The sequence below is a fragment of the Cetorhinus maximus genome, chromosome 7 (genome assembly GCF_964194155.1).
Source record: "Cetorhinus maximus chromosome 7, sCetMax3.hap1.1, whole genome shotgun sequence".
NCBI lineage: Eukaryota > Metazoa > Chordata > Chondrichthyes > Lamniformes > Cetorhinidae > Cetorhinus > Cetorhinus maximus.
This window is the reverse complement of record NC_135885.1, coordinates 88837421-88909509: the sequence shown is the minus strand read 5'-3', so window position 1 is coordinate 88909509 and position 72089 is coordinate 88837421. Positions and strand designations below refer to the sequence as shown.

General features: G+C 42.9%; 1 protein-coding gene across 2 annotated transcripts; it reads left to right on the top strand.

Annotated features, from left to right (window-relative positions):
* Positions 1–25748: 25748 nt before the first annotated feature.
* On the top strand, positions 25749–71311 carry LOC144682927 (uncharacterized). Of its 2 annotated transcripts, XM_078545831.1 has the most exons (5): positions 25749–25937; positions 40000–40035; positions 52518–52697; positions 53894–54047; positions 70105–71311. In XM_078545831.1, the coding sequence occupies exons 1-5, from the start codon at positions 25862–25864 to the stop codon at positions 70127–70129; spliced, it is 471 nt and encodes a 156-aa protein (XP_078401957.1). In that variant the 5' UTR covers positions 25749–25861; the 3' UTR covers positions 70130–71311. The 2 variants fall into 2 exon arrangements, with proteins under 2 accessions (XP_078401957.1, XP_078401958.1); XM_078545832.1 differs by lacking the exon at positions 40000–40035 and having other exon boundaries at positions 25752–25937.
* The last annotated feature ends 778 nt before the right edge of the window (positions 71312–72089 follow it).

The following is a 72089-nucleotide window of genomic DNA, read 5'->3' as shown; positions in this document are numbered from 1 at the left end:
ATGTGCAACGGTAAGAGGCCCAAGTTCACCTCTTATCTCTGTTCATTTTTTTGGAAACTTGACGGTTAACATAAGGAAGGAAATATTAATCATCTCACTGTCATCCAGTTAACTTTTTTAAACTCTTTCATGGGATGTGAGTGCCGCTGGCAAGACCAGCATTTGTTGCTCATCCCTAATTGCCCTTGAGAATACACTAAGTCTTCACTTTAAGTCTCTACACTTAACGCCATTTTGTTTTAAAGTCATTTATTCTTTAGGGCCTCTTTTTCCGTTTTGCATTGCCATTTTTGTTTTTATGTCATTCACTTGGGTAACCATCTGTGACACAGTTTAAAGGTTTTCTTCTATGGGTGAAGAATGCTCAGGAAGAAAATCATTAGGGCAACTATACCAAATGTGCTGAAATAAATGATGTGAAAATGTAATGTAATGGGTGTGATTGACTGCATGCGTGTGCCCATCAAGGCTCCCCAAGACCAGGCAGTAGTTTCCACTCATTCAGTGTACAATTAGTCTACGACCAGCACAGATGGATCCGTCAGGTGTGTGCATGGTTCCCAGGAAGCAGTCACAATGCCTATATATTTTGACATTGCCTGGTGGCACAGCTTTTCTGGCTCTCTGCATGTCTTCAGGGATGGATACTTGAAGCCAAGGGCTATCCACTGAGGACATGGCTACTCATGCCTGTGGGGAACCCACACATGGATGCGGAGGAGAGATACAGCACCTACCATGGGGCAATCTGAACAGCCATAGAGCAAACCAAATGTCTCCTGAAGATGCGATTCAGGTGCCTCATTGATCCGGTGGAGCCCTTCAATATGCCCAGCAAGGGTCTCAGGTATCATGGTGGTCTGCTGTGCACTATCAACCTGATGCTGCAGAGGGGGGAGGCGATGTACAATGAGGATGTCGCGGATTTCAATGCCTCCTCCAACAATGAGGATGTGAACAATGAGACAGAAACATTCGGAATGTAGGTGCGGGCCATAGATGGAGTTCTTAGTGACCTATTCAGGGCATCCTCGTGCAAAAACGTCTGGCACTGGGTAATATGCTGTTTGAGACCAAAATTGCTGCTGTGAAAAACTCCAACAACAAATATCACCATCCTATGTGTTTAATAATGTAATCTAATAATTCCAGAAAAGCCTGACTAAGGTCTTGCAAAAGTTCAAAATAACCCTTGTGCTTTTGTGTTCTTTACTGCTGGATACTTTCTCATGGCCTTATCCACTTGTCATGTCACCTTTAACAATATGTGAACCTAGGCACTGTCAGAAAGATATAATAATTCTCATAATGTTATTGGAATTTATTGTAAAATAGTGGTCTCTGTGCGGATGTGTGCATGTGTGTGTGTGTGTGTGTGTGTGAGAGAAACTTAATTGGATTAAAGGCAGCTGGTCTGAAGGCTTTGATGTAAACATGGTAAACATGGGGTAAGTTTAGAATGTGAGGTGTAAAAAGACATTTGCATTTTTAAATAAACCAGACTAGATTGTTCCAAAGAAGGGGTGAAATGTGTCACCGAACCAGGTGAAGTTTAGAACTGGCCAGAAATTTTCCCTCATTGGGTGGGCTCAGCAGGTGCAGGCGGGGGCAGTCAGGAAGCTGAACACTGCCTGCGATCGGCTCCACTCCACAATTAAGGCCCGCCCTGTGTGGATCACGAGCGGCAGCGCTCAGCGCTACCTGTGCGGGCGGGGGGAAGAGGGAGAGCGGGCCTGGCGCGCAGTTCGCACATGCGCGTGAAAGAGCGCTTCAATCTCCCTGAGGCAGCACCATGCCTCAGGGAGATTGAAGCACTTTTTAAAAAAATTAATAAAGACAGTAAAAAAATTTTTTTAAACGTCCCCTCATGTGACCCTGTCACATGATCTGGGACATATTTTTAAGTCAAAAATAAAGTTTTTTTTAATGTTTATTTGCTTTAGGAAACCTCATCCCGCTTGTGGATGAGGTTTCCTAAAAAATGTAAAGGCAGCTTGGCCTTTTCACCTTCCCGCCAACCGTATGGTTGGATGAGCAGCATAAATTTGATTTTAATTAGCTTGCTAATGGCCCTAATAGCCTTTCAATTATCGGCGGGCGTGCAGCTGACTCCGGCGCGTGCCCACCAAATGAAATGTCGCGCAAGTGCGCGATGATGTTGGACGCACGCCTGACGTTATCGCGCGTCATTTTACACTGGGGCATGTCTGATACACACCCGCACACCGAGCATAAAATTCTGCCCTGTGTGTTTATTTTTCCCAAGGATACTGGTAAAACTTAATGCTATGAGAGATTTTTATTATCAGAAAGCTAAAGTCCAAAGACATATCGAAACAATGGTAATTTGCATTCAAAGGGGATGCTATGTATAAAGGAATGAAAGCTGTGTGTAAGGCTAGGCATTTTAAGATCTTACAAGTGTGAAAAGCCATCAGCATCTGTGCCTCAAGCTGCTGTTTTCAAAGGGCTGAAGTTAAGAAAACACATTTTGAATTCAACTGGTTCAAGGTATTGTGTGTCACCTTGCCTGGGTCTTTTAAAATCTATGTGTCTTACTGTTGCCTTAATGAAAGCGTAACTGGAAGTCAAATTAATTAGGGGATTTAGAAGTTATCAGCAGTAATTTATAGATCTATGTACGTGTTTAAACTCATTTATTTTATTAATAAGTGTTTAATCTACTTTTGTAAAATCCTATAAGACTTGGTGGTCTTATTACTATTGAATTCAAGGCATGCATCTTGAAATTTATACAAATTGCAAAACAAGTTGTGGCAGTTGTTTCAAGTTTCCCTTTGGGTTTTGAACAATTCAACAGTTACCAACAGCTGTGCCATAAAAAGCACCAAATCCCTCTGCTTCAAAACACCATTTGAAATGTTACCATTTAAGATATGTTTCCTTTCTTTACTCTTATTTCTAAAATGTCTTATCTCATACTTTTCTACATTGAAATGAAATTACACATCCCTGCCCCGACTTTCAAACCTTTGTCAGCGTTTACTATACATCTCCAATTTGCTGTCATCACAAAATGTTGATGTTATTTCCTAAATTCCTAAATCCAAATCAGTTCTGCCTGAATGTGGAAGCCTACCACAACCTCAAGAACTATTAGAGTTGGGCAATAAATGCTAGCCTTGCTAGCAATACCCACATCTTGTGAATGAATAAACACAATTATATGTAGAAGAGATTCCAACACAGACACTCACTGTAACTTCTGTTTATTTCACTTTTATTCTGACCTTTCCAATCTGTTTTCCAGCTATTTTCTATCAATATATTCCTCTTATTTCTATGTGAAATTATCTTTGCTATAAGTTGTATAATCTTTAGAAAGATGTTGGAAATGCCAAAGCATTTACTCAATGCAACACCATCACCAGAAATATTCAAATCCTGCTGACCAGATGTGTAACCAATCATAATTAGTATTTTAACACTCATCCAACAGTGAAATATTGTGGATGCTGGAAATCTGATGAAAGATCACGACCTGAAATGTTAACTCTGTTTCTCACTTCACAGGTGGTGCCAGACCTATTGAGTATTTCCAGCATTTTCAGTTTTTATTAGCATTTTCACGTTGCGTTGAGTTTCTATATTATACATTAAAATTGTTGTGCGGGTCAAAATAATTATTTCCTAAATAATAACGAGAAATGCTGGAATGTGCTCAACAAGTCTGGCAGAATCTGTGGAGAGACAGAGTTAACAGTTCAGGTCGACGGCCTTTTGTCAGATGCTGCCAGACCTGCTGAGTATCTCCAGCATTTTCTGTTTTTATTTCAGAATTTTACCATCCACAGTATTTTGTTTTTGAATCATTTCATCAAATTACATTGAAAACTTATATGGCAAGCTCTGATAATAAAAAATGTTCGTATGAAATCTGTCAAGCCTAAAAAGTCAAATTGTCCACAATAATGAATGAGGGGATCACGACGTACAATTAACCTGTGCCTGTTTAAAGTAATGCAGGCAACATGCAAATTACTTGCTGAAAAAGAGACAGCAGAAATTTCCGCTCGGTGGGCGGGTGCATGCCTGACCAGCTCGAGCGAAAAATGATGCGCATTAACGTCGGCCGAGTGTGCTAACGTCAACGCGCAGCCACGATAGTTCAGTTGGTGGGCGCGTGTCGGAGTCAGCAGGGTGCCTGCCAATAATTAAAAGGCCTGTTCAGGCCATTAAGTAATTAATTAAATTAAAGTTTTCACTGCCCATCCAATCTAACGGTTGGCGGAAAAGCAAAAAGGCCAAGTGCCTTCGCATTTTTTTGGAAACCTCATCCAGGGGCGGGGTGAGGGTTCCATAAGCATATAAAAATAAAAACTTTAATTTTTCATTAATAACATGTCCCTCTTCATATGACAGAGTCACATGAAGGGATGTTTCATTACATTTTTTCATATTTCTTCATCTCTCTGAGGGAGCTCTGTGCCTCAGGGAGATTATGAAGTGCTCACTCAGGCGCATGCGCGAACTTTGCACTCAGCCCATTCACCCTCCTCCCCCGCCGCACAGGCAGCGCTCAGCGCTGCCGCTCATGTTTCATGCTGGGTGGGCCTTAATTGGCCCTCCAGCATGAAATCGCAGTTGGGTGCCGATCGTTGGCAACCCCCGCCAAGGGCAAAATTCTGCCCATGGTGTCAAAGCTTTTCACCTTGACCTCATCAGGACTGACACAAGAATGCCAAATTTAAAAGGGAGCAGCAATTTGTACTGCATGAGAAAAGAGTACTAAATGGTTGGCAAGTCGACTCTGACTGGACAAGGCATTGCCATGGAGAATGCACCAGGGAACTAATAGCTGAAGGGACGTGCTATTTGATATAATCCACCAGTCTGGACATACGGTCTACATACCTGGCATCGCACCAGCATTACCACATTGCTTATCTGTGGGGTCATCTGCCTGCCATATGCCTGCGTGGGAGTGGTGATCAACTCCATGAAAATAATTTCAGACCTAACTACGATGCAGAGTCTGATTGCTAGTAACTCAGCTTCCACTGCAGCCCATATTGAAGCCACGCAAGTTTGAGTACTGCAGTGGAAGCTCAACTGAAGTCATGAAATCTCAGACTGCTGCCATCACAACCATGGGTACCAGGATAGGTTGCAAGATCTACACAAAGCCCTATGCCGAGTTGGAACTGGACTCCTTCCTACTCATTGACAGTCACAGTAAACTTTCTGGCAGGCCAACCAATGCATCATGCATTTTGGTGCCCAAAGGAGGTTTTCAGGCTCTCATAGCATTCCAGAAATCTCTGCTTTAGCAGAATCTTCTTGTTCACCCTTTGAGGCGGGTGGTTGATAGGGTACATAGGGGACTGCTAAAGCCGATCTGAGCCCGGAAGGCTCTGCTGCAATTATGACAGAATACTGCAGACGATTGAGTTTTGGACCAGTTGCAGGTTCAGGATTTCCTCTCCTTGCATTTTCTCTCTGCCTTTGATATACGCTTGCTTTCGGAGGAGGCCACACCATTTTTATTTTGTTGTGCCAGGTGCAGTGGTCCTGAGCGAGCTTCTCCCTGGACTCGAAGTGGATGGGTGGAATTTTCCATTCTGGAGACTAAGTGCGGTGGTGGATGGGAGAGTCAGTGCAGCTCCCGCTGACCGGCATGGTAGGTTTCAGTGCCAGATCGTCTGCTTTTCACCTCATCATGCATGCATAAACGAGAAGCACGTCGTAGCTCGTGGTGGGGCAGGGCAGGCAGGGATTCGCCCCCGCCACTGGAATTCATCCATCCCGCTGTGACCTCATTGGCTCATGTTCCCGGGCACCATAGTTAAACAGCACCCGCTCACACAATCACTCACTGCAGCCCAGGACTTGTCATGGCAAGTGATGGTCCTGAGAAGAGACAAACGCTGTGCGCCCAAGTTCAGCAAGAAGGCACTGGCGAAACTCCTCCAGGCAGTCAAGGACCGGCAGGAGATCCTTTACCCCGGTGATGGGTCGGCCAACTTCACTACCAAGGCTTGGGAGCAGGGCCCCAGAGCAGTCAGCGCCTGCGCTCCTCAGAAGAGGACCACAATCCAGTCCTCTGGATTCTGGCAGAGAAAGGATGAATGATCTCATCTGCTCCACCAGGGTAAGCCAACCTTCTCCTCACTTTCAACTCACACTCTCACAAGGCCATCAGGCATTCGCAGGGTTACAATCCACAGGGATCTCACACCCTACCAGCACAAGGGGCATCATCACTGATTCTCTCACACACACTTTTACATCTTCATCTCTTGTCACATGCTGCACTAGTCGCATCTTCAGCACTTACATAGATCAACTCAGCACACACAGAAGGCATGCATGCTTATCAACTCCTTTGGCATCTGTCTTGCTCACAGTCTGTCCATCTGTCGTAACGCAGGTAAAGATCACCCAGAATAACAAGGAGAGATCCCAGACTAGAGGGGGGGATTCCGGAGCTCAGGCCACTCACCACCTTTTAGGGGCAGGTGGCAGAGCTGGCCGGCTAGGATGGAGATCATTTTGGCACTGAGGGCGAGATTGATGGCTCCAAGCCAGTGAGGTTCCCTGCAGTCATTATCAGCCACCCGCAGCCACTGTGAGTGCTCTTTAATGTAGGTGACTATCCAGCCAATCACTAATTTTCTCTTCTCTCTATTACAGCCACCAGCAAGAAAAGGAGGAGGCACACCAGCCCTTCAGCCCCAGCCACCAGACCGCCTCTGATGAGGATCCTGAGGGCCCACTAGATGTAGAGCTGTCACTGCGTTCACCTGCACCCTCCACCAGTGCAGAGACACATGCCTTGGCGGGACCTAGTTTTAAAGCAGGCTTGAGGTCACAATCTGGTGAGGACAGCACAGATTCAGGTCCATGGCAGGTGGAAGCAATGACAGCCAACACTTGGAGAACTGCTGGGTGGTGCCGCTGCTGAATCCGATGACGAGTCTCTGGAATCGGCCCTCAGAGAGATGTTGGAGCTCCTAAGGCAGGCAGGGTTGTCAGAGGCCATCGCCAGATTAGAATGGAGTATGGAGGAGTCCGTCCATGTACAGTCTGATGTTATGGCACCGACATGCCAGTGAATCATGGTCACCATTGGCGACCGCCATAGAGACCGTGGTCTAGCAGTTTCTGCCGGATATGCACTCGGACTTGCACACCATCGCTATAGCCATTTGTGGGATGCATCAGTGGCTATGTAAGAGGGGGAAGGAACACCTCTAAGGTGTCTAACTCCTCAAGGAGTTAGGGAGGGGCCCTCGGGCACCCACAGTGAGGAGAAGCGCCAGCCAGACACCCCCCGGAGCATTCCACTCAGGACTCTCCTGGGTTGTCCAGTTGTTCGAAGTCCCATCTGCCCTAACCCCAGCAACTCAAGTTGCTCAAGCCAAGGAGGGTGCACTTGCCCCTGAGCAGGAGACCCAAAGAAGGCTGGGGTCCTCCTGGCCTTGGCCCTCCAGAGGATGCCAAGGTCATCACAGACAACAGGGCGTAACAGTCAACAGGCTGCCTCCACCTCTGCTGCAGTTGTCGGGGAAGACCTAGATGTAGTTGCAGGATAAGAAAAAATAAATGTTGAGAGCACAAAGGAAACACAGGTGTTCACTCACTGTATACTTTTTAAAATTAATTTATGGGATGTGGGCATCACTGGCTAGGCCAGCATTTATTGCCCATCCCTAGTTGCCCTTAAGAAGGTGGTGGTGAGCTGCCTTCTTGAACTCACAGTACTTTGCACTTCTGTAAATATATCTTGCCTATTGGAAATTCTCATCTAGTGAATGGTTCTTCTATCTGACGCAATGCTCCAAGGTCGTACAAGTGTAACAGATGCTTCCCCTCCAAACATATCTCCGATCCTGTCCCTCAGGTCTATGGTGTCTTGCACAATCTCAGTACAATGAGTCACCTTTCTCTCAACAGCAGTGACATGAGCAAAGGCTCTTGCTGTATCAACTTGGTGGTTGGATAATGCATATCTTAGACTTGCATCGGAGGATCATATCATGTGGCCTCATGAGTATAGATTTTGCAGTTTGATTTCTTCTGATGCTGCTGCGCTGAAGACTGGCTTGTGTGGATCTTCTAGGTTTTAATGTTGACCTGCATTGGAGTCAATCTAATTTTGTGCATTTTTCAATGGCTTCCATTTATGTCTGTCAGGCTTGGGTGTGGTTTACATTTCAACTAATAGTTAGGGATTTTAGGCGCTCATGGTGGCTTGTAGTATGACGTCCTGACAGCGTGTACAGCTAGACATCACCCCTGTAGTTCTTCCCATTCGCCATCTGCATGATGCAGAGCTATGGACCGAGCTTGCACTTAGTGACTCCTGAAATGTCTGCTAAGTGGCAATGACTATGTGAGATCAGAAGTGTGTGTCATGAGAGTATGTCACTCTGTACCTGAAGGTCTGGCTAGCATGGTTTGACAAAATCCCTGAGCCAGCTCTCTGATGGGCAATCAGCATGGTTATCTGAACATCATGATGCCATCAGAGTGCCAGGTTTCCTTGTGTTTATCTAAAACTGTTGGAATGAAAATGTGGAGGCCTCAAATGGGATCAAAGAAAAGCTCCCCTACATTTGATGTGTGTGCTTTATTATCAACGAAGTTACTAAGTACTGCCTAAATGCAGTGTTGACATTTTCTGGCCAACAGATGCCAAGGCATTGCTGGACAGGAACTTGGGAAACTCCAAAGGAAGGCTTGTCAATGATCAAACGATGTTGCAACTGAAGCTCTCTCTGTGCACACAATCCTGACTCTCAGTCTGGCATCCATGACTGAGAGTGACAGATCACTTTCCTGAAGAAGGATCTCATGCTGGAGACTCAGTATGAGGATGAGGTCAGAATATTATTCTTGCATGAGGGATGGCCTGTGGAGAGAAGCCACAGTCTGGATTCAGATCAATCCTCAGATGTTCATGTGAGAACCAGGGGTTGATGATTGTCCTCCCGGAAGTACCAGGCATGCTGCCATGAATGCACTGAGGTTTGCAGTGCTGTTCCCGCCTCTTGAAGGCTGCCATAGGCAGTAAAATGTTGGCGTGATGCTTGAAAAGACTGCACCATGTCTAATTTCTTCACAGTGGGCGCTGGTGGAGTTCTTATCCCATAACAGAATAGCCACTTGCTCCAGAGGCTGCCTAGCCTCCCAAGGATGAGGCCATCGTCACCCAAGATTTTGAATACTCACTCTGAGATTGATGACCTTCATTGAGATGCTGAGGATAGCAAAGAATGTGTTAATGTTGAGCCAGCACAGAGGGCACAGGTGAAAGTGGCTCGTATGAACTAGTCGTCGTCATCATCCTGAAACCTTGTGGCTATAAGGATATCACGGACATGTATGCTCTGTCTGGCCCATGCTATAGCCTCTTCCTCTGGGGCCTCAGCTTGCTTGCCCTTATCGAGCTCATCCCTTTCAACATCCTCCTCATCAGAGGAGGCGTGCAGCTCTTCCATCTCTCCATCTGGCAACTCATCCCCCCCTTGGAATGTCAGGTTGGGTAGAGTGCAGCAAACCACAATGGCGGGTCGGGTTGGTCCTGAAACACATCTTCAGCATTCCAACAGTCTGCTCAATCAAGCAGTGAGCTGCATTGTACCTCTCTCTGAAGCACTTTGTGGCCACAGAACAGGTGTCATTAGCCACATCTTTTTTGGATAGCCTTTGTCACTGATGACCCAACCCTAGGTGCGCTGAGGGCCCTTGAAGATCTGTGGCACCTGCGAGTGACTCAAGATGTAAGAGTCATGCAAGTTCCCAGGGTATCTCACACAGACCTGCATAATCTGCTTTTGATGGTTACAGATCAGCTGCACGTTGAGAGAGTGGAAGCCATTTCTATTGATGAATCATAGTGGCTGCTGCCAGGGAACTCTTAAATTCACGTGTGCAGTCGATGCAACCTGCACCTGTGGGAAGTCAGAGGTTGCTGCAAATCCTACTGCTCTGGCAGCCTGGCTGGCTTCATCCAGGGAGAACTGGACAAAATTATGTGCCTTGTTGAATAGGGCGGCATTAACCCCTCATTTATGACTGGCGGTTGTGATATTCTGCAGAGGTGCCCAGCAAAACCCTGGAATGACCCAGCCCCGAAAAGGTTGACTGCGGCAGTTACCCTTAGAGCTACAGGCTGTGCGGTGTCAGATCCTCCTAAAGAATGTGGCATTTGTGAGCCACTACATCCATTGAAAAATGGAGGCATCAACGGCACTGTCTTTGGCTCATCTACAAGTGAGAGGCGGCTTTGGTGCACCCTGGGTCGCACCAAATGCCTCCTTGGAATTGGTATCTCTGCCAAGCTTCTGGGTCTTGATGGGGCCCCACTGGCCCATGTTTCTCAGGGCGAGGCTCTTCCCTTTGCCCTGCCTGGCGTCAATGGGTCCTTCTTCTCCTCCTCAATTCTGAGAGCCATGAAAGATGCAGCGTTGCCTGCTGCCTCCATTCTGCACTCCTCCTCATCTCTGCAGGAACATTGAACAGAAACATGATTACATATAACCCTGCAATGATCACCTTCCATCGCCAAGCTAGGGAGTCATTGTGAAGCCCTTAGGTGGACCTCATTGCAGGAATTCCATCCCCAGATCCTACCTTGCAGCTGTCGCACAGCCTTAAGGATCACTCAAAGCTGACCACCACCCCCCACCCTTCCCAAGTACCCCAGGCATGACAGCACTTTCATAGAGGGGCGTTGGTTTTGGATGAGTGCAGCCAGATGCTGAGACTCAGTAATGGCACTGTCAGGCTGCCTCCGTCAGACTAGACCAGTAGACTAGAGCCCATCTTTGCACTAACGTAATGACTGCAATCATTGAGGCGTGTAAAGCCTGAACCTCTCAACTGTGAAGTGAAGGGGCCTTTGGAGCTTTTTGCATTTGCACTTTAGCCGTTGCCCCTGTACAGGTTTGCCCTTGTGACCTTTGCACATTCCTATGAGAGGGACAAATGGTCATTCAAACCCAATCAACATTTGACCTCATGCCGCTATGAATTCTTGCAAGAATGCACACAATGAGTGAAGGCGCCCAAATCCTTCAATTGGCTCGTGAGTATTCCTAATATGTCTTAGCTGAGTCTTGTTCTCCATGTCTCTGAAGGGGAAATTATTAGGATTCTCTATTAATCAGCCCAAAAGTGCAATAGTTGACTCCTCCCACAAGCCCCCTGGAGATTTTTTACTTCCTAGCTTATTTTTCAACTGCGTCATTCCATCAGTTGACAAAATAGTGCTGCTCCGGTTCTATTATGAGACCAACTTCCAAAACTGCCACCCGCACTCCCCCCCACACACCCCATGACCATCCAAGTCCCTCCTATCATCCTGGAAGAGCATCATGCGCGAGTTTCCCTCTCTCCGATCACTCTCCTGCTTTCCCCTCTAATCATGGAGCCCATTGTAATTCTTGTAGATCTCCCCATCCTCCCCTCGAACCATTTTCTGTGTCCATGCACATGTCAACCTGACCCCTCCCCATCTTGAGGTCCTATGCACAGTGACCTACCAAGGCCCCCACCCCCGCCATGAGACCAAGTGCCCCCCTCTTAGTTAGCAGTTCCCCATTTACAGGCTGCAGATGCCTCCCCTAACTGACTGTGCCGTCTGCAGCCCAGAACCAAGCCTCCAACCCCTAGGACTAAAATGTGTGAGGGACTGACCACTCCACGCACACCATGCTGTGAATGACTGATACAGGATGGACAGGCCCTCCTGCTCCCTGGACTGGGACCAAGACATGTGTGCCAAGCACAGCCTTGTAACATGGTGTGCACAGCCCCAGGACTGTTGCTTTCTGGCCCCGACTATCTATTGTGCATAGCCCCAGCAATGTCTTTGTTTTCTGGCCCTGACTATCTGGTGTGCACAACCCCAGGACTGTCTTTCACTTATGCCTCCTCTTCCTTTCCTCCCTCCCAGTCATGTGTCTCTGTCCACCTCATCCCTCCTGTGCTCCAGTCAGTCACCAGCCTCCCATTATGTGTCTCTGTTAGCCCCTTCCCTTGCCTCTGTCCTGTCTAACCCCCACCCCACATCCCTAGTCAAACGTGTGCCTTCCAGCTCCTTCCCTTGCCTCTGTTTTGTCTCACCCACCCCCCAGTCAAGTATGTGCCTTATAAACCAAACTCCCCTTGCCTTCCTACTGGTTTTGCCTGAGCAGCCTTGGCACAGAGTTGGAGCAGCTGCAAACACAGCACAGTGAAAGGTAGGAAAGCTCTGCGCACACAAGCCTCGAAGTCGTGAGTGAAGTGCAGTTCTCCAGGTGCATGCCTACTTCATCCAGTCATGGTCCACACCGCTCTGATTAGCTGCTGGCTTGGCCATTTGATTTGGATTGGAGGCGTGATTCCAGCGAGCTGTGTTTTTAATGAGCATTCAAGAGATGCAAAGGCATGCAAATTACGGTTCCCACGTGGCGCGGCAGGCAACCCAACCCGCCATGAAACTCAGGAATGGAAAATTGCGAACCATTCTCACACCAGCTGAAAACAGATTTTTGGCCACACTCCGAATTTTCCAGTCCTGTCTGCCACAATGCCCGCTGCTGGTGGAACCAGAAAATCCCACCAAATATCAAAACTCCTAAATGAAGCCTTTGGAGTGTTCTTGTAGAGTTTCCTTTGACCACCATGAGAGTGCACCCAGACTCAAGCTCTCCATTGAAGCTTCACTTTGGTAAGTGAGTGTCAGGCATTCTGGCTACATGACCAGCTCAACTCAGTTGTGACTGTCTCAATATGGTGTTGGTGTGGCACACCAACTCGGACGAACACCTCAGTGTCTGGTATTTTGTCCTGCCATCTGGTTCTCAGAAGCTTCCAAAGGCAGCTCAGGTGAAAGGGATTGACATTCTTGGCATGACATTGGTGCATAGTTCAAGTCTCATATGTGTTGAGCAGAGTGGGCAGGACTATTGCTCTATAGACTTTCAGTTTGGTAGGGAGACTTATTCCTCTTTATCCCCAGACTGATATTCAAAGTCACTTGAAGGCCATACTTGCTTTGGCAATTCTTGCATGTGTCTCATTGTCAACATAGACAGCTCGAGAGTGATTACTGCTGAGATAAGTGAACTTATCCACTGCTGGCAGGTTCTGGTCATGGACTGAAACCTTGGATTTGCCATAGGGCTTTCCTGGAGCAGGCTGGTACATGACTTCAGTTGTCTTTGTATTGATTGTAAAGTCAAAGTTGTCACATGTATTGGAGAACAAGTCCATGCTACATTATATGTCCAGCTCTGATCCAGCAGCTTGGGCACAGTCATTGGCAAACAGGAAATCTCAAAATATGTCCTTGGAGACCTTGGTCTATGCCTGGAGTCATCTCAGATTGAGCAACTTCCTGTGCATGCGATATCTGATTCTGATGCAAAGATCACCATCATGGAAGGCATCAGAGAGCATGGTGGAGAAAAATATGCTGAAGAGAGTTAGCGCTAGCATGCAGTCCTGTTTAACTCCATTAGTGACTGGGAATGAGTCAAAAGATTCATCATCATCCAAGACATGGGCAAGTATGCTGTCACGGAACTGTCGAATCATTGTGATGAATTTCTCAGGGCAGCTGAATTTCTCTATTACCTTCCAAAGGCCCTCACAGCTGACTGTTCTGTTCTTGGCATTTATCCTGGAGCTGTCTAACTGCAAACACCATATCAGTGGTTCCTCGACCTTTTTTGAAAGTGCACTGATTCTCCAGCAGATTTCTAGGATTGCTGAGAGGCCGCCCAAGAAGAGTGGCAGTGGTTCATGCAGCACAAACTTGCTAGCCCCTCTCAGGCAAACAGCATTCATGCTCATACCACTGCCACTTCGCCAGTGCCCTTGCTGTTGCCTGTCAGCCGGCCAGCTCAAACTGTTGCTGTCCATGCCAAAGTGGTGCAGTGTGAAGCCAGGCCATCTAGGCCCAGAGTTTTGTCAAGGGTATCCTGCAAGACAATTGCAGTCTGCCTCACTGAAACTCAGCAGCCTTTCACCAGCAATGTTGCTGCTTCTTGGTGATTCAGGGGTGGAAATTGGAAGCAAAATTGATCAATTTTTCCAGGTCCAGACAAGACATGAAGCGGCACTGAAACAGTCATTGATGTACTGAAAAAAGAGTTGTGGGAGGGGGCCTGAATAGGACTGGAACAAGGAATGTTCCACATACCCCATAAAGAGACAGGCATAACTGGGGCCCGTGCGGGTACCCATAGCCACACCTTTATTTGGAGGGAGTGAGACAAGTTTAAGGAGAAATTGTTCAGTGAGAGAACAAGTTCAGCCAGACGGAGGAGAGTAGTGGTGGATGGGAATTGTTCGAGCCTCTGTTCGCGGAAGAAGCAGAGAGCCCTCTGACCATCCTGGTGGGGGATGGAGGTGTAGAGGGATTGGACATCCATGGTGAAGAGGAGGTGGTTAGGGCCAAGGAACTGGAAATTGTTGATATGACGCAGGGCATCAAAGAAATCATGGATGTAGGTGGAAAGAGATTGGACAAGGGGAGAGAACAGAGTCAAGATAGCAAGAAATGAGTTCCATGGGGCAGGAACAGGCTGACATGATCGGTCTGCCAGGACAGTCCTGTTTGTGGATTTTGGGAAGGAGGTAGAAGCGGGCTGTCCGGGGTTGGGAGACTATGAGGTTGGAAGCTGTGGAGGGAAGATCTCCAGAGGAGATGAGGTCAGTGACAGTCCTGGAAACAATGGCTTAATGTTTGGTGGCGCGGTCATGGTCCAGGGAGAGTTAGGAAGAAGTGTCTGAGAGTTGGCGCTCAGCCTCTGCGGGGTAGAGGACAGTATGCCAGACAACAACAGCACCACCCTTGTCAGCAGGCTTGATAACAAAGTCAGGGTTGGACCTAAGGGAATGGAGTGTGGCAAGTTCAGAAGGAGATAGGTTAGAGTGGGTGAGAGGGGCAAAGAAATTGAGATGGCCGATATCAAGCCGGCAGTTCTCAATGAAAAGATTGAGAGCAAGTAAGTGGCCAGAGGCAGGTGGGTCCAGGTGGAGGGAGAATACTGGAGGCGGGTGAAAGGATCAGTGGAATGGGAGGAGGTCTCCTGCCCAAAGAAGTGAGCACAGAGATAAAGGCAGTGGAAGAAGAGTTCAGCATCGTACCGAGCCAGAAATTCATTGAGTTAAGGGCGTAAGGGTACGAAACTGAGTCCTTTGCTGAGTACTGAACGTTCAGCATCAGAGAGAGGAAGGTCAGAGTGTATGGTGAATACACAGCAAGGGCTGGGATTAGAAGATGGGATGGGATCTGAAGGACAGGAAGGGGTGGAGGGTCCTGGATGGATGTTGGTATCAGTAAGTTGTTGGAGCTTGCATGCCTTAGCATCTGAAAGGAAGAGAAATAATTTCTTGTTAAGGCGTCAGATGAGTCAAAGAATAAAATGAAACTGGGGACAAGGACAACTTTGAGATAGGATGAGTCGGTGCTGCTGGAGGGAGAGGTCGAGTGTGTTAATATGGCAGTGCATGGCACTGAGTGTGGATCTCAAGATGCGACGAGAACAGCAGTCTGAGGAACACTGTTTGTTCCGGAGATACCTGTAATCCTGGGTGGATTCAAAACATGAGGGATGGAACTACAGTTGGAATCCACGTGGAGTAAATCGGAGATGTCCTTGATGCCACCAGGACAAAGCAGCCCACTTGATTGGCATCCGATCCACAAACATTCATTCCTTCCACGACCGACACACAGTAGCAGCAGTGTGTACCATCTGCAAGATGCACTGCTGGAGCTCACCAAAGCTCCTTAGACAGCACCTTACAAACCCACAACCACTACCATCTAGAAAGACAAGGGCAGCAGATGCATTGGAACACCATCACCTGGAAGTTCCCTTCCAAGCCACTCGCCATCCTGACTTAGAAATATATCACTGTTCCTGTTGCTGGATCAAAATCCTGTACCTACACCACAGGGATGGCAGTGGTTCAAGAAGGCAGTTCACCATCACCTTCTCAAGGGCAATTAGGGATGGATAATAAATGCTGGCCTAGGCAGCGACATCCACAACCCATGAAGAGTAAAAAAAAATGAAAGTTCCTTCTTTTACATAGGCTGGGATTTCCTGTGCCTGCCAGTGTCGGGCGTGTTCGGTGGCGTGAGCGGACAATATGGCGCGATCAGTTTCACAATGGTGTGAAACCAGTCTGCAATCGTCCGCTCAGCCTGCTAATGGCAGGCCGCCTTTCCCGCCATTGGGCGTCAGGAACCTAATTGTAATATATTAGCATATCATTATTATGCCAGCCACCGGACTCATCACCCCCCCACCCCACCCCCTCCCCCCTTCCGCCACCGCTGGATCGTCCACCCATTTCAGTGGAAAAACACACTGACATGTTTCCCAACAGCAAATAAGTGACATGCACCTGGCGGGCTGCACTTGCTCGGGACTTTGAAATTTGTTTGCCTATCTTGCTTCAGTCAGCACTTGCGGTCATCAGCACCAGGCTTCACAGACAGCACCACATCACTTTTAGAGGGGGCCACAGTTAAGTCTCTACCTACCAAATCAGCCATATTTCGGTAGCTTTTCAATGGCTGCAGGGCAATGTCTTGCTTGGGGAAGGGGGAGAAGTGGCCTCAGGCAAGGGAAGAGACTGCAGTACGTGAGCTGTACTGGGGAAGGAGGGTATCCCAGTGTGTGTGGGGGCACATGTTCATCTGTGCAAATGGCCTCAAGATGGTGAGGGCTGAGGAGGTAGTCTCCAGAGGAGATGAGGCCAGATGGACATGTGAGGGTGTGTGTGAGAGTGGGTGGTGATGTTTCTTGAGCTGGCAATGAGTGACATGCCAGTGAATGTGTGATGGGCTTGAATGTATGAGTTTAGAGTGATGAGATGGATGCCATACCCTGTCTGCACAGATGAGATCACTCATCCTCTATCTGCATTGGATGGCCAACCTCTTCTGTGCAGCATTGGTACTGATCACTGCTGCCACTGCCTGCCATGCTGGATTGGTGATGCTGCTGCCCATCCTGCAGCCAGAGCGGGGGTAGAGGACATCACAATAGGCCTCCACAGCATTCAAATGGCATTCCAGTGACGTGTCATTAAGCCTGGGGGCTACAGTCTTTTTGTCTTTCATGGACATCTTCCCTTCGGTAGTTGTGGGCTGGAAGAACTGAGATGTGTGCTTGCGGCTGGACTTTAAATATGGCGCCCAACGTGATGAAGTGGCATGGCAGGAGAATGAGAGCGCACCCGCCATGGAAACGGTAATGCGGCAGGTTTGGGACGATACGGCACGAAAACCTGCCATCGCAGCCGATGGGTAAAATGTTATTTTACCTGCCCACCACCGCACTTAGTGCAAATCTGGCACGATTCCGCCCATTATTAGTTCTTAATATGTGTTTTTCATTGCTGCCACACATTATTTTACCTCTTCTTTTATTGCTTCTTTTGCTGATTAGTCGAATATTTAGGAAGCTGGTTGTTTTGTGGCTGAGGCAGTAGACCCCTGAATCTGCCCAATCAGTTTTTTAAAACTGTACTGCATCTGTTCATTTGGCCTGTTTTAATGCTGTGCTGTCTCTAGACATTCCGCAATTTTTGCAATTTAAGAAAACTATTTGTTTGAATCAGTTTGCAATCTACATCAACCTATTGATCACAATGGGCAAAAAGAAATAAGGACGGAGGGAGATCATCAGGACTATAAACCTTGGCATAGATCTGGTCAGTTGTATGGCCTGTTTCTGTGCTGTAGGATACTATGTAAATGCCATGCCTAATATTTTCCCAATGCTGATAACTCTGTTTTTGTGCTATGGCACTGCCTGTCTTTTCTAAATGTTACCCAACATTCAGGTGCTTCCTTAAAAGCTATATCTTCAACCATTACTGTATTAACCCATGAATTGTTCTACCACTATTGCAAAACATATATTTCTCCTTATTGAAGGACCTTGGTATATTTTCCATGTTAAAGGCATGATATCAATGCAAAGCATTTCTTCATTTTGTTATTCAGGTTAAATCATCACTTAATTTTATGAAACTACTGGTTGCAGCTATGGCCAGTCAAAGACAAAAAGAAAACCTATAGCAATATCTAGCTTTATTTCCTTGACTTCTCTCTGTGCAGATAGGAGATCAGGTACACAAAATAATTATTTTTTTCTTGGGATAGAGACTGCCCCTTTCCTATTGGGTCATGTGCACTATATTGGCATGTCCTCCTGCTTTCTTCTTTTACTAGGCTTCTGGTCCACTGGACCCTGATCTACTTTGCCATTTCTTCATACTTCTTTTTTTGCCTGTCTACATCCCAAACCCTTAGCCATTCACACACTCCCCGCGTCTCACTGCATATCTTTTATTCAATTACTCTCATTTTATCTCCTATTGTCAAATGCTAACATCAATTCTATTATCTAATTATCTCCTATTTTCCATTTGAGCACTTTGCAGGTCATTCTAATTGTTTTGCTATGTGCAGTTTTCATTTCCACCCTTCTCCTTCCTCTTTCCTTTTGTAACCTTTTTCAATCCTGTTCACCTTTAACATTTTCCAGTTCTGAGGAAGGATCCTTACCAAAAAGATTTTGTCAATTCTGTCCACAAATGCTGCCTGAACAGCTAGTTATTTCCAATGTTTTCTATGTTTATTTCAGATATCCAGCATTTGCAGTATTTTGCTTTATGTTCAGATCAGAACAGGTATTGGTTTTCAGTGGCGTAGAAGTTTGTTTCAACCTCCCTTACTTATTTTCTTCCCTTTTCTTTATTTCCCCCTTTGAAAACTGAGAGGGAAGGCTGGTGAACTTTTGTTACCTGCTACTCAATGCAATACATACTGAGAATCAATCTAACACCAAAGCAGAAGAAGCTTTATAGGAATTGTTATGGTGCACTATGATATTACAATTTTTAGAAAACTGTTTTAAGGTTACATTTAAATAAAAACCTGGACTGAATTTAAAGACAGTTTCAAAATGGCACCAGCACACAGAATTGTGGATTTCAGGCTGGGTCTCCTCTTCCAAAAGGACAAAAGACAACCCTTAATTTAGTTATGGTTCACCATGGTCTCGTCCAGGAGATAACGAAGTTTTGTTGATGCCTCATTGTAAGAAATGTTAATTGTACCTTGGCCAGGACAAAAGCTAAGAGCTACAGGTAAGAGAAGGACCATTTGAAGTGTTAATGCCTCAATTGGCAGGTCACATGATAACAGCAGCCATCTTCGTTTAACTGCAAAAAAGGTATTGAAAAGAGCAGGAAGCTGTCAGACAACATAGAAATCAATCTTGAAGAAGCTTCCATTCAGGGAGAGACAGAGAAAGGCATCTAAAAACAGCTAATGGTCTCCTGTAAAGTAACTAGGCCGCTAAAAGTAAGGAATCTTCTCTCTTTCCTATAAACCTGATTCCACCTACTAAGCTCAGCTGTTAAAGCAACCTTTGGCAGTTCAACAGTGGAAGCTATCGCAGCTGCAGAAACAACTCTACAACCTCAAGACCTTCAGTTCAGACAACGCAACACCTTGTCTTCAAAAATATCAGGCCTGCAGCAAAAATTGACTAATCTTGATTTATGTTTATAATTATCGTTTTATTTTTATTTGTAACTATGTTTGTGTATGTTTAGTAGCTTTATCTTTTCTTAAGTAACTTCCAGAGCAATAGAGTGAAATAAACTAACCTTTTCTTTCCTAAGTAAAAAGGTTTTGGGTTATTTTAAATTGAATTCCTCACTCCACGGATAAGAAAATACCCATACACATATATTGTACATGGCAACTTTGGGGAAACATCTTTTAAAGTGTCCGTGTCAACTGGGGACTCGAGTCTGAAATTGAATCCATTTGCAAACCTGGCAAATTTGAACTTTAACGAAATTAGAAATAGGAGGGGAAATTAACAGAGCCAAAATCAAATTAGAACCTGCAGCAACAAGCCTTTGAAAGTGCTAACAATGGAATGGAGTTGGCTATTTTAGATTCACAGATGTTTGTAGACCAGGAGGACTTATACGTGGCAAAAATTAGTGTCCTTAAACATGAACGAACTAAAATCCAGAACAGGTAGGACTCAAACTACCCAATAAGACAAAGAGACATGAATTTCCCAAGATGCTGGCTCAGCATTTTGGACTCAGTCCAGAGTTGGAACAAGCAGAAGAAGCTGAATTGCGACCAGACCAGATTACTTTAGCCAAATGCAGCTGAAAAAACTGAGAATAGAGCAAGAGTTTCAGGAAGAGAAAAGGAGAGGAAAGCCTGAGAGAGAGAAAGCATTTTCCCACTCTGAAAATTGGAGTTGCAGGCACAGAGAGAAACCTAAGACAGCTTGAGACTACCAGGGAATATCTCACTCTGCCTATAGTAATAGTCCAAGCCCCCATAACCCAGAAACAGGTTTTTAGGGCCTAAAATTCTCCAAATTTGTTCCCAAGTTGTAGGATCCTTTTTTACCACTTTGAGAAAATAGCCAATCAGCTACATTGGCCAAAAAAATTGTGGACACTCATAATAGGGCGTCAGCTATCAGGAAAGGCCCAGGAAATCTATTCTGCACTGTCCCCTGAAGTTAATTACAAATAGACCAAAGCCGCAATTCTTAGTGCTTATGAGTTGGTCCCTGAGGCTAAATAACAACAATTCTGGAATTCCCATAAGAAACCCACACAGACTTATTTGGAATTAATAAGAATTAAATAGATTGCATTCGACCAGTGGGTCCACGCTTTAGAATTAGAGCATACCGATGAAGGGATAAGGGAATTGGTACTGTTACAAGAGTTTAAAACTTGCCCCCTCTATAACATAAAAATGCACCTCAAGGAACAAAGGGTTACTCTCAGCAAGGGCAGCTGCAACTATGGCTGAGGACTATGAACTGACTCACAAGCCATTGAACCACAGCAGGCCTGATCAGGTAGCTCATATCAGCAAGGAAGAGATGAAAGGGGGATAGAAGGGACAGAAGTAGATCCCAAGGAAAAGGAGAGTAGAGGAGACAGGGCAAACCATTCTCCAATTTTTAAAAGGAGGCATCTGGAAAACAAACCAACTGGGCCATGCCCTGCCTGCTTTCATTGTGGCAAGCCAGGACATGTCAAGGAGAATGACTGGCATGCCCAGAGAACTGCAGGAAACATTACAGTAGAGTCTGTGTTTATAGTCATGAAGGTTGTAAGTCTCTGTGCAAACACAACAAAGGGTGCAGATACCTATCAGGATTTTGTATTCAAGTGGAAGATGGCCCCTAGTGTTTTGAAGGAACTGAAGAAGTATATTAGCATTCTCTGAGATACCACGTACTTACAGATGCTGCTAGCAGGGAAAAGCGCAGGTTCCCACACAGAGGCAGAGTAATTTCCAGTGTATTAGCCAAAGGACTCACTGGAGAATGTATTGACGTGTTACCATTAATAAAAATTCACTTTGAGCTTGTTGAGGGACTGTTAACAGTGGGTGTGATCTCAAGCTTACCCATGGAAGGCGTCAACCTTTTATTGGGGAATGATCTAGCAGACTGGTGGGTTTTACCCCAAAAATTCAAGGACTGTCCAAAGAGGCTGCAGAGGCTATAGGAAAACATCAGAATTCTGCAGGAATGCAGAAAGCTGGAAATGGTTCAGAGGCCCTGCAGGGGCCAATGGAACTCGTGAGGGTTGAAGTGGCTCAGGAGAGTCCACTTGAGTCTAAACAGGCTGAGACCAGGCCAATAGAATTAGAAAAGGTCAAGAAAGGTCCCATAGAATTTAAAAGAGATGAAGGGAGTGACCCAGGAATCAGATATTTCCTTCTCAGAATTAAACAGGAAACAGGGAAGAGCCAAAACAGGTAAAAAGACAGTGGGAGAGATACCCCACTTAGTCAGAGAGCCTGAGAGAAGTCAAACTGTTAAAACAGGAAAGATAAAGGTTGAAGATCTGCTTGCAGTATGGCTCATAAAAATCTTCTTTCCAGATTTAGAGAGGGATGATGGGAGTTCCCAAACAAATAGATAGTGAGGGAAACATCTCACCCAGCTGAAGAACTGCAGAGCAGTGCAGTAGGAACTAGCGAACCATCTGTGAGCAGGAATGTCCCAAAGAAGTGGGGCAGATTGGGGAATCCCCACAAGAGCTGAACTGGGGAAATCATTATTCCTTAAGCCAAACCACGCTTGTAACAGCCCAAAAGGAAGTTCAGGTGCTGCTGACGTCTCCCGGGGCCCAAAACAAATGTAACCATACACCATTACCCTAGAAATTCAAATCCTCAGTGAGCTGACATCTGAGGAAACAAGCTCCTGGATTTTGGACACAGCCAGGCAAAGTTTAACAGTTTTAACACCTTTCTCCAGGCAGGCAACTTAATTTGCACATTAAAAGCCTTTGTATCCAAGCCAACCTAGTGAAACTTAACCTATCTCTAGGAACCATCATATAGTCTAAACCTTTCTCAAATGCTAAGTATTTTAAGAGACTTATGCTTGATAATGTCACCAAGTCTGAACTTCCATACACTGTCAGCCAAAACCCTCCACCAGATAATACATACATGGAAAATATTAGGAGAGAATGAATGCAATAGGAAACTGTATTGCATCAGTGAACTGTGTGTGTGTGTGTGAAACAAACATTTCCAGAGTGTATGTGTTTCTTTTATCTTATGTTTCATGAGAAAATAATATGTTAAAAAATGAAAATGGAATTTCATTTTGTCCTCGTAGGGATGAGGAATGTTACGGTGCGCAGTTATGATGTAACAAACCTTTAGAAAACTTTTTTGAAGGTTACATTTTTTACAAAAGCTTGTGCAGAGTTTAAAGACTGTTTCAAAATGGCTCCAAGGTACCATACAGAATTGTGGATTTCAGACTGCAGGGTCTCATCTTCCAAAAGGATTAAAGACAACCCTTAATTTAATGATGGTTCACTGTGGTCTCCTCCAGGAGTTAACAAAGTTTTGTTGATGCCTTATTGTCAGAAAGTAAATTGTGCCTTGGCCGGGGTTAAAGCTAAGAACCACGGGTAGGAGAAAGGCCATTTGAAGCGTCGCTGCTTTATTTGGGAGATGACTTGACATTTTTTTACAGGTCACATGATAACAGCTTACAAACAAAAAATCATTGAAAAGGGCAGGAAGCTGACAGACAGCACAGAAAACTATCCTAAAGAAGCTTCAACTCAGGGAGAGACAGAGAAAGGCTTTTAAAAACAACTACTGGTCTGCTGTAAAGTAACTAGGCAGCTAAAAGTACCACACCTGCAGAACAGCAGTGAGGAACCTTCTCTCTTCCCTGTAAACCTGATTCCGCCTGCTAAGCTCACCTGTTAAAGCAACCTCTGGCAATTCAACAGTGGAAGCCATCACAGCTGCAGAGACAACTATACAAGCCCAAGACCTTCAGTTCAGACAACACAACACCTCGACTTCAAAACATACCAGGCCTGCACCGAGTATGGACTAATCTTGATTTTACATTTATTAATATCATTTTATTTTAATTTGTAACTAAATTTTGTGTGTGTATGCTTGGTAACTTTATCTTTTGTTAAGTAACTTCCAAAGCAATAGAGTGAAATAAACTAACCTTTCCTTTTCAAGTAAAAGTATTATTTTACATTGAATGTCTTACCCCATGAGTATGATAATGCATACACATACAAACACATTATTCACAGGTGACGTTGGGGAGACACTTTTCAAAGTGCCCATGACAGAATGTTAATTTAGCAAGAAAACATTAGGCAAACCTTTTTTTGCTGCTTTATAACCAGATTTTCCCAAGAACATAATTGTCATTTCTCTGGTTTTTTCTTTGTCTCATAAATAGATAAAAATTCTTGTTGTCCATAACTTTATAAAAAAATCAGAGTGAGCATTCCAAATCTTTCAGTAAAATTATAAACTTGAAGATTTCACCTCCCCAGTTTCAACTCATCCCTATTACAAGTTGACAAAGGAGAGATTCATGGGAGCAAACTTATGCTGTAACACTGAACATTATAGTGTTCATCAATGTATGGTGCCTCTAAAACAAATTAACTTAATATTTACCAAAGCTTTATTTGTTTTTTAAATTGATTTATGATTGTGTGGTAAAGTGAGGTACCCTGTCCCTTTAAGGGAATGCAAGCACACTGACCATGTGACAGCACTGATGAATCACTGTACAGCGTGGGTAACTGGAAATTTGTAAGTTTATTTCTGGAGGTTTCTGAGTGAACACGTACGATCTGGTGCTCTGCCGTATGTCTCAATGAACCATCACTGTTTATTCTTACATCAGTCCCTCCCCGTTATTGATTGCAAGCAGCAATTGATGAGTACATAGGAAGGCATGCAGTTAGAGTTTGGTTGTCCAATGAACTCATTTACCCAGGTCATAAAAGTGGCAATGAGAATAAAAACATTGCAAGACCCCTGAGTGTGAGTCCACAAGACAGGTGAGCAAAGCATTGGAAAGAGCGTCTGTACATATCTTGTAAAAAGGCGACAGCCGGCAATCGGAGCAGAAAGCAGTGCTGCGGTTTAAAATTTAAAAACCTGCAGAATTGCAATTGAGGGGATTCTGCCAAACCTCAAAAAGAGAGTGAAACCCAGCACAGAAAAGCCAACAGCTGTAGAAATGATTTAAAAAAGTGACTGCTCTTAAAGGGGCAATACATTTAAAAGGGTAAACACATGAAAAATGGCTATGGACAGAAAATTATAAGAGACCCCAGACAGAGGGCGACTCTGCGGTAAGCTAAAAGCCTAGGCCAGGATTTTCCCGTTGGCGTGCGGGGGCGGGCCCCGCACACTGACACGTAAAATGACGCATAGTGACGTCGGGCGAGCATCCCAACATCACCGCGCGCCACCGCAATATTTAGGTAGGCGGGTGCACGATGTTCTTGGATGCGCACCCGCCATTAATCAGCCAGTTAAGGCCTTTGAGGCAGCAATTGACTGCAATTTTTAAGGGCCCGTGCGAACTTCAGGACATCGCTGGGCGCAACGGGCAGGTGGGTAGGAGACATTTGTATAAAACTCATCCATGGGTGAGATAAGAGGAGTGAGCAGGATTGCGAATGTTATCTGTCAGATATTCAATTATGAAAGAAACTGATACTTACCTGTGTGAGCAGGAATACTTCAAACTCATACCAGCTGCTTGGACAGGAGTAACAGGCCCCAGTGAGGGGACTGTGGGCCAGGTTTCAGAGGCCAGGTGGGATGGTTAAGTGGGGTATGACCCCGATAGACAGATGGTGCTCCCTAAAGGTGGTCTCCCCATTCTTGGCCACCAACAGATCTCTGAGTAAAACCTGCCAGGCTACCTGCTTTCCCTGGGCCTCCCTCCACACTGCTATTTGGCCCAAGGAAAGCAGGTAACCTGGCAGGTTTTGCTCAGAGACCTGTCGGTGACCAAGAATGGGGAGACCACCTTTCGGGAGCCCCATCTGCCCATCGGAGGCATCCCTTAATAGGCCCAAGGGCAAGTGAAAGCTAGCCCAATTCCTCCACCACATACGGTAAAATGAGAGACAGGTTAAGAGAGGGCAGGCAGGCCAGGCGCTGCATTTTACAAGCTCCCCTCTTCAAATACAGGTAAAATCTAGCCTATTCCAACACAACGCTTCTCCCACCTCCTGTGCTCTCAGTTAGTCTGGCTCCGGATGGCTAACCATGCCCGCACATTGCAATTTGGATTTGGCTGTTAGGATGAGCTGGTGCTGTGCTCAGAGATAACTCGTTGGTCCCCAGCACTCTCAGCAGCAGAGACAGGCACGCGCCCGCGCGCGTCACGTGGCTTTCCGAAACTCGGAGGGAGCGCGCTTGACTTTGGGCATCTTGTGTGAGGGCCGCGAGCGAGCGAGCGGGCGAGCGGAGTTGGGGCACATTTTTCCAGCTTGAAGCGGCCACACTATGAACCCAGCGCCGTTTTCTGTTTGTGTAGTGCTGCTGCTGGCTCTAACTGCTTTCACCTCGTCTTCGGCGTCTGGTGAGTGGCTGTTTTGTTCGTTAGATTTATAACGTTTCCGAGAGGAACGAGAATCTTCATTTCAGGACAGTTGACAGTATTAGCGGAAAGTTTTAATTTTAACTGCGATAAAAAGGTACATTATGTTTTTTTTGGGGGGCAAGGTGGAAGGACATTTGTGATACCAGTGCTGACAAGACATTGATAGTGAAGGATTCCTGTCTTTTTGAAAAAGTGTTATCCAGCTTTTTGAGGGAGGGAAGGCCACCGTCGCGTTGTCATGATGTGTCATCTTCTAACGTTTATATCATTGCTTCGTTTATCAATTTACAATCCGACAGGCTGAAGGACTGGCCCATTTGTCCAGTTCAGTTCTAGTTTACAGTGTTAATAAATGTATTATTTGTCGCACAAAGGATTGTATGCTTGTTTTAAACGCACGTTTTTATGCTACTGTTCATTTATGCACCCAATTTTCAAATTGTGTTTCAAGGTGATAACATTCATACCAATACTAAGATCACACACAGTTACTTGCAGTGCACATCTAAGGCTATATTAAAAAAAGATCATTCACTTTGTTTTTTGACAAACTTGATTTTGGGTATGAACTCATGAATGTTATGAAAGCCTCTTTATTTTCAGTGTAAACAAAGAATGCTATTTATACCATAACTATTTCCCAAATTATTTGGAAAATATTTAACTAATTGCTGAACTATCAGATGCACTGGACAATAAACATCAGGATTTTAAAGGAAATATTTGGACATAACATTGAGACCATTGGGTGCATGGCCAATTTTAGTTGTTTTTTTCCAGGAAAAAGTGTGTCTTAGGTTCAGCTTATACAGTAGTCATTTTGAATCCATGCTAATATAATCATGTGTCTGTGCTAAGGCTCTCTGAGAGAACAATCCGTTAGTTCCACTTAACTTTTTCCCCATAGCCTGCAATTTTCTCCAAAAGTAGAGATCCAGTTCCCCTTTGAAAGTTCCTATTGAGTCTGCTTTCCACTCTTTTGACTGCATTCCAGATCATAACAATTTGCTGAGTTTAAAAAAAGTCTAGTTTTCCACTGGCTTTTTGAAGATTTAAATAAACCAGAGGAAATAATTTTCCTCTATCTACCTCAATTTTGAACATCTCCATAAATCACCTATTTTTTAATGATTCTTTCTAATATCCTCTTCTGAGGAGAAAAATCTCAACTTTTCTGGTTTCTCGAGATAATTGAAGCCCCTCGTCCCTGGTATCATTCTAGTAAATCTCGCTAAGGCCAGGAGCTGAATATCTTTATTATTTCAAGTAAGTTCCTTTTCCTCTTTGTGTTATACCACAATCTTGGAACCTGGTAAATTATTAGGTATAGATTTATTCAGTGTAGAAAATAACATGTTTTGATACTAGAATTTTGGGTATGAACAGCGCACGAAATTACATTTTAGAAATGTCCTAGTTTTCATTTCAGGTTCCATGGTTAATTATAAATAGACATGATTATAGATTATTGTAATTGTGTTATGTAATTTTATGCATAGTGCTATCTATGTTAACTATACAAAATGAAATATGCTTTGTACAAATGTGTACAAATTCAGTTTTCAGGGAATTAAAAAGTTAAAACCAGTCTTACCAGTAAGTACTCATAAGGCAAAAAAATCCTATTCCTATTCTAGATTCAAGTTGTTTACTCTCAAGCATAAAGTAGAACTAACGTTATTTGGTTACCTAGCTAGTAGGATTGCAGTGTCAATAACAGTAGATCACTGAGCCAGCTATCTAAACCTGGCAAATTATTAAAAGCTATTATGTTTGTTATTTTGATGTATTTATACTATTTTGTATCAACAGATTTTGATCTGGTTTTTGTAGTTGAATAAACAGTACTACTTAGATGCTATGGAGTAGCATTAATTTATTCTCTATTTGGGCCTTTGAGCTTTAGCTGTGAGGCCCATGAAACCTTAACAACACAAAAACAGAATTACCTGGAAAAACTCAGCAAGTCTGGCAGCATCGGCGGAGAAGAAATCAGTTAACGTTTCGAGCCTTCATGGCCCTTCGGCAGTTCTGCCGAAGGGCCATGAAGGCTCGAAACGTTAACTGATTTCTTCTCCGCCAATGCTGCCAGACTTGCTGAGTTTTTCCAGGTAATTCTGTTTTTGTTTTGGATTTCCAGCATCCGCAGTAGCTTTTAGCTTTTTGTTTTTAAACCTTAACAACTCTCTTCTGAAGTCTGTCTTCGCCCTGTGTCTATTGTGTTTCTATTGGTTTTATTTTTAATGTTGCTAGTTTCCTGTATGAATTTGGCACAGGTGGCTGATTGCAAAGGTCTGTTTTAAGATAAATCCTAAATAGACAATGGAAAAGTGCTGAGTACAGAATTTAATGAAATGACAATCCTGCTAATTTTAAGCAGCTCAAGACAATGACACAAAAATATAACTAGCATTTGAATTGGAACCTGTTTAAATAGAAATACATTGCATAAATAGGTGCACCTCTGGAGCTAATAATTGTGCTTGCAAAAAAAAAACACGTTGAAAAACATTTGAATGAAAAAGTTGTTTTAATGGGACTGCAGGAACAGAGACCTGGAGTATATGTACACAAGTTTTTGAAGGTGACTGGACAAGTTGAGAAGGCTGTTGGGATCCTTGGCTTTGTAAATAGAGGCATAGAGTACACAAGCAATGAAGTTCTGCTATTTTTATAAAACATTGGTTAACTGCAGTATTGTAGCCAATTCTGAGCACCACACTTTAGGAAAGACATCAAGGCCTTGAAGAAGGTGCAGAGAAGATTTGCTAGAATGATACCAGATATGAAAGACTTCAATTACGTGGAAAGATTAGAAAAACTGAGGTTGTTCTTCTCAGAGCAGAAAAGGTTAAGGAGAAATTTGATAGAGATGTTCAAAATCAAGAAAGGTTTTGATAAAGTAAGAAGGATAAACCAGTTTTAGTGGCTGAAGGGTCAGCAATCAGATGACAGATTTAAGGTGTTTGGCATAAGAACCAGAGGTGACATGAGGAAATCTTTTTACACAGTGAGTTATGATGGTTTGGAGTGAACTGCCTGAAAGGATGTTTGAAGTAGATTCAATAACTTTTAAAAGGGAATTGGATAAGTACTTTAAGGGAAAATATTTGCAGGCGATGTGGGGAAAGAGCTGGTGGAATCAATTAGATAGCTCTTTCAAGGAGCTGGTACAAGCGCAGTGGGCCAAATGGGAGCTTCTTTTGCTCTGTCATTCTATGATTTACACACATAATGTGCCTTTATTGTAGAAAAATATCCCAGAATGCTTTTTGAGTATAGATCCACGTGACCCACTACAAGCCTGAGTTTGAGAAAACATATCTGGGGTTTTCACCAAAAGGATGCCATTGCAACACTGACGTATTTTAATATTTTTCTAAAAGCAAAATCATACTTTTTTTCTGACAATTTGTTAGTTTAAAGGAATACTGTCTTTGAAAAGTCTAGGAGCACTTTTTTTGTTTGTCAAGTGAGAGCTGGTGTTTATGCCAAGATGATGCTCTGTGCAAGTGATCTCAAAACATTTTTATTCTAAGCAAGCAAAAAGTTTATGAAACATACTTGCAAAATAATGTACCTTTTTTGTGAGGCCTTTACGAAGCTGTACTTCCAGATTTGTAAACCAAGTGGACAACGACTAATCCAACAAGTCTTGTATGGATTCTGGTCATTATTGGCACACGTCCAACTCCTCACCTCGTTACTTTTACTTGGCAAAAACAAGAGTTGATAAATGAAAGTCAACATAAATGTGTAAAGGCAAATAGTGCCTGACAAATATGATTGGGTTCTTTGATGATGAAGTAATGGAGAGGATTGATGTTGTGTAATTGGCCTTTTAAAAGGTATTTGATAAAGTTCCACATGGTAGACTTACCAGTAAAGTTGAAACCCATGGGAATAGGGAGGCAGTGACAGTGCAGATACAAAATTGACTAAGGGACAAAAAGCTAAGATTAGTGATGAACGTTGTTTTTCAGACAGGAGGGCAGTATGCACTGGTACCCCCAGTCTTTTTAATATATATTAATTACCTAGATTGGGGGTGGGGTGAAACAAGTTTTCACTTTGTGTAACTTTTATTTTAATGCGAATCAGAACCAACATAAATCAAATATTATGTAACAGGTAAATGATATTTCATATAAAAAGATAAATTTCACTTTAAATAGCCAATACATTGAAGATGTGTCTTACACAACCACAGGCATTCACATCACTCTCTGTAGAGATATGGCAGTAAGTAGCTACACATTTCCACAATATGCTGCCCTTTATTCGTGCAGAGTAGATCAGGAGTCCTATCCGATAACAGCTTTCATCTTTTGAGTTTCAAGAGTATGATTATCATCAGCAAGACACACTTCTATGAACCCTCTCTCCCTTGGGTCACAACAGTCCTGATGGTGTAGCTTTCCAGACTTCCTTTTCAACCAACTGCCAATAACAATTTGGTTCACAGTGGTTTGGCCACTTCTGGTAAAACCCTTTACCAACTCCAAGCTACTCACACAACCTTCCAGGCTTTAGACCTTTTTAGCCTACTCGCACAGTACCTCCAAGAGCTCCTGTCTCCCTTTCCTCCAAACAGAACAATTGACTGGGTGACCGCTTTGCGAACAGCTTCGGTCTGTCTGCAAGCATGACCCAGACCTCCCTGTCGCTTGCCATTTCAACACACCACCCTGCTCTCATGCCCACATGTCCGTCCTTGGCCTGCTGCAATGTTCCAGTGAAGTTCAACACAAACTGGAGGAACAGCACCTCATCTTCCGATTAGGCACTTTACAACCTTCCGGACTTAACACTGAGTTCAACAACTTCAGATCATGAACTCTCTCCTCCATCCCCACCCCCTTTCCGATCCCCTTTTTTCTAATAATTAATATATTTTTAAAATATATTATTCTTTTCCCACCTATTTCTATTATTATTTTTAAATTTACTTCCATCCATTGTTTTACCTTTCAGCCTATTTCGATCCCTTCCCTCTACCCCCACTAGGGCCATCTGTCACTTGCTCATCCTGCATTCTACCCTTAATGTCACCATTAGCACATCCTTTAGCTAGTATCACTACCGTCAACACCCCTTTGATCTTTTGTCTATGACATCTTTGGCAATCTCCCCTTTGCCTCCACCTATCACTGGCCCTATATCCAGCTCCACCTATCCCACCCCCTTAAACAGCTTATTTCACCTAATTTCTATTTCTCTTTAATTTTGATGAAGAGTCATTCGGACTCGAAGTGTTAACTCCGTCTTCTCCACAGATGCTGTCAGACCTGCTGAGTTTTTCCAGCTATTTTTGTTTTTGTTTAAGAAAAATTGACCTCTTCCTGAGAGAGATTTGCTTCTTTTCCTCACAATAATTCAGTGTGTTCCTCTTTTTCTTTTCTGTCTGCTTTTCCTTTGTTTGCTGATTACCTTCTGCTTACAGCAGTATCTTCTTTGTCAGGATTCTCCTGCCATTAATCTGAGGTGTAGAACAGATACTAAAAGTGGGAGCTTTAGAAAAGCCTAAAAAAGCAGATCCCCACACCTCCCGCACCTCAACATTGCTCACAGCCCTTCCACATTTCCCGACAATGCTCATCCCCTCCTGCATCCTGACAATGCTCAAACCCTCCCCCAACACTGACGATGCTCACCTCCTTCAGCACCCATCCTCACAATGCTCGGCCCCTCCCAACGGTGCCTGGCTCACACCCCCCCACCCCGGCACCCCCAACGGTCCTCGGCTCAGCCCCCATCCTCCCCCATCCGCGGCCCCAACAATATTCGGCCCCCTCCTTCATCCCCAGTGGTGCTCGTTCCATTCCCCCTCCGTAGCACCGCTCTCCCCTCTCCCCAGTGGTTCTAGCTATAATTGCAGCAGGGCAATGCTGTTGAATTCTGTGACCTGGGTAACAAGCTGAGGCGAATTCAGCTTGAATTTTCCTGTGAACCCTTCGCCCCCTACCTGCACTTCCCGATGTTGAAAGTGCTTTGGATGAGGGAGATTCGAGATTTTGTACTACAACATAGGCAGAGGAGGAGGTAATTTACCCCCTCGAATCTCTGTCAATGTTTGGTCAGATTACAGCAGATCTGTAGCTTGGCTCCATTTACCTGCAATTGCTCCACCTACCTCGATACTCTTACCCAACAAATGTCTAATCGATTTCAGGCTTGAAAGCTCAAGTTGACTCCCAGCATCGACAATTTTTTTGAGAAGACAGTTTTGAATTTTCACTATCCTTTGTGTGAAGATGTACTTCCTGACACCACCCTGAATGGCCCAGCTCTAATTTTAAGGTTATGCCTCTTTGGCCATGACTCCCTCTCCACCATCGGAAATAGTTTCTCTCTCTCTACCCCATCAACTACTTTTAATCATCTTAAACCACCAATGAACTTTGGCAGCAGTGTGTACCATCTACACAATGCACTGCAGCAAATTCACCAAGGCTTCCTCGACAGCACCTTCCAAAACCCCTAGCATCTACCACCTAGAAAGACAAGGGAGCAGATGCATTGGAACACCACCACCTGCAAGTCTCCCTTCAAGCCACGCACCAATCTGACTTGGAACTATATTGCCATTCTTTCACTGTCACTGGGTTAAATCCTGATCTCTCTTCCTAACAGCACTGAAAGGAAAAAAATTGCAGGACTCCAGGAAAAGGGTAGGGTGGATACTAGCTAAATTGTTCTTGGAGAGAGCCAGCACAGGCATGATGGGCTGAATGGTCTCCTGTGCTGTAACAATTCTGTGATTTCCCCCCCCCTCAACACCCTGATAATGCTCATCCCACCTCTGCATTGCCCCTCCCGGTTCACCTTCCGGAATCCCTGGCTTTTGTACAGCCAATGTCTGCAGAGTCAGTATTGGTTGGGGGGGCGGGGGATGAGCATTGTCGAGGGATGAGAGTGAGAGGGAAGGTAAACATTGTTGACAGCTGAGGGTTGAGTATTGTTGGGACCGAGGTGAGGATGAGCTGTGTTGGCGTGTGTGGGGGAATTGGTGAGCAGTGTTCAGGGTGACAGAGACATTTAGAAACTCGTAAGTCAACGAACTGAAGACAGAACTTAAGGGTATGTCTTCAGCTCGTGATGAGAAAGGGTCATAGCTTTGCTTTAGTTAAGCTTCACTACTTGGCTTCCCCAGACTGCTCATCAGTCGATTGAAGCTAAAGCTGGGACAGGAAGGTCCAAAGACTCCAAGGTAAAAAGGTTAGGGGGTAGTTTAAATCACAGTGGCGTGCTCTCCAGCTCCACTGCTGACCAGAAGATCTGGGCTATTAAACTTGAGATTTGATAGGAACATAAGAAATAGGAGTAGGTCATTTTTCCTCTCAAGCTGCTCCGCCATTCCATAAGATCATGGCTGATCTGATTGTGGCCTTAACTTCACTTTCCTGCCAGCCTCTCTTAATCTTTGACTTCCTTTTGTAGATCAAAAATCTGTCTGACTCAAACCTTGAATACATTCATTGTCTCAATTTCCACTGCTTTCTGAAATGAATGCCAAAGGTTAGCAACCCTCTGAGAGAAGAAATTACTCCTCATCTCTGTGTTAAATGGGAGATCCCTTATTTTTAAATTGCATCCCTAAGTTCCAGATTCATCAATGGAGGAAAACATCCTCGCAGTTTCTACCCTGTCACGCTCCCTCAGATTCATGTATATTTCAGTAAGAACACCACTCATTCTTCTAAACTCCAATCAATAAGTATGGACCCAACCTGCTCAACCTTTCCTTGTAAGACAAGCTCTTTAACCCAGAAACCAACTGTGAGGAGGATAATGATAAACTTCAAGAGGACATAGGCTGGTGGAATGGGTGGACAAATGGCAGATGAAATTTAATGCAGAGAAGTGTGAAGTAATACTTTTTGGCAGGAAGAATGAGAAAAGGCAATAGAAAATAAAGGATATAATTTTAAAGGGGATGCAGGAGCAGAGGGACCTTGGAGTACCTGTGCACAAATTGTTGAAGGTGGCAGGGCAGATTGAGAAAGTGATTATTAAGGCATACAGGATGCTATATTTTATAAATAGGGGCATTGAGTACAAAAGCAAGGAAGTTATAGTAAAGCTTTATAAAACACTAGTTCAGCCTCAACTGGAGTCCAATTCTAGGCACTACAGGTTAGGAAGGAGCATTGGAGAGGGTGTGCTGAAACAATTTACAAGAAGGCTTTCAGGGATGAGAGACTTTGGTTACACAGATGGATTCACAAAGATGGGGTGGTTCTCCTTGGAGAAAATAAGGTTGAGAAGAGATTTGCTAGAGGTGTTCAAAATCATGAAGGGCCTGGACAGAGTAGATAGGGAGAAACTGTTCCCATTGGCAGAAGCGTTGAGAGCCAGAGCACACAGATTTTAAGATGATTGGCAAAAGAACCCAAGGTGATGTAAGGAAAACATTTCACACGAGTGGTTGGTATCTAGAATGCACTATTTGGGAATGGTGGTGGCAGATTTAATTGTGGCTTTCAAATGGGAACCGGATGATAATCTGAAGAGAAAGAAACGCAGGACTATGGAGAGAAGGTGGGGGAGTGGGCCTAGCTAAACTGCTCTTGCAGAGAGCCAGCATGGACACAATGGGCTAAATAGCCTCCTTCCGTGCAATAACAAGCCTATGACTCTATGATGCTATAGAAGAGGAGATGCAATATTTCTGCTGGCCTACCCACTTCATGTCTTTATTGCTTATTCATCAGTTGTAACTAATTGTGAATTGTTTGGTTCCTTTACTTCAATATCTAATTGGATCTTTTGATCAAAAGTGTAAACTCTGTGCATCAAAAAAATAATTTTTGTGGGTCTTCAGCTGCAATTGAAAATGAATACTTTGGGCTTGTAACAGGTCCTATAAGGACTGCCAGCACTCTGCAAAAAAAGAGCACTTCCAACTAATGATGGATTTGTATCTGATACAGTGGATGAAATTTGCTCACTCTCAGTGGCTTGTTTGATCTGTTACAAGGTGACAGAAACAGTTTTTAGAGCTACCATGATGGAAAATAAACTATTGGGAAACATATTAAAGCAATGCTATTGTGTTAGTTAAAACCAACTCGGAGTCACCCTCAACCTTTATATATTGACCTCAAAGTACATCAACCTGCTTTACAGTAAAGTTTTAGACTGTGGATTCTGTAGCTTTCTAAAACATAATGTTCTCCGCTTGAGGGCTATGCTGGCAATTCTTGCCCTGAGAATATTGTAGGGATTGCCTTCTTGATCAGCTTCCTTCACACAAAAAATTCTGGTTTTGGCAAGGGAAGTTGAGAGCGGTGGTGAGTTGCTTTCCCTGAAAGAGGAACGGAAAGTCAACACCCCAACCAGCTTTATCTCTCTTCCGCACCTTTTATATAGAACAGTTCAGAGTTGAAAAACATGGGGCCATTTTTTTTTGCTTGCATATCCTACCACAAGATAATGTTTGGATTTTTTTTAAAAGGACTAGGAATAATTGGGGAGGGTGGAATTAACGTTATGAAAGCTGTTTGGTGTAAAAACCTTTCATATCTGTACTAATGCCTTAAATTAATTTCAGATGCATCTGCAAAATAAGAAATGTTGAAAAACTTTTTGGAATATCTGTCTGTTCCCCATTAATAAATCACTTTTATTTGTTGTGGTTTCATCATTTTCTTCTAAAATGATCATAATTTTGTTGTTTGTGAAGCTAATTGATCATAAAACCTTTCCAATAACAAAATTGCATTTTTTGTGTTGTGATTTTAGATTTTAGGACATAGTTTAATTAAGTAATGCAATATAATTTTGTTATTGCATTTCCATAGAAAAAGTTGATTTTTGAAACCAAGATCATACTTAGTATTTTCAAGGCACTGGGATGTGTGGACTAGAAAGAGAGGAAAAATTGCACTCCATCTAGCTGGTTCTAATGCCTGGGAAATATCCCTCCATGTGTGGCATACTCCTATTTTTCTTCCAAGTTCTTATTCAGTTCTCTCTTCCTACTGCCTGTCTTGGCAGTCTATTCCTATTTCATACCTTTGTTTAAAGTAGTTAAATCTCTCTCTTCTATTTTCAAGGCTGTTCTACCTTGCATATAATCTGTACCCATATGGACGTATTGACTTTTACCTTGTCTATTTAAGAACTCAAGTATTTCTGTAAGTTTACCCCTGGACCTTCCCATTTAGAGTATAAACAATACTTGTAATTCAGGTGCCTACTCCAGCTATCTGTTTAATTGGCCTCTCTGCCTCCTTTCCAACGCCTGGATGTTTATCTCCATACACTGATCTCATTTTGTATGTAGAGAGCAGGCTTATATGGTGGGACCCTACAGTATTTCCATTGTATATACCAATTGTAAAAGGGTTGGTCCCTAATTTTGCCTCTCTCGCTCCCAACCCCCAGCCAACTACCAGCAATAAATTTCTGTTCTTCATCCAGCCCCTCTTTTTTTTTCTTGGAATCAATTTCTCTTGCCCCCAACCTGTAAAGAACACATTTCTTTGTGAAGACTGTTGTAGTGATGCAAGTTGCTTTATATTTGATATAACAGTCATAGCACACTATTTGTATCAATGTGAAGTGTCAATGCAAAATTTATGATTTAAGGTGCACTGGGGCCATGTCATGAAGAGATATTAATGCCTATAATGTTATTGGAAATTATTTTTTTAAATAGAGTTTAGTGGTGTCGGTGTGTGTCTTAATTGGATTAAAGCCTGGGTGCTTTGATGTATAGTAGTTTGAGATGTTAATTAGATAAACGTAAGGAGTGAAAGTTAAAGTGCAACTTGCATTTGTTAAATAAACCATTCAAAATAATCGGTAAAATCTTGCACCTAGTTAGGAGACGCCAAGCAATGTGTTTATATTACTAACAAAATTGGTGGAATAAAAGGATTCTTGTTAGGAGAGGTAAAAATTTTTTAAAACCTAGTAAAACAATGGAAAATATACATTCACGGGGGAAGCTAGGTATAAACAGAGTGGAGTTTGTGTGTGTCAGAGGCACTTAAGATCTAACCAGCCTGTAAGCCTACAACTGTGTCTGCAAAGAAAACCGATTGAAGGGAACCGCATTTTGAATTTAAGTTTTACGACACAGCAGTTGGTAAAGCTGAGTTATTTAAAAATCCTAGAGGGAAACTTTAAACAACTGTCATAACCTATAATTTTAAGTGTTATGTTTGAGATGCACCTCTAAATTCAGGAATCATACCACCAGTTCTCGAGAGGTTTTTAATTAAGCTAAATGAAACATTTTATTAATTTACACAAGTTAAATATATACACATGGCTATAAATTACTACGATCATAACTTTTAAATTCCCAAATTAATCTCCATTAAGGCAACAGCAACCCAAAGACTTAACCAGACAGGCAAAGCATTTTCACCTTATGAATTCAAAATGAGCCTGTTTCCACTTTGGTTCCTCGGGAGACAGTTGGAGGCTTACACATGCTTTTGATGTCACATTGCCTCTGCTCTACATTGTCTTGTTGTCTTGTTATACCTAGCATAGCCCTTTGAATGTAAATTCTCATTGTATCACCAGCCTCTTCTAACAATAAAACCCCTTTCATAGTACCAATTTTATTAGCAATATAAACATATTGCTTGGTCTCTGCTCGCTAAGTGCCAGAATTTACCCCACTTCTTGAATGCTCTATTCAAGAAGTGCAAATGCACTCTATCTCTCTTACATATCAAAGCTAGTACACATCAAAGCACCCAGACTAGCTGGCTTTAATCCAATTAAGACACATCCACAGACTAAACCTCTATTTTAAAAGAAAAATATATTCCAATAATTATACATTAATAACTTCATGACAGTAAGGTCAAATGTGCATTGCCTGGTGTCTATTTAAAGTCTATGGGTTACTGTTGTCTTGGTGAAGATTTACCAGGGAGTAATTAATTTGGGGACTTGTTTAAAAGTTATTATGGTAGTAATTTGTAGACATGTATATGTGTTTAATTTGTTGTTAAATTAATAAATGTTTAATTTAGTTTTATATAAAAACCCTCTTGAGGCTTGTTGGTCTTATTCCTGAATTCCGAACTGCATCTCAAACATACCAATTGAAAATATAGGTTATGACAGTTGTTCAAGTTTCTCTCTGGGATTTAAACAACTCAGCCTTTACCAACTGCTGTGTCATAACAGGCCATCTTATTTATTTTGCCTACAACTTCACTACAGTATAACCCTCTTACATTTAAAATTCAGCTAGCATTCAGATGCTGGGTATCTAAGCTCTGAATGTGTGACTAAGGAACTTCTGAGCTTTTTTTTTAACCAGGGCTTTGAAATTTGTTATGACACAGCATGAATGCTCCCAAAATTGGTAAAACTGGCACTAATCTCAGATATGTGCAATCACAGTATCACCAGTTTCAACTCCATCTATTACAAAGTCTAAGTGTTGTAACTTTTTAATGTATAAAGTTTATAAAGTTTGCTTCAGCTAGTATGTTGATGGTTTGGCTTCAAATGTTCAAAAATGTTTTCAATAGAATTGTTTTATGAATAAATACAATGTGCTATCTGAAAGTTTGCAGTTCTCTTTGAGAACCTTTTTAATCTAGATTGGTTTGTGCAGTGAATTTAATTTCACCTAGGTTTTTGTGACTCGAAGCTGCAGAAAATTTGCACAATGCATTATTGAAAAAATTAGGCAGCTGCTTCATATGATAAAAATTACAATCTATAGATGACCATTCATAACTACACAATTTTTAAAGCCAAATTCATTGTAATCTTTTTATTTTCTAGTTATTAAAATAAGTGCATTGGGTACATTCATGGTTTGACTTTAGAGAGAAATTATTTGAGAAAGGCTGTTAATTTTTTAACTTTTTATATTATAACTTCAGTTACAACCAAGTAATTGAAACTTTATTATGCACTAAAGTCTAGGATTTCTTTTAAAGTGAATTGTCTCACGATGCAGGAAATATAGCAAGTATTGCGTAGACAACTTTAATATCTGGTAAGAAATCTAGTACTAGAAGACATTGTAAATGGATTTTAAAGTAAATTAATGATGTGATTATGCAATACTGTAGTTAGAGAGTTGCATTTTGATGCAGGGATGTTGTACAAGGAAGTAGTTATTTAAGGGAATAAAAGACCCATCATTGCTTCCAAAATCAAAGAAATTGAGGCTGTAGTAAGGTGACTGATTCCTGAACAGATTAATATTAATTTAATTTCAAGCTTCACAGAATTGTAAGAAAATTAATATAGAAAGTTGTGCATTGTTCCAATTTCACCCACTCCACTTTAACTGTCCCCAGCCTGCTGAAGCTGGGCCGAGGGACAATTAATCTGTTCCCACCCAGCTCAGATTTTTACTTGCGTGGTTTTTCAGGCCTGTGAAGTAACGCTAAGTCTGGAGTGTCATATATACGTGCGAATTGGGGTCCTGTTACATCAATAGGACCTTGATGGCGTTTTCTCCTGGTTAGGAGCTGCCCTAACAGCAACAACCTGGCCGAAACAACAAAGAGGTCTTGCAAGGTAAATGTAAAACTCACCTTTTTGAGGCTGGAAGGAGGTGCAGGATTAATCTTCTTGGCTTTCCAGGGGTGTGCAGGTATCCCCTACCTTTCTTTCTTCCTCAAAAATTAATCCATCTTTTCCCTCTGCTTAACTTAAATATAGTGGGCAGTCTCTAGACTTTTTGACTTTTCACAGCTTTCTGTCAACTTCTGGCCACATGTAAATGAGGTCAGGCTATTAAAATTGACTGGACTATATCCACTGGACTGTTTTCCTGCCTGGGAGTTGAAATTTCTTCAGAGGTTATATACTAACTGCAACTTAGATGGCCTGCATTTTGTTACCACTAGAGTATGTTGCTGAGTGTCCTGGGACAAATGTGCCCATTGCACAGGCAATTCAACAAAAGTGGGGGAGGCACGAGTAATTAAATTGGTCTATCAACACTTCACAGAGCTGTACATTGTGTTACCATATCATACTATCCTGAATTGTCACTTCTTAAATTTAAATGATTTATGTATACTTTGTTCTTTTTATGTTCTAGATGCAACTGCAAATAATTCAAGCCAAACCCCAAATGGTGAGCAAAAAACTAACTTTAGGATAATATCTGTGCATGTAAAATTATTCACATTTTACTCACTTTCAGATTTTTGCTGTGACTCCTGATGATAAAACTTATGATTTGTTTTGCAGTGAATGACTGTAATCTTTCTTTCTTGTGGATGAAAAGTCTTATGTGGGTAAATAACATCCTAATAATTGGTAGACTGTAGCAATTTCTCAACAGCAGATGTTAGGATAACTAGTCTATAATTCTCTGGTTTCCCTCTCCTGCCTTTCTTAAATATTGTAGTAATGTTCAATATTCAATCTGAGGGAATGATTCCCAAGTCAAGTGGAGTTTGGAAAATTATAGTTAGGGCATCTAGAATGTTCTCAGCTACTTCTTTTAAAACCGTGGGATGGACATCTGGTCCGGGGGATTTGTAACTCGTTAGTTGCATTATTTTCATCATTCCTGTTCTTTACTTGCATTAATTTTGGCGAGTCCCTGTCCCTGATTCAAAATTAGTTTCCTTGGGATGTCTGGCATGATGATCGACATAGGCACATACGACTTAGGAGCAGGAGTAGGCCACTTGGCCCTTCAAGCCTGCTGCACCATTCGATAAGGTCATGGCTGATCTGGTTGTGCTCGCAATTCCACTTTCCTGCCTGACCTCCCTAACCCTTGACTCCCTTGTCTATCAAATATCTATTCAACACAACCTTGAATAAATTCAATGACCCAGCCTCCACTGCTTTCTGGGGAACAGAATTCCACAGATTAGTAACCCTCTGAGAGAAAAAAAAAATCTCCTTATTTCTGCCTAAAAGGGAGACCTCATTCTTAAACTATGATCCCTAGTTCCAGTCTCCCTGATGAGAGGAAACGTCCTTCTGGTATCCATCCTGTAATAGTCCCTTAAGAGCTTATATATTTCAATAAGATAACCTCTTATTTTTATAAACTCCAATGGGGATAGGCCCAACTTGTTCAATATTTCCTTATAGGATAATCCCTTTATCCCAGGAATGAGTTGAGTGAATCTTCTCTGACCTGATTCTAACACAATTATATCCTTTTTTCAAATAAGGAGACCAAAATTGTACACAGTACTTGTTACAACTGGGATGGTAGGAGTGTGCAGTTTATCTAGCTCCACTACTCTGCAGGTCACACTGTTAGTTGAAAGGTTTAATTCACTCACCAAAATGGCCAATTATTTACCTTTGCTGCTAGTGTTAGACCCAGAATAAATGAAACTTTTACCAGGCTTTTTCAATAAACTCAAAATGATTGATTTATTATAAACAAAAGTGTTTTTAAAAACAAGTTGCAAGAACTGGTTAACACACAATTGTACTCTGGAATATAACTATCGCTTTTAAAAATACCCTAGCACGCACACACACAAACAAACAAAGCACAAACGGATAAGAATTATAAGAATAGAGGATAAGCGTTATAAAAACAAAGGATAAAGTTCACGGTCTCGATGCTGTCAATCTGGAGCTCCCTCGTGTGAAGAGGTTCTCGCCAACAGAGCTTCGTTGTCAGGTTAATCCCTCTTCTCAGCCTCTCGGGCTTCCAAAAAACAGACAAGCTTCACTGAGTTGAGGATTCTTAGCTGGATACTGCCAACAACTTTATTCCAGGCAAGGCAAGGCGAAAAGGTGAGCTGGGCAGCTTTTACTTTCTCAGTTCAGTCCTAACTGAACTCAAAAACACAAGTCCAAAACTTGTGCAAAAAGTTGTGCAAAAAAACTTGTCCAAAAGCTCATTCCTGCAATGTGATTTCCAGTAACTCACTAGCTTTCTGTCTTTAAACCAGTTTTTTTTTCTCATCAATTAGAGTAATTGCAATGCAAACAAGCTCCCCGCCTCAAGTACCATTCTGAGCAGGCGATTTCTTGGAAAAGGCATGTTTGTTGACAGTTCCTAGGTGAACTTATGATCCTTTTTAAAAAGAACTCCAGGTCAGCATCCAAATGTCCAGATAATGCAATGTCTTTCCAAATTTTAAAAGTAAAATCCAGTTTGTAAAGATGTAGTTTTCCCAACACCTCTATCCTTAAGGAATGAAATGCTATTTCCAAATGTGTTTCATTACAAAGTGTACAAGAAAGATATATACCATATATATACAAAACTCAAACATGCACTCACTCAGCCATTCACTTCTTATACAGAATCTGTACAGTTTTTTCTGACTTTCTTGCTTTCCAGATAATTTTACATTCTTGATAAAATTTACATTCTTGATAAATCATCAACGATTATATTATCATTTCCAGCACTATGAACAATCTTTAAGTTAAAAGGCTGCATTAGCAAACTCTATTGGAACAGTCTGTTATTCTGAGTTTTATTTTATTCCGCAAAAGCCAAGGGATTATGTTCAGTATATACTAGTGTTTCTCTATAGCCATGACAGATTATATACCTCAATGTTTAAGAGCCAGTAACAATCCTAGGGTTTCCTTTACTACCGTAGAGTATCTCTTTTGATGCTGATTTCTTAGAGAAGCCAGTAGGATACTTTTCTATGCCTAAATCATCTTCCTGCAATAAGACTGCACCCATCCCCAAGTCACTAGCATTGATTGCCAGCTTGAAGGGTTTAGCCAAATTAGGGGAGGCTAATACTAGTTCATTAGTTCGGATCACCTTTAGCTTCTCAAAAGCTGTCTGGCACTCAACCATACCATCTTTGCTTTCTTCTGCAATAAATCCATTATTGGCTATTGTGCTGAAGTTTGGCAGAAATTTATGATGGAAGCCGCACATCCCTAAAAAGCTCATGATTTCCCATTTAGTTTTAATGACAGGAAATTCCATCGAAGCCCGTACTTTCGCTGTTCTTGGCAACACTTGCCCCTACGCTACGATATACCCTAGATAAGTTACTTGTACTTTCATGAACTCACTCTGAGCAAGGTTTATTACTAGGTCTGCCAACTGTAATTGTTTAAATAAGGTTTCTAACTGTTTCACATGATCTTTCCAAGTGCTGCTATAAACCAATACATCATCCAAATAAACTAAACAATTAGGAACATTAATTACTACCTGATTCGTTAGTCTTTGGAAAGTGGCTGGAGCATTTTTCTAGCCGAATAGCATTGGTATAGCCTATTTGGCATGACAAAAGTCGATATCTCCTCAGCCCATGACATTAAAGACACTTGCTAGCATCCTTTCAACAAATCTATCTTAGTGAGGAGAGTGGCACTGCCAACCCTGTCAATACAATCTTCTAAACGAGGGATTGGGTAGGAATCCATTTCTGTTACCGCATTCACCTTTCTATAGCCTGTGCAGAATCTGGTTGACCCATCAGGTTTAGGCACTAACATTACTGGAGAACTCCAACTGCTTTAACTAGGCTCAATTAGGTGATCTTCTAACATATATTGAATTTCTGCTGTCACTTGAACTTGTTTCTCCGAAATTAAACGATAAGGATATTGTTTTTATAGGAGAAAATTCCCCTGCATTCACATCATGCATGGCTACAGTTGTACACTCTGGTTTATTCCTACAGATCCCTTTAAATTCTTTAAGTAACCTTACTAGATCCTCTCATTGTCCTACCTCTAAGTATAAAAATATGGTGCCTAACTGTCCTAATATTTCAGTGTTAGCTAACGGATAGTAGGAGGTTCAATGTCCTTCCAAATTTTAAAAGAAAAATCTAGTTCGTGAAGATATAGTTTTCCCAACATACTCCAGATGTGGTATCACAAAGGTCCTGTACAGCTGCAGTAAAACTTCCCTTCTTTTATATTCCATTCACCTTTGCAATAAATTCCAACATTGTATTTGTCTTCCAACTCGCTTGCTATACCTGCATGCTAACTTTTTTGTGATTCATGTACCAGGATACCCAGATACCTCTGTACCCCAGAGTTCTGCAATCTCTCTCAATTTAAATAGTAAACTGCTTTTCGATTCTTCCTACCAAAATGGACAAATTAACATTTTCCCACATTATATGCCATCTGCCAAATTTTTTTCCCAATCACTTAACCTATCTATATCCCTTTTGCAGACTCTCTACCTCATCCTGACAACTTACTTTCCTACCTATCTTGGTGTCATTGGCAAATTTAGCTCCAAACATTTGGTCCCTTAGATTGTAAATAGTTGAGGCCCCAGCACTGATCCCTGTGACATTCCACTAGTTACAGCTTGCCAACCTGAAAAAGATCCGGTTATTCCTACTCCACATCCTGTTAGCTAACCAATCCTTCATCCATACTAATATGTTACCCCCGAGACGATGTGCTCTTATTTTGTGTAATAACCTTTGATGTCACACCTTATCAAATGTCTTTGGGAAATACAAGTACACCACGCCTACAGGTTCCCCTTTATTCACCTTGTTACTTTCTCAAAGAACTCTAATAAATTAGATAAACATGATTTCTTTTCACAAAACCATGTTGACTCTGCCTGATCCCATTATGATTTTTCCAAATATCTTGTTATAATCTCCTTAGGGAAATTGCTAGAAGCCATTATTATGTCAAATGTTAGGGTAACTGGCCTATAGTTTCCTGCTTTCTGCCTTCTTCCTTTCGGAATTAAGACCCTAGGATGCAGGACACCTGGTCCTGGGGACTTGTAAGCTGTTAGGTCTAATAGTTTTCCTAGCACCTTTTCCCTGATGATGGTGATTGTTTTATATTCCTCTCTCCCTTTCACCTCTTGATTTTCAAGCATCTTTGGAACGTTTCTGAGTCTTTGACAGTGAAGACAGACATAAGCTACCTGTTCAATACCTCCACCATTTCCTTGCTTTCTATTATCGATTCCCCACACTCACTTTCTAGAGGACCAACACTAGCTTTGGTCACTCTTTTCCTATTTAAGTACTTGTAGAAACTCTTACTCTTTTATATTACTAGCTAACTTACTCTCATAGTCTGCTTTCTCCCTCTATTATTTTTTAGTCATTCTTTGCTGGTTCTTAAAATCGGTCCAATCTTCTGATCAACCAATAATCTCTGCAAATTTGTCCAATGTTTCTTTCAATTTGATACTATCCTTAACTTCCTTAGTTAGCCACGGATGATGCATTCTTTTCAAAGAGTCTTTCTTTCTCAATGGATAAATCTTTGCTGAGAGTTATTAAATATCTCCTTAAAGGGCTGCACTGCATCTCTACTGCCCTACCCTTTAACGTAGTTTCCCAGTTCACTTTAACCTGCTCTGCCTTCATACCCTTTATTCAGGTTTAAAACACTGGTATAACTGTTGGTGGCCTATAAGCTACTCCCACATATGACCTCTTGGCTTTCCTATTGCCTATCTCTATTAAAACTGATTCTATGGGAAAAATTTCCCCCCCTGTTGTGGGGGGAAGAGCGGGTGTGGGCGGGCATGCCCCCAATCGGCGCCCCCAATTAAAGCCCGCCCAGTGTGATGTCTGCCAGGAAGCTTATGCGTTCCCTGTACGGGTGGAGGGATTTCCTTCAGCCGGGAGTGCGCTCTTTCGCACGGATCTCCCTGAGGCTAAGTGCTGCTTCGGAGATCGGCTCTGAATTAAAATTTGCAATACAAATGATAGAAAAATTTCCCTGACATGTCCCCTCATGTGACATTGTCACATGAGTTTGGACATGTCCATAACTTTAGCTGAAACCTTTATTAAAAATTTAAATACCCTCATGAAACCTCGCCCCGCCCGTGGATGAGGTTTCATGCTTTTTCTGAAGCCCGCCCCTGCTCGCCGACCGGAAGATCCTGCCCTATATCTTGCTCTTTCAAGCTAAGGTCACCTCTCACTACAGTACTAATTACATCAGTAAATAACAGCGCTACCCCACCACCTTTTCCTAGCTGCCTGTCCTTTTGAAATGTCAAACGTCCTTCAATATTCAGGGCCAAGCCTTGGTCACCCTGCAACCATGTGTCTCTAATGGCTATCAGGCATTTCTATCTGCTAACAATTTATCCATTTTGTCATCAATGCTACACACATTCAGATATAGAGCCCATAACTCTCTTACCATTTTTGCAATCCCTGACTTTATCTGCTGATGCGCTCTTAAATTTGTATGCTCCTTCCCTTCTGCCACACTCTGGTTATCATTATCCTTATTTGCTACCTTGTTCTGTTACCCTGTCCTCTTCCTTTAATTTACCACATCTCCTCTCACATGATCCCTTGCCCCATTATTTACTTTGAAGCCCTCTCTACTGCCCTAGTTACACAACTCACCAGAACACTGGTCCCAGCACGGTTCAGGTGAAAACCATCATAACAGTACAGCTCCTACTTTCCCCAGTATTGATGCCAGTGCCCCATGAATCAAAACTCATTTCTCCCACACCAGACTTTGAGCCATGCATTCATCTCTCTAATCTTATTTACCCTATGTCAATTTGCTCATGGCTTGAGTAATAACCCAGCGATCATTACCTTTGAGGTTCTGTTTTTTTTAATTTATCCCCTAGCTGCTCATAATCCCTGCATGGAACTTCTTTCCTGGTCCTATCTGTTTCGTTGGTACCCACATGGACCATGGCAACTGGATCCTCCCCCTCTCACTGCAAGTTCCTCTCCAGGCCCGAGCACATGTCCTGAACCCTGGCACCGGGCAGGCAACAAGCCTTCTGGACTCTCACTTGCAGCTGCAGAGAAGTGTGTCTATCCACCTGACTGTACTGTCCCCATCTACCACAACATCCCCATTTGCTCCTGTACCATGGTCAGTTCACTCATTCACCTTGCAGCTCCCGCTCTCATCCATATAAGCTGCAAGAACCTCGAACCTGTTGGACACTTGCAAGGACTGAGGCTGCTCCACTTCTACCTTCTCGATCCCCTTATCTGCCTCACTCACTACCTCTTCCTCTACTGTAAATGCTGATGCAAAGTGTCATGAAAATATAGTAATTTTCATAATATTATTGTGATTTATTGTAAAGATAGGTTAGTAGTGGAGTTTGGATTTGTGTGTGTGTGTGAGGGGCGGGGGGATTTAATTGAATTAGAGACTGCTAGTCTGGAGTTTTTGAGTTATTAAAAGAGAAGCTAGGTTTGAAATGCTAAATACGTAAACATGGCTGAAGTTTTAGCATGTGAGATGTGAGGAAATTTTCCATTTTTAGATAAACCAGAATAGCTTGAATTTCAAAGAGATGGTAAGATGTTATAGTTAGCCATAAGAAGTTAAGTGTGTTTATTTTTCTCAAAGGTTACTGATAATATGAGAAAAGTAAAGTTGCTAAGACATATTGGAACAATGGAATTTACATTTAAAAATGGGGAAACATGTGTAAAGGAGATGAGGTTATGTGTAAGGAGGAAGGCATTTTAAGATCTAACAAGTGTTAAAAGCCTCCAGCCTCTATGCCTCAAGTTGCTGTCTACAGGAACCAAAGCTAAGAAAACTCACTGTGAATATCACTGTCCAGGGTATTGTGTGCTTTGCCTGGTTCTGTTGAAATGTATTTGTTTTTATTGTTGCCTTAACGGAGGTGTAACTGGGAGTCAAATTAATTCGGGAAGCTGGAAGTTATCGTAGTAGTATTTTGTAGACCTATGTATGTGCTTAAAATATTTTCTTTTATTAATAAATGTTTAATTTATTTTTGTATAAAAACCTCTAAGTCTTGGTGGGCTCATTACTACTGAATTCAAGGCACGCATCTCAAAATAAAATACAAATTGCAAAAACAATTGCGGTAGCTGTTTCAAGTTTCCTCCTGAGATTTGAGCAGCTCAACATTTGCCATCTGCTGTGCCGTAACAAAAGTAATTATTCAGCATGTCTGCCAGTTTTTTTATTTTGATTGACTGACTATATCACTGTTATCAGTTTTCAAGAGACTCACATTGCTCCTAACCCCACCTTCTCTTTCCACATCGGGGAGGCGATGGCGTAGAGGTATTGTCACTGGACTAATAATCCAGAGACCCAGGATAATGCTCTGGGGAGTTGGGTTCGAATCCTGCCACAGCAGATGGTGGAATTTGAATTCAGTAGAAATCTGGAATTAAAAGTCTAATGATGACCATGAAACTATCATCGATTGTTGTAAAAACCCATCTGGTTCACTAATGTCCTTTAGGGAAGGAAATCTGCTGACCTTACCTGGTCTGGCCTACATGTGACTCCAGACCCACAGCAGTGTGGTTGACTCTTAAAATGCCCTCTGAACTAAGGCAACTAGGGATGGGTAATAAATGCTGGTCTGGCCAATATCCTGTGAACAAATAAAAAAAAACACATGTTTTGGTGTTCAATTTCATATCCTTTGCAAGTTTCTCTTCATACTTTTTGTGTCTCTTACTGTCTGTTTCATCACCCTTTGCTGCTCATTATATCTTTCCTAGCCACCAGGATCTGCAGACAGAAACTGCCTTAAAGGTTTTCCTTTGCACAGAAATGGCAGCTTCCCTAGGACTGAGACCTCCGCTTGTTCATCCATCCTGACCAGCTGTTCTCATTTTCTTTTTCTTTCCTTTCCCATCCCCAACCAACTCCTTCTATCTTGTGGACCTGGCCACTGCCCCACAATTGCCACTGGAAAATACAACCTCTGACAATCTCTCTCTTCTCCCACCCCACCTCCAACCCAAAAGATACCCTGCCCTGTAGCATCAGCCTGTTTCCTCCCCTGTCCACACATTTCATCCATCACCAATAAATGCTGCTTTCACCACTTCACCATCTGAAAAGACACAAGCGAGAACAGTAGAAAGGTAGACTAGAGTATGAAAAGTACTCTGCTGACTGATTGCACAGGGGAGGATTTTACCCATGGTAGGCGGGCTCAGGAGCAGCTGCGAAACAGTTTGCCGTCCGCAATCAGGCGCCAGCCATGATTTCACATTGGCTGGCCAATTAACTGCCAGCCAGCACTGCCGGGGTGGAGGCAGGAAGGGCGTGAGCGCTGAAGTTTGCACATGTGCTGGATGCACACACTGAAAGCTCCCTGAAGGCACAGAGCTGTCTTAGGGAGCTGAAGATTTTTAAAAACAAAATTAAAGATATTAAAAATCTGGAAAAATTGACCGCTCAGCGGACTCGTGCGCCTTTACGTAGTGATTATTAAAATCCTGTCCGAACATTTTTTTAAAATGTAATTATAGCAACCTCATCCTGCTCGCGGAAGACCCTTCGCAGAAAATGCACAGGCCGCCTGGCCTATTTGCCCATCTGCTAAATGTAAGGTTGGAGAGGCAGCGAAAAATTCAACTTAATTACCAGCTTAAGGACCTTAATAGGCCTCCTAATTGTCAGCGGGTGTGCCACCGAATCTCGCGTAAGCCCGCCAATCGAAATATTGCACAAGTGTGCAATGACGCTCACCCACTCTCATTGCGTGCTATTTCCCGCTCAAGGGTGTCGGGCATGTGCCCGCATGCCAAGCTGAAAATCCTACCCACAGCATTATTAAAATATATATGTTGATGCTCATTGTCTTGTAACATTTTTAAAAAGTGACCATCACAGAAACAGAAATCTGTTTACCAATATAAGGCTAATCTTGCCAGCTATGATTAGTAATCAACTACAATTGGTCTTGGGTTGCAATCATTCTACATTATTGGTCTCAGTCCATGTCTGCAGGTAAGTAAATATTCTCTTCTATTTTTAAACTTTCCTTTACTTTCTTGTGGAATGAAAATGACCTTGAAACTAATGTAACTTCAAACTGTCAAATGTGAAAATGCATTTTAAAAGAGCTGTAGAAATATAATATAAATCAATCTATGTGTCACCATGAGTACTAAATGGACTCTTTCAGACTGAGAACTCTGAAAATGGTACTTACCAATATAAAGAGAAGGAAACTCTGAGGGCACAATTTTAGCCCCAGATGGGGGCGGGCAGGCACGAACATTGTGTTAGCGCCTTGGCTCCATCCTGCCTCCGAGCCACTTTCCCAGAGGCAGGATTGGCAGGGGAGGCGGCAGGGCTATCTGGCTGCAAGCAGTGAGATTGCCAACTCATCTAATTAAGGGCCTATTATCCGAGGTCATCTGGAATTTTCCAGTGGACCTCCAGGTTCTTGGAAGCACTGGGGAACAACCCACTGCCCGAAGGTAGCCTCCTGGTAGCAGGCCAAGAAGGCAGCATGCAGGCAGGCTTAGAGGTCCTCCTCTCTCTGTCTGGGTTCAGCTGCAGCTGCAGGCCATTCTGTGAAGGGCACCGCCCCCATGTCCCCCCTCCTCCCGCCACCTCTCCCCTCCCAATCCCCCACAATGATAGCTCAGCTGTAGAGGGCTTTTCTGTTTTAAACTTAAAATGTTAGAGACAACCTCACTTACCTTCACTTAGAAGCAGCAGCAAGATGCTTTTGCAGTTGAGCTAGAGGCCCTTCTGCTGATATAAAAGCAACATACTGCGGATGCTGGAAATCTGAAATAAAAACAGAAAATGCTGGAAAAAGTCAGCAGGTCTGACAGCATCTGTGGAGAGAGAAAGAGTTAATGTTTCGAGTCCACATGACTCTTCTTCAGAGCTTCTACTGAGTCTGCCTTCTGGCCAATATTTAGCCAGTTCAGGTAAAATCACAGATGAGTGGGCCACAGGGAAAATCCTGCCCAAATAATTTAGGTGGAGACAAAGTCCACTGAGTCAAATGACCATGTTGTGAAAAATGAAAGGCTAGATGCGACAAAGAGAGCCAAAGAAAAGATAATATAGGGAACTGGACAGGAATGCCAGTTATACTTGCATTTCAGCAGCACATGACACATAGTATTGGAGCAGAATCATGTGCATGGCTGTTTGACATGAGGATGATATTTGGGAAAGAGCTGCTCCCTTCTCTAGGCACTGATTCTTGCAGAATCCAATTCCATGGTTGCCAGCAGCACTGCAGTCTTTGTCAAAATAACCAAGTGGGATATGTAGTGATGCAGGATATTACCATGAATACCAATCCTGACCTTGCCCATCCATGCTGTACTTTCCAGCAAGATAGCAGGGTAAAAGACAAGGGCCTCTTTAAGTCAGGAACATTTGAGCATATTGCAGCAACCCACAGCCTTCTGGCTGAGACCAATTAACGACCCTGACTGAGGATCAGACCTGAGATCTTTATTCTGGTCTGCATGGCTCATTATCATGCCACATGGTACATTTATCACTGAGCCATTAGGGGCATTCATTCTGTTGTTTGCCATTGAAAGGAAAAGGCTATCGACAGTTGATGCAGCCACTGACCTTACCGGCAGAGAAAGTAGCAGTACCCAGCTAGTAGATGCTTTCCTGTGGAAGGGATTGGTTCCAAGATTGGTCTGAAGCTACCATTCCCATTTAAAATGAAAGGAGCTGTCCTGGGCCTTGACTTGTCATCACTAACTCCAGTTGTGACGTTGAAAGTACTAAAAGCTCTACCTTCCATGCAGCATAGAAACCAATGGTTTCCAAATGTGCTCCAAGAGTGTGTGTTTGCTATTCCTTAAACATCAAGAATATTTTATTTGGTGCCAGCAGTCGGTCAATGTCTACTGACTGCCTGTTGCACCATGATTTAGCCCATGAGATGGCCATCATTTCATCAGTTCCCAAAGGTATGGCCAGATCTAACTAGGATAGCATTTGGTGTCGACTGTTCCTTCACCACATGCCAAATTGAAACCCAGTGAGCTTGCCTTTCTGCAAGAGAAGAATAAACTATAAACACGCAAATTGCTCCCTTCATTTTGCTTACCATTACCAAAAATATTATTTTTGTTCTTCTATATTAGTAAGCTTAGTCTATCAAGTAAATGTTGATCATGGGTTTCTTCTTTCTAATTTAACTAACATTGTTGGGGACAGTTTCCTCCTCTATCTAGTCTAAATATTGTGTGCAGAACACAAAGGAAAAGACTTCTATGCTGTAGCAGTAGTATCAGAAAATGTGGACATCAAAAATAGTTACTACATCTAAAACAAAATGTTTCTTTTGTAACAAAGGAATCCACACTTGGAATAAAGAGTAAATATGTGATGGTATTCCCAGTGACTGAGCAACTAAGCAACTCATCTCATAGTTAACTTTTTTCTGTACAACTTAATACTTTAGAGTTACAGCTATTACGATTCTACAGTTGTTCAGAAAGAATTCAGAATACCAAGAGTTTTGCTCACTTCTTCCGTTTTTCCTTCCTCTCTAGCTCTATTTGTTCTCCACTCCCCAATTGTCAAGTAATAGTTGATGAAGTACAAGAAGATTGGTAACAAATCACTATCAATTTGTCAACAGTTATAACTCTGGCTCATGTTTGGCCAGAAATCTATTGTCAATGAGGTTCAAGCCTAAGAAGGATATTTTGTAAACATACCCTCAGTGACTTTGTCAAAAAACAGTTTTGTTTTAAAATTACTTTGGGTTACTTTTAAATTTCTCTGGGCACAATTATTTTGCAGTATTTAATACTTTAGCTACTTCTGGGTCAGTTTCTAATATGTATGGTGCTGATGTGTATTTTCTATAATGCCTGAAGGAGATCTTTCTGTGTAATCCATTTATGACCCATTGATTTTTTTTCTCTCTGCTACCAGCTACTTCTAACCCAACAACTGTGAAAGCAACCATTCAACTTCCTCACGCAATAGCTACTATGCAAACAACCAACAATACTGGGAACACAACAACTGTGCATATGACCAGCAGGCCAGCTTCCACCAAATCTGGGAATAGCACTGCAACTACTACCACAGCAACTTCTACTAATAATACAAGTATGTATTTTTAAAGAGGATGAGGAAATGATAGGGTTAATCTATTTTTCTTTGTCTAATTAGAATGTGTGATCATATAATAAATTTATAAGTTATTGCCATTCTTAACATTCAATTTTGCCTAGTTTGTCATAAATTATTTCTTAGATTTTTTTTAACTAACAGCTGAAAAATTGCTGAAGAATTGTAGGGTGAGGGGAGGAAATGAAAGTGAAGATCTCATTTATGATTTAAACCTGCTGATTAGATGTGAGTTCAGCAGCATATTTAATAGCAGGGTTGAATTAGGTCACAGTGATAATTGTAGATACTTGTTAGACATTCAAGTGTGGTGGGATCTGGTGAATGAACGCCCCAATCAAGCGAAGCAGGAAGAGCTTACATGAGATGCTTACATGAGATGAGTGCAGGAAGATCAGGCCGCTGCTATCAAAGGCTAGCAGGGGAAGAAATTGGAGGTAGGGGAAAAGGTTGAAGTCTGGGTCTGGAGGAGAAGGGGAACAACAGAAGCTGTCTTCTTTTAAATGTAGGGTTGAGGGAAGCAATGCAGCTTCTTCCAGCTCCATACACAGGCAAGTACGTATCAAAAACTTACTATATTGGTTGAGGTCAGTGGGTGGTCTCATTTTCCTGCGTCGACTGCCTCAGCAAACCAGTCTTGCAGTGTGAGCCTCATGAGTTCGGCCATTTATATTACAAAAGACTTAACATTTGCTTCAGGAATGGACAGTAAACAACAGTTTTTTTTGTCTTTTTTTCAATGAGGCAGGTGGTACAATTTCAGTTGGGAATGTGTCTCTGCTTCCTACCCTGCCACCCACTCCCTTCCCATAGTGGAGGCTTGTTAGTGCTAGAAACAGGCACTGCACAGCCTAATTTCTAGGCCAAGATCTACCTTTGATAATAATTAGAAATTTAGGATAATTCAATGAGTGCACATCCCTTTTAAATAATAAACTAGAGATTAAAAGCTATTACAGCACCATTTTATTGCTAGACTGTATCAGCAGCCTCTAGAACAGGATCTTGAAGTTGTGCTGTAGTATTCTGCACAAGCTGGATTTATTGACCTGAGTCACTTTCTCAGTGTTTGCTTTATGATCAGCCTTATAATTATCGGTTTGTTCACAAAGATACACATTCCATTTCTATTAAGCATCCTCATTATTGTTTTCATTACGTTTCTCCTTTTTCAGGTGCTGGCATTCCTACAACCGCATTGCCTATTGTTTCACATTTTGATGTTGGAAGTTTTGTAGGTGGTATTGTGTTGACTTTGGGTGTCATAGCTGTTTTCTACTTTGGACGAAGATTTTGCGTTTCCAGAAGTGGCACTCGGTACAGAACCATGTAAGAAATCTGCATCACTTACCATGCAAGTCTCCCACCTTAGCGTTGTTAAAAGTTCCATCCTTAAGACTCCTTGATAGCTTAACTAGTTAAAGCAGTGAACAGCTGAGCCATACAGACCAGGATAGTTGCAGGTGCATTCCTGATCTATGCTGAACTGGCTAGGCAGTGGTGGACAAATTGGTCTCATTACCCTTGATCATGGAGAGGAGCTTTCCTAACATTTCTGTCTTTGATCTCAGGTCAGTGATAGACTGTACTACCAACGCAGACTGATGTTTATTTGTAACTGTACAAAGAGAGGAGAAAGCTAGAGCAGAAAAGGGAATTAAAAGATCAAAAATCATGATTTCCAACTTGCTTTTTAAACTTTAATAAAAGTAAGGTTTGCAACAGGCTTGGTGGTGTAGAAGAGCAGAGGGATTGAGGGGTTTAGATTCAAAGGCAGCATCTTGCTTTATAAGACTGCTTCAGAAAGAAGCTAATGGATTCTAGGTTTTAAAAATCAAAGAGGGTAACAACAACCCTCAAGGTAAAACCGTGGTTAGAATATTATGTGCAGTATTGGGCTGCACATTCTGCAAAGGGTCTTGAGGCTTTAGAGACAGTACAAAGCAGATTCACTCAGATAAAGAATTGGAAAAATTTGGGGCAGGATTTTCCCCCATCGGGTTGAAGTGCGGGCGCACGGAGGCGGGTCTCCGATCGGCGCTCGCCCTGCCATTTTACATGGGCAAGCCAATTAAAGCCCACGCAGCGTGACATCTGCACGGAAGCGCAATGTGCTCCCTGTGCGGGTGGGGGGGTTTCCCTAAACCTGAGAGTGCACTCTTTCGCGCATGCGCACGAAAGAGCGCACTTATCTCCCTGAGGCAAAGTGCTACCTCAAGGAGATCATCTCTACAGTAAAAAATATTTAAAAATGAGAAAAAAAAATTCCCTGACATGTCCCCTCATGTGACACACTGTCACATGAGTTGGGACATGTCCATAACTTTTCAAAAACTTGAATTAAATTTTTAAAAACCTACATGAAACCTCATCCCGCCCGTGGATGAGGTTTCATACTTTTTCTAATTCCCACCTCGGCTCCCGGCCTGCCCGTCAACCTAAAGGTTGGATGGATAGGTCCATTAATTGCTTCAATGACTCTGTCAATGGCCTCAATTGGCCATTGACAGGTCAGCGGGCGCACAGCTGATTTTGCTGCGCCCCCGCCTATCTGAAAATTTAAATGGGGCGCGGTGACGTCGGGAGTTCTGCGGCCCCGCCCCCCGCTCGCTGACGGGAAAATCCTGCCCTTGGTCTTTTTGATTAGAACTCAGATTGCAGGATGCTATGATGAAAATGTTTAAAATTATGAAAGGATGGAACAAGAACATGAAGACCAGGAAGAAAGAGGACCAGTACTTACCTTTGGGAGATGGAATTTGAATTTTTTTAAAAAGCTGGAATTAAAAGTCTAATGATGACCATGAAACCATTGTTTGTTGTAAAAACCTATGTGGTTCACTAATGTCCTTTAGGGAAGGAAATTTGCTGTCCTTACCTGGTCTGGCCTACATATGACTTCAGACCCACAGTAAAGTGGTTGACTCTTAAATGCCCTCTGAGCAAGGGTAATTCGGGATGGGCAATAAATGGTGGCCTAGCCAGTGACGCCCACATCCCATGAATGAATTTTTAAAAAGAGGCGGACCTGTGGGAGGAAAGCAGCCGGGAGAGGATACCTAAAACCCAAGGAGTGACGCCTAGAGCAATTAGCTTTGGGAGCGAGCTGGACCTGCAGGAAGAACACAGCTGGGAGCGGATAAATAAAGCCCAAGGAGCGAGGCCTAGAGCGCTTACCTTCAGAAGAGAGGCAGAGAGGGGCAGAAGCACCGAGTTTGGAAAAAAGTGAACAGTGACATCACAGGAAAGTCATAAGAATGGCTGGTGAGTATTGCTGCTTAGGGTCTGAGTCTAAACAATTGGGAGTATAAAAACATTTAAAAATATTAACAAGTGCGGAGCTGGTGAATCTTATCTTTTATTCTTATTACCACTGGTTAGGTGCACCAAGTGTTGATGGGGTTTATCAGTCAGGTTTATTAACAATAATTTTTATTAGTATTAGTAAGGTTTATTATCAATAGTAAGGTTTATCCACAGTAACAAGGTTATCAGTTAACACATAGAGAAATGGCAGGGCTGCTGCAACATCAAGGGCAAAATTGTTAGGTCATCAGGCAGGCACGGTGCATGGGCCCAGGAGTGGCCGGGAAACGGCCCACCGCCTGCCATCAGCCCCCGACCTCAAAGCTCAGCACTTCCGGGGTGGGGGCGGGAGGAGGGTGAGCACTGAAGTTGGCACGGGGGAGCGTGCAATGAAATCTGCCTGAAGGCAGAGAGCTGCCTCAGGAAGTTGAAGATTTTGAACCCATCAAATAAAGATTTTAAAATGCAGAACAAAATGTCCACACATCGGGCAGAATTTTGCCCTCGGATGGCGTGTGGGCCCCACTGGCTCAGCGGCGGGCGGACAACCGACCCCCGCCACTGAAACGGGGCCCGCCGCCATTTTGAGTGAGCGGGCCAATTAAGGCCCGCCCAGCGGCCTGCCCGACGCTTCCTGTGCGGGGGAGGGAGGGATTCCCCATCTGTCAAAGTGCACTCTTTCGCGCATGAGATAAATATTGAAATTATTAACATGTCCCCCTCATGTGACAATGTCGCATGAGATGGGACATGTTAATAATAAACACATAAAATTTATTAAATGTTTAAAAAACGGACATGAAACTTCATCCCGCCAGTGGATGAAGTTTCATGAATAATCTGGAGCCCGCTGGGGCTCCTGGCCTGCCCGCCAGCCTTAAGCATGGACGGGCAGGTCTTTAATTATCTTAATGAGCCTGCCAATGGCCTCAATTGGCCATTGACAGGTCGGCGGGCGGACAGCTGGTTTCGCTGTCCACCCACCTGCCTTCCTAAAAATTTAAAGGGACCAGGATGACATCGGGGATTCCTCCCAACGTCATCCCGCGTCATTTTCTCCTCGGCAATTTGGGGGCGGGGTCCGCCTCCAAATCGCCGAGGGGAAAATCCTGCCCATCAGATTCACTCACCTAAACATAGATTATAAAAATTTTGCCCAAACATTTTTTTTTACTTATTATCGGAAACCGCGTCCTGCCCTTGGATGTGGTTTCCTCAAAAATCCGAAGGCCGCCTGGCCGATTTGCCTGCCCACCAACCATAAAATTGGACGGGCAATGAAAACTCAAGGTTAATTAATACGTTAATGGCCTTAGCAGGCCTCTTAATTGTCAGCAAGCGCACTGCCGACTCTCGCGCGTGCCCGCAGCCCAAAATATCACGCGAGTGTGCGATGACATCGGGATGCCCGCCCATCATCATCACACGCTATTTTACACTCTGGTGTGTCAGGCACACACCTGCATGCTGAGCGAAAAATCCTGCCCTAAGCGTGCAGATGCAGTTCCATGTGGGAACTGCAACACGCTTCCCATGTCCTGGATAACCATTTGTGCAGGAAGTGTAGTCAGTTGCTTGAGCTCTGGGTTTCAAAACTTGAGTAGCAGCTGGTGTCACTGTGGTGCAGCCGTGAGGTTGAGAGTTACATGGATAGCACGTTTTATAGATATGGTCACTCTGCAGCTTAGGAGGGAGAGAGTGAATGGGTGACCACCAGACAATCAGAAAAAACAGGCAGGTCATGTAGGAGTCCCTTGAATGCATCCCACTCTCAAACCAGTATTATACTGATGAGAGTGATGGTTCATCTGGGGAGTGCAGCCAGAGCCAAGACCTAAGGTGGCTCAGCTGTACAGGGGCATACAAGGAAGACTGGAAGAGGCATAGTGATAGGTGATTCTATAGTTAGGGAAATAGTGTGGTGTTTTGGTGGCCGCAGACATGAGTCCAGGATAGTATGTTAACATCCTGCTGCTAGGGTCAAGGATGTCACTGAGAGGCTGCAGAGCATTCTGAGGGGGGAGGGTGAACAGCCAGCAGCCATGGTCCATATACAAACGACATAAGTAGAAAGAGGGAAGTAGTCCTGCGGTCAGAATTTAGGGAACTAAGTAGGGAATTAGCAAGCAGGACTTCAAAAGTAGTAACCTCCAGATTATTCCCAGTGCCACACGCTAGTGAACATAGAAATAAAACGTTAGAGCAGATGAATGCGTGGCTGGAGAGATGGTTCAGGAGGGAGGGCTTTAGATTCCTGGGGCATTGAGACCGGTTCTGGGGGAGGTGGGACCTGACAAGCTTGATGGTTTGCACCTCAACAGGGCCAGAACAAATATATTTGCAGGGAGGTTGTTGGGAAGGGTTTAAATTAGTTTGACATGGGGGTGAGAACCTGAGGATGAATTCAGATGGGGGACAAACCAGAAATTGAAGGCTGAAGGTTAGTGAAAGAGTCTGGAACGGAGAGGAAACAAAGGCTAGACAATTTTTAAGAAGAGTTTGGCAGTGCTCAATGGTATATACTTCAATGCAAGGAGTAAAGCAAATAAAACAGATGAACTGAGGCAGAAATGTGGCAGTATGATGTCATAGCTGTTACAGAAACATAGCTTAAGGAGCTGCCATGGCAGCTCAACATTCCTAGTTAGAGTTTTCGGACAAGATAGAGAGCGGGATAAAAAAGGAGAGGGGGTGGAAATTTTGGTCAAAGGAACAATTACAGCTCTGAGGGGGGGATGATATGTTAGAAGGATCATCAAATGAGGCCATGTGGATTGAGTTTAGGAACAAAAAAGGGCAGTCACTGCTGGGAGTGTACTGTGGACCCCAAACAGCCAGTGGGATATAGAAGAGCAAATATTTAGACAAATCTCTGAGAAGTGCAAAAACAAAAGGGCAGTAAAAGTAGGGGATTTGAACTACCCCAATATTAACTGGGATCATTTTAGTGTGAAAGGAATGGAGGGAACAGAATTCTTAAAGTGCATTCAGGAGAACCTTTTTGGCCAATATGTCAGTTTGGCAAGTCAAACAACAGAGGGTGTGGTTCTGGACTTACTTTTAGGAAATGGAGCTGGCCAGATGGAAGGAGTGACAGTGGGAGAGCATTTTGGTGTAGTGATCATAATTCAGTTAGTTTTAACATAATTATGGAAAAGGACTAAGATAGAACAGAAGTTAAAGTTAAAGTAAGCCCAATTTTACCAAGCTGAGTGATTTAGCAAAAGTGGACTGGAAACAGCTACTTGAAGGTCAATCATTGTTAGAGCTGTAGGAGGCATTCAAAGGGGAAGATTCAAGTGATTCAGAGTAAACAGAGTTCCTGCAAAGTAAAAGAGTGGGCTGGCCAAATCTAGAGCCCCCCAATGTCAAGGAGCATACAGGGTAAGATAAGGCAGAAAAGGAAAGTTTATGTCAGACACCGAGATCTCAACACTATAGAAAGCTGAGAGCAGTATAGAAAGAAGGGGTGAAATCAAAAAGGAAATTAGGAAAGCAAAGAGAGGGCATGAATGCGTATTAGCAAGCAAAATCAAGGAGAACTCAAAGATATTCTATCAATACATTGAGTAAGAGGATAACTAAGGAAAAGAGTAGGGCCCATAAAAGACCAAAAAGATTAACCTATGAGGAGAACCTTCGGCTCAGCGAGCGGGCCCCGCCCCCACTCGCCGAGGCATAAAATGACGTGGGGTGATGTCGGGCAATGCCTCAATTGGCCATTGACAGGTCGGCGGGCACCCAGCTGATTTTGCTGTGCCCCCGCCTTCCTGAAAATTTAAATGGGCCGCAGTGACGTCGGGAGTTCCACCCGATGTCACTGCGTGTCATTTTACGCATCGGCGAGCGGGCCCCGCCCCTGCTCGCCGATAGTAAAATCCAGCCCCATGCGACAGTTTCACATGAGGGGACATGTCATCAAAAATTTTTCAACACTTTATTGAACTATTAAAACTTAAAACTAATCATCTCTGTACCTCTGGGAGATTTCTGCGCCCTTCCGTGCACATGTGCGAAGGAGTACACTCCCTACTCAGGGAACCTCCCCTGCCCGCACAGGGAGCGCACAGCGCTTCTGCGTGCGCATCACACTGGCCGGGCCTTAATTGGCCCGCCCACGTAAAATGGCGGCATGGACCCGATCGGGGGCGCCAATCAGGTCTGTGCCCGCTCCCGCATAACGCATCCCCCCCCCCCCGACAGTGGGAAAATTCTACCCTATGTAGAGGCAGAAGATACGGGTATGGTTCTTAATTAATACTTTGCATCTGTCTTCATAAAAGAGGGGACCATGCAGACATTGTGGTTAAGGAGGAGGGGTGTGGAATATGAGATGTGATAAATATTGGGAGAGAGGAAGTATTAAGGGGTTAGCATCCTTAAAAGTGGATGCATCACCAGGGCCAGATGGAATGTCCCCCAGGCTGTTAAAAGAAGCCAGGGAGGAAATAGAGGATGTTTTGACCATCATTTTCCAATCCTTACTGGATGCAGGTGTGGTGTTGGAGGATTGGAGGTCTGCTAATGTACCTTTGTTCAAAAGTGGAATGACGAATAGACCAAATAATTACAGGCCAGTCAGTCCAACCTTGGTAATGGGTAAATTATTGGAATCAATTCTGAAAGACAGGATAAACTGTCATTTTCGTTAAGGGAAGATTGTGGCTGACTAACTTGATTGAATTTTTTTGAGGAGGTAACAAGGAAGATTGATGAGGGCAGTGCAAGTGATGGGGTTTACATGGATTTTAGCAAAGCTTTTGACAAGGTCCCATATGCAGACTGGTTTTTAAAAAAAAGCCCATGAGAATCAGGGGAATGTAGAAAGCTGGATACAAAAATAGCTCAGGGGCATGAAACAAAGGGTAATGGTTGACAGGTGTTTGACTGTTTTCAGTGGGGTTACACAGGGCTCAGTACTAGATCCTCTGCTTTTTGTGGTGTTTCTTAATGGTTTGGGCTTAAATGTAGGGGGCATGATCAAGAAGTTTGCAAGCAACACAAAAGTTGGCTGCGTAGTTGATAGCAAGGAGGATAGCTGTAGACTGCAGTAAGATATTAACGGACTGGTCAGGTGGGCAGAAAAGTGGCAAATGAAATTCAACCCAGAGAAGTGAGGTGATGCATTTGGGAAGTCAAACAAGGCAAAGGTATACAGAATACATGGGAGGATACTGAAAGGTGTAGAGGAAGTGAGGGATCTTGGAGTGCATATCCACAAATACCCTGAAGGTAACAGGACAGGTGGTTTGATAAGGTGGTTAAGAAGGCATATGGAATCCTTTCATTTCTTAGCCGAGGATTTAATATAGGAGCTGGGAAGTTAGGCTGGAGATATATAAAACTCTAGATAGGCCACAACTGCATTGCATGCAGTTCTGGTCACCTCATTACAGAAAGGACATAACTGCATCAGAGAGGGTACAGAGGAGATTTACGAGGATGTTGCCAGGACTGGAAGATTGCAGTTATGAGGAAAGATTGGATAGGCTGGGGTTGTTCTTCTTGGAACAGAGGAGACTGAGGGGAGATTTGATTGAGATGTACAAAATTGTTATGGGCCTGGATAGAGTGGATGGGATGGACTTGTTTCCCTTAGCAGAGAGGTCAGTGACTAGGAGGCATAGATTTAAAGTGATTGGTAGAAGGAGGAAGATGAGGAAAAGTCTTCACTCAGAGAGTGGTAAGGATCTGGAACTCTGCTTGAAAGGGTAGTAGAGGCAGAAACCCCCAACTCACTTAAAAGGTGTCTGGATATGCACCTGAACTCCTGTAACCTCCAGGGCTATAGACCAAGTGATGGAAAATGGGATTAGACTAGGTGACTCATTTTTCGCCTAGCGCAGACACATTGGGCAGAGTGGCCTCCTTCTGTGTTGTAAGTCTTCCTACGTTTCCTGAATTTTCTAAATATCTGAGGGGAAAGAATGTGGGGAGAGGGTGGGGGTGTGGCAGGATGTGGGTTGCTCTTTGGGAGGGCCAGCACAGACACGGTGGGCCAAATGTCTTCCTTCTATGCTGTAGTGATTCTATAAGATAGATAGAAGTATAAAAAAGAGTGGGAAAAGGCCATATGGCTCATTAAGCCTGCTCTGCAATTCAGTAAGATCATGGCTGAATTTCTACATTAACTCCACTTTCCCACCCTATCTTCATATCCCTTGATTCCTCAAATGTCAAAAATCTATCAAACTCAGTCATGAATACACTCATCGATTGAGCATCCAGAGCCTTCGGGCAGAGAATTCCAAAGATTCACAACTCTGGGTGAAGAAATTCGTCCTCATCTCAGTTTTAAATGATTGACTCCTTATATTTTGACACTTTCTATTGCTGTAGATTCCAGCCAGGGAAAACAGTCTGTAAGACCATAAGGCCATAAGACGTGGGAGCAGAAGTAGGCCATTCGTCCCATCGAGTCTGCTCTGCCATTCAATGAGATCATGACTGATCTGATAATCCTCAACTCCATTTTCCTGCCTTTTCCCCATAACCCTTGATTCCCTTATTGATTAAAAATCTGTCAATCTCAGCCTTGAATATACCTAACGACCCAGCCTCTACAGCCCTCTGTGGTAAAGAATTCCACAGATTGACTACCCTCTGAGAGAAGAAATTTCTCCTCATCTCTGTTTTAAATGGGCAATCCCTTACTCTGAGATTATGCCCTCTGGTCCTAGACTCTCCCATAAGGGGAAACAACCTCTCAGCATCTACCCTGTCAAGCCCCCTAAGAATCTTAAATGTTTCAATAAGGTCATCTCATTCTTCTAGACTCCAATGAGTACAGGCCCAACCGACTCAACCTCTCCTCATAAGAAAATCCCTCCATCCCCAGGATAAACTTAGTGAACCTCCCTGGACTGCCTCCAATGCCAGTATATCTTTCCTTAGATAAGGGGACCAAAACTATTCACAGTATTCTAGGTGTGGTCTAACTAGCGCCTTGTATAGTTTTGGCAAGACTTCCCTATTTTTATACTCCATTCCCTTTGAAATAAAGGCCTTCCCTAATACATGCTGAACTTGTATGCTAGCTTTTTGGGATTCATGCATGAAGACCCCCAAATCCCTCTGTGCTGCAGCTTTCATTTAAATAACATTCAACTCCTCTATTCTTCCTGCCAAAGTGCATAACTTCACACTTTCACACATTGGGCAGGATTTTACGTGTCGGCGAGGGGGTGGGGCTTTTTTTGTTTTTTGTCTCCCTCCCTTTTTGTATAAGGGTGCTACATTGGCAGTTTTCCAATCTTCTGGGACTTTCCAGAATCTAGGGACTCTTAGAAGATTACTGTCAATGCATCCACTATCTCTGCAGCTATTTCCTTTAATATCCTAGGATGCAACCCATCAGGTCCAGGGGACTTATCCGCCTTTAGCCCCATTAGTTTCACCAGTACTTTTTCTCTAGTGATGGTTATTATATTTATTTCCTCCCCCCCTCCCCCACCCCCTTTTGCCCCGTGATTATTTAGTATTTTTGGAATGCTATTAGTATCTTCTACCGTGAAGACTGATGCAAAGTATTTATTCAACTCCTCTGCCATTTCCTGGTTCCCCATTATTATTTCCCTGGCCTCATTCTCTAAGAGGCTTATTTTGACTTTGGCCTCGCTCTTCCTTTTTATATATTTAAAAAAGCTCTTACTGTCTGTTTTTATATTACTTGCTAGTTTACCCTCAAAGTTTATTTTCTCCCTCTTTATTTTTTTTTGGTCATCTTCTGTTGGTTTTTAAAACTTTCCCAATCCTCTGGTTTACCACTAATCTTTGCCACATTGTATGCTTTTTCTTTCACTTTGATACTATCCATAATTTCCTTGGTTAACCATGGTTGGTTTATCCCCCTGCTACAATCCTTCTTCCTTATTGGGATATATCTTCGTTGTGAGTCATGAACTATTTTCTTAAACGTCTGCCATTGTTCATCAGCCATCTTATCTGCTAAATTCCTTTCCCAGTCCACTCCAGCCAACTCTGCCCTCATTTCTTTATAATTACCCTTATTTAAGTTTAGCACAGATGTTTCCGACCCACGTTTCTCACTCTCAAACTGAATGCTAAATTCCACCATGTTATTGTCACTGTTTCTGAGGGGATCTTTTACTCTGAGGTCATTTATTAAACCTGCCTCATTACACATTACCAGATCCAAAATAGCCTGATCCCTGGTTGGATCCACAACATATTGTTCTAGGAAACTGTCCCGAATACACTCTATGAATTCTTGCTCGTGGCTACCTCTGCCAATTTGATTTTCCCAGTCTACATGGAGATTAAAGTCACCTATGATTAATATACTGCCTTTTTTACATGCCGTCCTTATTTACTGATTTATTCTCTGTCCAACAGCATAGCTACTGTTAGGAGGCCTATAGACTACTCCCACCAGTGTCGCCTTCCCCTTGCTATTTCTTACCTCCACCCATATGGATTCCACATCTTCCGATCCAAGATCATTTCTTGCTATCGTACTTATTGAATCTCGTACTAGCAAAGCTGCCCCATCACCCTTTCCTTCCTGCCTGTCCTTTCGAAAAGTCACAGACCTCTGAATAATTAGTTCCCAGCTTTAATCTCCTTGTAACCACGTCTCCATAATGGCTATAAGATCATACCCATTAATCTCTATTTGTGCCGTTAATTCAGTTATTTTGTTCTGAATGCTATGTGCATTTAAGAGCCATTCATTTGCCTTTTTACCATTTTTTTCCCCCTTTGACCCTATTTGCTGCTTTTTTTTAATGTTTGTACACTCTATCCCTTCCTGTCACACTCTGGGTATCATTACCTAAGTAGCTGCCCTGCAATGCCGCCATATCCTTTTGCTTCGTAAGCCTACTTATCCCCTCTCCAGAACGCGCCCCCAACCCCACTATTTAGTTTAAAGCCCTCTCTACAGCCCTAGTTATTCGATTCACCAGGACACTGGTCCCAGCACTGTTCAAGTGAAGTCCATACCACCGGAACAGCTCCCTTGTATTCCAGTACTGATGCCAGTGCCCCATGAACTGAAACCCATACCTCCTGCACCAATCTTTGAGCCATGCATTTAACTCTTTGACTTTATTTACCCTATGCCAGTTTGCCTGTGGTTCAGGTAGTAATTCTGAGATTATTACCTTGGAGGTTCTGCATTTTAATTGAGCTCCTAACTGTTCAAATTCTTTCAGCAGAACCTCCCTTCTAGTCCTATCAATGTCGTTGGTACCAACGTGGACGACGACAACTGGATCCCTCCCCTCCCACTCCAAGTCCCTCTCCAGCCCTGAGGAGATGTCCTTAACCTTGGCACCGGGCAGGCAACACAGCCTTCGGGACTCTCACTCATGGCTGCAGAGAACTGTATTTCTTCCCCTAATCATACTGTCCCCTACCACCACTATGTTCCTATATCCATTTCAATGGCTCCCTGTACCACGGTGCTGTTGTCAGTTCGTTAATCTTTCCTGCAGTCCCTGCTCTCGTCCACACAGCTTGCAAGAACCTTGTAACTGCTGGACAATTTCAGGGGCTGAGGCTCCTCAAACACTACCCCCTGGGTCCCCATACCTGCCTCACCTGCAGTCACACCCTCCTGTCCCTGATCACAGAGCAAATTCGAATTATCTAACCTGTGGGGTGTGACCGCCTCCTGGAGCAAAGTGTCCAGGTAACTTTCCCCCTTCTTGATGTGGCGCAATGTCTCCAGCTCCTTAACTCGGATCTGAAGTTCCTTCAGCTGCAAATACTTACTACGGATGTGTTTGCTCCGGATCACCTTGGTCGCTAGCAACTCCCACGTGCCGCAGCAGCAACACATCATCCGTCCTGCCGTCGCTATCTTATTTCATTAGTTACTCTAGTATCCCTGCTCTTTACACTTTATTGAATTTAATTATTTACATCAGTATCGATCTTATACTTAACAGGCTATTTTTAAGAAAGACAAAAAAAAAACTAGAGATCGAAGCACTAACTATAGACCTTAATTTTAAAGACTAGAAATGTTCACCAATCAGCTGCTCTCCGTGCTCTTTTTAAATGAAGTCTCCCTGTTCTTTTAAATGAAGTCCACCCGCTCATCCACAATCTGTTTTAAATAGAGCCCATGAGCGCTGTCTCTGTAAATGGCCCCGCTTCTTTTCACAAGCGCTCTGACTGTAAATAGCCCCACTGCTTTTCACAAGCGCTCTGACTGTAAATGGCCCCACTGCTTTTCACAAGTGCTCTGACTGTAAATGGCCCCACTGCTTTTCATAAGCGCTGTCTCTGTAAATGGCCCCGCTGCTTTTCACAAGTGCTTTGGCTGTAAATGGCCCCACTGCTTTTCACAAGTGCTCTCTCTGTAAAAAGTCTCTCACCATCTACGCTATCAAACCTTGTAGAATTTTATACATTCCAATTGCATGACCTCTTGCGCTTCTGCACTCCAGAGAATATAAACCCATTCCACTCAATCTCTCCTGTAAGACAGCCCTCTTATTCCTGGTAGACCGTTTCTGGTGGTTAATGGGTTTTGAACAAGGACCCATAGAGACAAGATTAAATGTAAGAGATTTAGAACAGAGGGCAGGAGAAACCTCTTTACACCAAGAGTTATGAGGATTGAATTCACTTCTGGAATTAGTGGTTAATCTAGACACTACTCAACATTCAAGATTAGATTGGATAGGTGCTTGAAGGAATATGGGAAGAGGGTGTATCAGTGTGATTGCAGTTATTTGGTTGAGTGGGTAAATGCAAACATGAACTGGTTGAACAAAATGGTCTGTTTCCTTGTACGTTCATGTATAAAATAATGAGGAGTGAGTATACCTTAAACTCCTCAGTGAGTCCTAGATTGGAGTCAGGGAAAAATCTTTCAGTTTCAAAGGTGGGGGGAGGAAAAATTGGAAGCTGAATTAATTACAGAATAGCAGTGGGAAGGGGCCTGGATTTGGGTCACTTTCATAATACTTTGGAATGTTGTGTGGCACAAGTGGAACAGAGAGGAGCAGAAATAACCAGTAACTTAATATTTAATATCACTATTTAATCATATTTCCAGATGTGCATGTTCAGTCACAGATGCATTGTGATTAGGTCACTCTGCAAGATGCACAAGAACAGTGATATCATTCTTTTTCCTAATGGATGACTGCCTCAAAGGGGTCAGTGACTTCTCATTTCAAACATTAATACTGCAAGATATTTCCATTTTAAAGAAGGAAAATTATTTCTTAATTATATTCAATACTGTTTTGTGATCAGACAACAGCCATTTTTTTACTGTAAGGCCCTATCAACATCAACAACTAATATTTATATAGCACCTTTAATGTAATGAAATATCTCAAAGTGCTTCACAGCCGAGTTATAAAGCAAAATTAAGACACCGAGCCACATAGGGTGATATTAGGACAGATGGCCAAAGACTTGGTCAAAGAGGTAGATTTTAAGGAGTTTCTTAAAGGAAGAAAGAGAGCAAGGTGAGGATGTTTAATGATGGAATTCCAGAGTTCAAGTCTGAGGTAGCTAAAAGCCTGGCCACCAATGGTGGAGTAATTAAAATTGGGGATGCTCAAGACAGAATAGATGATGGATGAGATGATGAATTATTCTCTTTTTAGTGGTGGTTGAGGAATGGATGTGAAATTCTCTGTTTTTCTTGGAAAAAAAGTGTCATGAGATCTTACACGTGGACTTCGATTTAAAGCCTCATCCAGAAAATGAGTGCTCTGGCAATATAGCGTCACCTCAGAACAATGAGGTAATGCCTGAAATAGCTTTGAACTTTCTGACTCTCATATGGGGCTAATTTTACAGCCCATTGCAGCAGGGGCAGGGCTGTAAAATGTGGCGAACCGGTCAAGTCCATTGACTTCAGCGGGACTGTAAAACCCTGCCGGTGTTAAATTCCGCCCAAGAGTGTTACCACTGACACTAAATTTCTGATCATTTGTCATCAGTGGGCAGAACTTGTAGCCCGAAAACCACTTATTTTGAGAATGTATGAATCATTCTAAGTAAAATTGTAGACTGTCTGCTAATTTGTAAAAGAAGGATTTTTGTGGCGTTAACAAAAACAGAGCATTATCTGTCAGTAAAGCGGTATTCTTCACTTGGAAGAAACACCAAGGGTGCAAGAGCACAGAATGTACTCTGGGTGGAGGACTTCAATGTCCATCACCAAGGATGGCTCGTTAGCACCACTACTGTTCAAGCTTGCTGAGTCTTAACGGACAAAGCTGCTGGACTAGGTCTGTGACAGGTGGTGAGGGAACCAACAAGAGGGAAAAACATACTTGACCTCATTCTTCGCAACCTGCCTGCCGCAGATGCATCTCTCCACGACTGTCAGTAGGAGTGACCACCACACAGTCCCTTGCGAGACACTCCTGTCTTCACATTGAGGATATCCTCCATCGTGTTGTGTGGCACTACCATCATGCTAAATGGGATAGATTTCGAACAGATCTAGCATCTCAAAGCTGGGCACCCATGAGTCACTGTAGGGCATCAGCAGCAGCAGAATTGCACTCGAACACAACCTGTAACCTCATGGTCTGGCATATCCCCCACTCTACCATTACCATCAAGCCAGGGAATCAGCCCTGGTTCAATGAAGATTGCAGGAGGGCATGCCAGGAGCAGCATAGGCATACCCAAAAATGAGGTGTCAACCTGGTGAAGCTACAACATAGGACTACTTGCGTGCCAGACAGCATAAACAGTAAGCAATTCCACAACCAACGGATCAGATCTAAGCTCTGCAGTCTTGCCACATCCAGTCGTGAATGGTGGTGGACAGTTAAACAACTCACTTGAGGAGGCTCCACAAATATCTCTATCCTCAATGATGGGGGAGCCCAGCACATTAATGCAAAAGATAAAGCTGAAGCATTTGCAGCAATCTTCAGCCAGAAGTGCTGAGTGGATGTTCCATCTCAGCCTCCTCCGGAGATCCCAGCATTACAAATGCCAGTCTTCAGCCAATTCAGTTCACTCCACGTGATATCAAGAAACAGCTGAAGGCACTAGATACTGCAAAAGCTATGGGCCCTTGCTATATTCTGGCAATAATACTGAAGGCTTGTGCTCCAGAACTTGCCACACCCCTAGCTGAGCTGTTCCAGTACAGCTACAAGACTGGCACTGACATGGAAAATTGCCCAGGTATGTCCTGTACACAAAAAGCAGGACAAATCCAACCTGGCCAATTACCGCCCCATCAGTCTACTCTCGATCATCAGTAAAGTGATGTAAGAGGTTATCAACAAGCGGCACTTGCTTATCAATAGCCTGCGCACTTATGCTCCGTTTGGGTTCTACCAGTGACATTCAGCTCTTGACCTCATTACAGCCTTGGTTTAAACATGGACAAAAGAGCTGAACTCCAGAAGTGAGGTGAGAGTGACTGCCCTTGGCAGCAAGGCAGCATTTGACTGAGTGTAGCATCAAGGAGCCTTAACAAAATTGTAGTCAATGGGAATCAGGGGAAAACTCTCCACTGGTTGGAGCCATAGTTAGCAATAAGGAAGATGATTCTGGTTGTTGGAGGTCAATCATCTTAGTTCCAGGACACCACTGCAGGAGTTCCTCAGGGTAGTGCCTTAGGCCTAACCATCTTCAGCTGCTTCATCAATGACCTTCCTTCCATCACAAGGTCAGAAGTGGGGATGTTTGCTGATGATTGCACTATGTTCGGCATTTGAGACTCTCAGTTACTGAGAGTCCATGTCTAAATGTAGTAAGATCTGGACAATATCCAGACTTGGGCTGACAAGTGGCAGTTCACCTCACACAAGTGCCAGGCAATGACCATCTCCAACAAGAGAGAATCTAACCATTGCCCCTTGGCATTCAATGGCATTGCCTTTGCTGAATTCCCCACTATCAACATCTTGGGAGTTACCATTGTCCAGAAACTGGACTAGCCATATAAATACTGTGGTAGAGTTCACTGCCAAGATTGTAGGTCCCACTCATCCCAAAATGTGGATCTAAACTTATCCAGAAATTTGTAGTGCTTTAACTTGTCGATTTTAATTTGCACTTCAAAATATAGTTTACTTCTTAATTGCAAAAACACTAACTTATTTTTTATGCATTCTAGTGAAGAAACTGAAGCAATAATCTAAACACCATCAAATAAGACAACGCCTCAACAGATTGTATTGCTTTTTCCATGAAGTCTATGTTCCGATTTCGGCATCATTAAAATGCCATCCTTTTGTAGAAGTTTTTCTACCTAAAAGCACTGTTGCATTGGATTAACGTTTTTACATTTTAAAGCATGCAATATATTTTTAAAATCTGAATGTGCCTTTTGAGCTTAACTGGCATCTAGTGACCTGGTGTCAGAGTTTGATGACTTAATGTCATGAGTAACAATGCACTGAGTATAGAAATTCTCAGGGATCCAGAGATTATCATTCAAAGTTAGCTTTGGATATAATCTAAATGGTACAAAGCCAAACTTTTCCCCTTCAAGCTTCAGATTTTCTCAACTGGTTGAAATGTCCAAAGCTAAGCTTTAGTTCTTCAGAAATCCAAACTATTCAGCCTTGATCATCCAAGACCAAAATCTCAAATGTTCAACTCAACTGATATCAATCAGAATGTCAACATCATAACTTGATGTGCAGAGAAAAAGACTCGATATCTAAACTGTTACTGCACAGTAATAGATTACATGTTTTATTACTGTTGATGATATTAGTGGATAAATGCTTAATGAGTTTGTAAAATATTACTTTGCTATTTTAATGGTTGTCAACTCACTTAAAATGCATTGAATGTTTTGTTGTGAAAGACACCAATAGTAATTTCTAGGTTGCCAACTATATTTTACTGAGTTATGTTTGTTTTATTGCTTAAAATGTATTTTTAAACTTAATTAAATATAATTTTGCTTTCTGTACTGATCACTTAAGGTAGAGTTCAACTGGCCCTTAAAACATTTCTGCTTTTTCAAAATAAAGGCTTAACTGCCAAATCTGTAACCTGTGCAGCACCCTCTTTGAGCTTTTTGAGGTAGTGTATGGTTAGAAATTATAATAGTTTAGATGCCAGCTGCCTTCTCTGTTTGTTGTCCTGTTGAAGTTGCATAGTTACATTTTATAAAACCTGTACAGGACTTGTTAAAATTTGATTCACTTTAGTAATGTGTGTTCCTAATGACTTGATTCCAGCAATTTTGAATTCCGTTTATTTGGTTAAGAAAAAGGATTATCCATTAAATGGGATGAACTTATATTCAATATGAATAGTTAATGTCATACATTTTGCAATTTAAAGATAATAAACATTACAAACCAGAACTTTGCTCTTTGTTTTGTATGAACACAACTTGAGTTTACAAATTTCTTGTAAAGTAGCTATTTTTTCCATAATTAATATTAAATATCTGGAGATTGTTCTGGAGAGTGTGGCGAAGATTTACAAGAATGCTGCCAAGGCTTGAAAATTGCAGCTATGAGGAAAGATTGGATAGGCTAAGGTTGTTTTCCTTAGAACAGAGGAGGCTGAGGGGTGACCTAATTGAGGTATACAAAATTATGAGGGGCCTAGATAGGGTAGACAGTAAAGACTTGCTTCCCCTAGCTGTGGGGTCAATTACCAGGGGGCATAGATTTAAGGTGATTGGTAAAAGGATTAGAGGGGATATGAGGAAAATATTTTTCACCCAGAGAGCAGTGGGCATCTGGAATTCACTGCCTAAATCAGTGCTTGAGGCTGAAATGCTCAACTTATTTTCCCACCTATTTCCATTATTTTAAAATCTAAAACTAAAACTTTGTTAGTCTTTCCACCCCACCCCCACTAGAGCTGTACCTTGAGTGTCCTGTCTTCCATTCTTAATTAGCACTTTTCTTAGACAATATCACCACCTTCAACACCTCTTTGATCCTTTTGTCTGTGACATCTTTTGATTATCGGCTCCTATCACTGCTTGCTTATCTCCACAATCACCACACCCTCAACTTCTCTCTCCCCCTGCCCCCCCAGCTTATATTTCACCTTTCTCCTAAATATGCTTCAGTTCTGCCGAAGGGTCATGAAGACTCGAAACGTTAACTGATTTCTTCTCCACCGATG

Bases quoted from the DNA above. Each gene is read 5' to 3' on its own strand.
- LOC144682927 (XM_078545831.1), top strand. From the start codon at position 25,862: ATGAACCCAGCGCCGTTTTCTGTTTGTGTAGTGCTGCTGCTGGCTCTA. The intron at 40,036-52,517 runs GTGAGCAAAAAA...CTCTGCTACCAG, and splicing joins TTCAAGCCAAACCCCAAATG to CTACTTCTAACCCAACAACT. The intron at 52,698-53,893 runs GTATGTATTTTT...CTCCTTTTTCAG, and splicing joins AACTTCTACTAATAATACAA to GTGCTGGCATTCCTACAACC.